Consider the following 71569-nt stretch of genomic DNA (forward strand, 5'->3'; position numbering starts at 1 on the left):
GGAGATTGAGCTGGCAATAAAAAGTCTTAAGAACGGCAAGAGTCCAGGCTTGGATGGGCTCACAGCGGAGTTTTATACGTGTTTCACTGAGCTGCTCTCTCCGATCCTGAGACAGGTCTTTCAGGACATGACCGGGAAGGATGCGGTGTCCGAGCACTTTTCGGAGGGAGTGATTACCCTGATTTTTAAGAAAGGAGAGAAGGAGGACTTAGGCAACTACAGGCCCATCAGCCTGCTTAATGTAGACTACAAAGTCCTCGCCAAAATACTGGCAGGCAGACTGAAGGGGGTGATTGAGGCAATAGTGTCCAAAACGCAAGCCTATAGCATACCAGGCAGAGACATAAGCGATAATATAATAGCTGTAAAAAGCTTGGTAGACAAAATGAGTAAAGAGGGTGGGATCTTGTTGGGGATTGATTTGGAAAAGGCGTTTGACCGGGTGGAGCATAGGTTTTTGTGGGAGGTATTACGTAGATATGGGTTTGGGGTAAATTACATAAACTGGATTAGATTAATATATAAGAAAGCAAAGAGTAAAATTAAAATTAACGGGTTTTTAACTGAACAGGTGTGCTTGGAGCGATCCATCAGACAAGGGTGTCCTCTGTCGGCAATGCTCTACAGCTTGGTGGCAGAGCCGTTAGCGCTCAGTATAGAAAATGACGCTGAGATAGAGGGGATTAAAACTGTGGGTGGGAAAGAAGTGAAAATAATGCAATACGCAGATGACATAAACGTGTTTTTGAAAAACAGTTCGCACCTGGAGAAAACAATGGAAAATATAAGAAAGTACGAGTGTGCGTCGGGGGCAAAAGTAAACATGTCGAAGTCGGAAATAATGGTGTTCATGGAAAATTATATCGACACAGGGAAATGGGGTTTTAACGAAATAACTGAAGAACGTAAAATACTGGGTGTTTGGATAGGGAAAGATAGAGTAAAAGCGCGGGACAGAAATTGGTCGGGTGTAATAAAAAAAGTAAGGTACATATGTAACTTATGGCAAGGTAATTGTATCAAATGCTCTGGTTCTGTCCAAAATTAATCACATTTTGGGGTCCTGCGAGCTGCCGGATTGGGCTTTGAATGCTTTAAATAGCATCATATCCCAGTTTTTGTGGAAAGGGAAGGGTAATATGATCGCTCGTAGGACATTAACCGCTAAGAAGTGGGAGGGGGGTTTAGATCTGATTGACATCGGTGCCAAAAGGGACGCACTTAGGGTAAAACTCATAGGGCGTTTTTTGGATGAGAAGAGGCAGCACCCGTGGAAGGATGCCTTGACCGGACTCCTGGCAGACTACGGTGAGAGAGGGCTTTACAATTTGTACGCCCTCTCTCCCAGAAATGTTTCAGGAGACTGGCCCGGGCTCTTTCGCGAGGCGCTGGAGGCTTGGGACAAGTTTCTGCCCCACCTCAGACCTGACGTGCAGCATGAAGGACATTTGATGCGGTTACCTTTTCTAAACTCACCCTTCTTCCTTCACAACGGCAGGCCCATGGTGTCTAAGGCCCTCCGCGAGGCAGGCCTGACAACACTTGGGGATGTCTGTGGAGGAGGGGGGAGTGGGGGGGGTTGCATTGTATTTGAAAGAATAAAAACTGTAATGGGACTGAGGAGGGCGGGGGGACCGTTCCAGGTCCGTGTAATAGGGGGGCTGGGGTGCAGCCTGTCAGAGTGCATCCGCAGGGACTGGAGCGCACTCAAAACCGGGAGGAATGTGAGGCAGGGCGATGCTGTAAGCTTCCTCCTGTGCCTAGGGGATAAAACAACAAATCTGGTCAGCATAAAAACAAAAACAATATACGATATTCTGTTGGGGATGCTCAAAAAAAAACCCGTGGCAGAAACGAGGTGGTCGGCTGTGTTCCCAAACAATGATGTAAGCACAATCTGGGGGAACCTTAGTATTCCCGCCATCCCTCATTCTGTCTTCAATAACGACTTTAAGTTAAGGCACAGGAGGATGTATACTAGCATCGTCCTACATCAGATTCACAAGCTCCTGTTCGTGCGGACCTGCGCAGTCTGTGGCCTGGCCGACGAGGATTTTCAGCATCTGGTCCTCCTTTGTCCGGCCCTGACGAAACTGAAAATTCTGGTTTTAAACTTGCTGTCTGCTCTGTGTCTCATAGAGAAGGAAAAGCTGAAGGACTGGAAGTGGGTATGGCTTTTCGGCCTGCCCAAGAAGGACGGGGGAGGAAGGGCGGTGCAGGCGAACACACTCCTCGCTTTTGCCAGGCATGCAGTAGTCTTAAGGCGCAACTTCGCCCTCTTCGAGGGCAAAGAGGTAAACATAGAAGAATTATTTAAAAACACTCTGAAGGCACATTTGAGGCTACTGCATGCCTGCAGAGAGGAGTGGTGTGAGCTTTTATTTGTAAATAAAACAAAACTGTGTAAATATGGAGAGGGAGGGGGGTTGGAGTTTAATTTTTGAGGGTGTACTATAGCTGGGGTTGAGTTAGAGTTGCTTTATTTTTTTTGGAGGGAGGGTAAGTAGGGGGAGTAAATGAACATGGATTATGAGGGTGATTATGTACTGCTGGGAGTCTATTTTGATTTTGTTTTGTCCGTTTTATCAGTAGTTGTAGTGTATGTTACTTTGGTTTATGGGGAGGATTAAGTTCGTTGATTTGTTTTGTGGGTTGGGTAAATGTTGAGTGTATCTTTTAAGTTGTGTGTGTTGAGGGGTTATCTTATTTTCTGTTGTCAGTTCATGAACTTTTTGAAAAAAACAAAAAAAAAAGAAAAAAAAAAAAAGGGATTAAATAAGTGATCAAAGGTAATGATGTGAAATCAATTATGGGTTCAAGTCCCATCTTGGGTGATAAAAAGAGATTGGCACAGCTGATGGGTAAATATAACATTGGTGCTTCCATATCTTCAATGCTTTGCTTTTACGTGTTTGCTCAATGCTGTTTGTTGCCCTCTGTGGATTGTCTTTGTTGTCGGGCCTTGAAAGCCAGGCATCGTGGGTTCGAGTTCCACATTGGCTAATATACAGCAGAGTGGCGCAGCGGAAGCGTGCTGGGCCCATAACCCAGAGGTCGATGGATCGAAACCATCCTCTGCTAACTGTGTTTTAACTTCTCTTCTCTTCCACTGCATTCAAAAGGACAAAGTTTTCGATTCAAGCAGAACTCTAGACACTCTGAAGGGATTAAAGAAGTGATCAAAGGTAATGATGTGAAATCAATTATGGGTTCAAGTCCCATCTTGGGTGATAAAAAGAGATTGGCACAGCTGATGGGTAAATATAACATTGGTGCTTCCATATCTTCAATGCTTTGCGTGTTTGCTCAATGCTGTTTATTGCCCTCTGTGGATTGTCTTTGTTGTCTGGCCTTGAAAGGCAGGCATCGTGGGTTCGAGTCCCACATTGGCTAATAGACAGCAGAGTGGCGCAGCGGAAGCGTGCTGGGCCCATAACCCAGAGGTCGATCGATCGAAACCATCCTCTGCTAACTGTGTTTTAACTTCTCTTCCACTGCATTCAAACGGACAAAGTGTTCGATTCAAGCAGAACTCTAGACACTCTGAAGGGATTAAATAAGTGATCAAAGGTAATGATGTGAAATCAATTATGGGTTCAAGTCCCATCTTGGGTGATAAAAAGAGATTGGCACAGCTGAAAAGCAGAGTAGCGGAGCGGAATATCATTCATTGTATGTCAATCCACATGTTGGGAACAACAGTCCGTGATGCAAACAGGGACTCTCTGACGCCACAACCAGAGCCCCAGTGGCCTAATGGATGAGCCAGGGATTGTGGGTTCAAGTCCCATCTGGGGTGGTTTAAAGCCGAGTGGCGCAGCGGAAGCGTGCTGGGCCCATAACCCAGAGGTCGATGGATCGAAACCATCCTCTGCTAACTGTGTTTTAACTTCTCTTCAACTGCATTCAAACGGACAAAGTGTTCGATTCAAGCAGAACTCTAGACACTCTGAAGGGATTAAAGAAGTGATCAAAGGTAATGATGTGAAATCAATTATGGGTTCAAGTCCCATCTTGGGTGATAAAAAGAGATTGGCACAGCTGATGGGTAAATATAACATTGGTGCTTCCATATCTTCAATGCTTTGCTTTTACGTGTTTGCTCAATGCTGTTTGTTGCCCTCTGTGGATTGTCTTTGTTGTCGGGCCTTGAAAGCCAGGCATCGTGGGTTCGAGTCCCACATTGGCTAATATACAGCAGAGTGGCGCAGCGGAAGCGTGCTGGGCCCATAACCCAGAGGTCGATGGATCGAAACCATCCTCTGCTAACTGTTTTTTAACTTCTCTTCTCTTCCACTGCATTCAAACGGACAAAGTGTTCGATTCAAGCAGAACTCTAGACACTCTGAAGGGATTAAAGAAGTGATCAAAGGTAATGATGTGAAATCAATTATGGGTTCAAGTCCCATCTTGGGTGATAAAAAGAGATTGGCACAGCTGATGGGTAAATATAACATTGGTGCTTCCATATCTTCAATGCTTTGCGTGTTTGCTCAATGCTGTTTATTGCCCTCTGTGGATTGTCTTTGTTGTCTGGCCTTGAAAGGCAGGCATCGTGGGTTCGAGTCCCACATTGGCTAATAGACAGCAGAGTGGCGCAGCGGAAGCGTGCTGGGCCCATAACCCAGAGGTCGATCGATCGAAACCATCCTCTGCTAACTGTGTTTTAACTTCTCTTCCACTGCATTCAAACGGACAAAGTGTTCGATTCAAGCAGAACTCTAGACACTCTGAAGGGATTAAATAAGTGATCAAAGGTAATGATGTGAAATCAATTATGGGTTCAAGTCCCATCTTGGGTGATAAAAAGAGATTGGCACAGCTGAAAAGCAGAGTAGCGGAGCGGAATATCATTCATTGTATGTCAATCCACATGTTGGGAACAACAGTCCGTGATGCAAACAGGGACTCTCTGACGCCACAACCAGAGCCCCAGTGGCCTAATGGATGAGCCAGGGATTGTGGGTTCAAGTCCCATCTGGGGTGGTTTAAAGCCGAGTGGCGCAGCGGAAGCGTGCTGGGCCCATAACCCAGAGGTCGATGGATCGAAACCATCCTCTGCTAACTGTGTTTTAACTTCTCTTCAACTGCATTCAAACGGACAAAGTGTTCGATTCAAGCAGAACTCTAGACACTCTGAAGGGATTAAAGAAGTGATCAAAGGTAATGATGTGAAATCAATTATGGGTTCAAGTCCCATCTTGGGTGATAAAAAGAGATTGGCACAGCTGATGGGTAAATATAACATTGGTGCTTCCATATCTTCAATGCTTTGCTTTTACGTGTTTGCTCAATGCTGTTTGTTGCCCTCTGTGGATTGTCTTTGTTGTCGGGCCTTGAAAGCCAGGCATCGTGGGTTCGAGTCCCACATTGGCTAATATACAGCAGAGTGGCGCAGCGGAAGCGTGCTGGGCCCATAACCCAGAGGTCGATGGATCGAAACCATCCTCTGCTAACTGTGTTATAACTTCTCTTCTCTTCCACTGCATTCAAACGGACAAAGTGTTCGATTCAAGCAGAACTCTAGACACTCTGAAGGGATTAAAGAAGTGATCAAAGGTAATGATGTGAAATAAATTATGGGTTCAAGTCCCATCTTGGGTGATAAAAAGAGATTGGCACAGCTGAAAAGCAGAGTAGCGGAGCGGAATATCATTCATTGTATGTCAATCCACATGTTGGGAACAACAGTCCGTGATGCAAACAGGGACTCTCTGACGCCACAACCAGAGCCCCAGTGGCCAAATGGATAAGGCACTGGCCTCCTAAGCCAGGTATTGTGGGTTCAAGTCCCATCTGGGGTGGTTTAAAGCAGAGTGGCGCAGCGGTAGCGTGCTGGGCCCATATCCCAGAGGTCGATGGATCGAAACCTTCCTCTGCTAACTGTGTTTTAACTTCTCTTCCACTGCATTCAAACTGACAAAGTGTTCGATTAAAGCAAAACTCTCCTCACTCTGAAGGGATCAAAGAAGTGATGAAAGGTAATGATGTGGATGTGGGTTACGGTTAGGGTTATGATCGAAGGAGGTAGATGGATCGAAACCATCCTCTGCTAACTGTGTTCTAAACGTCTCTTCCACTGCATTCAAACTGACTGGATGAAACCAACAACTGCTCGCTTGACAATAGTTTCAACAAATCATTAATTGTATATCAGCCTACGCTGCAGATGTCGGGAACAACTGTCAGTGCTGCATACAAATACTTCTGAGCTCCATAACAGCAACTTCTGATCACTTTAGCATTGTGCGATACATCAATGCATTTGCTTGTGAGCACGAGAGCATAGTTTTTGCTTTGCGACATCAATGCATTGTTTTCATGTTACCCATACTCTCAGTGCATACAAAGACTTCTGAGTCCCTTATGTGGTGATGAAAAGCAGAGTAGCGGAGCGGAATAACCCAGAGGTCGATGGATCGAAACCATCCTCTGCTAACTGTTTTTTAACATCTCTTTTCTTCCACTGCATTCAAACGGACAAAGTGTTCGATTCAAGCAGAACTCTAGACACTCTGAAGGGATTAAAGAAGTGATCAAAGGTAATGATGTGAAATCAATTATGGGTTCAAGTCCCATCTTGGGTGATAAAAAGAGATTGGCACAGCTGATGGGTAAATATAACATTGGTGCTTCCATATCTTCAATGCTTTGCGTGTTTGCTCAATGCTGTTTATTGCCCTCTGTGGATTGTCTTTGTTGTCTGGCCTTGAAAGGCAGGCATCGTGGGTTCGAGTCCCACATTGGCTAATAGACAGCAGAGTGGCGCAGCGGAAGCGTGCTGGGCCCATAACCCAGAGGTCGATGGATCGAAACCTTCCTCTGCTAACTGTGTTTTAACTTCTCTTCCACTGCATTCAAACTGACAAAGTGTTCGATTAAAGCAAAACTCTCCTCACTCTGAAGGGATCAAAGAAGTGATGAAAGGTAATGATGTGGATGTGGGTTACGGTTAGGGTTATGATCGAAGGAGGTCGATGGATCGAAACCATCCTCTGCTAACTGTGTTCTAAACGTCTCTTCCACTGCATTCAAACTGACTGGATGAAACCAACAACTGCTCGCTTGGCAATAGTTTCAACAAATCATTAATTGTATATCAGCCTATGCTGCAGATGTCGGGAACAACTGTCAGTGCTGCATACAAATACTTCTGAGCTCCATAACAGCAACTTCTGAGCACTTTAGCATTGTGCGATACATCAATGCATTTGCTTGTGAGCACGAGAGCATAGCTTTTGCTTTGCGACATCAATGCATTGTTTTCATGTTACCCATACTCTCAGTGCATACAAAGACTTCTGAGTCCCTTATGTGGTGATGAAAAGCAGAGTAGCGGAGCGGAATATCATTCATTGTATGTCAATCCACATGTTGGGAACAACAGTCCGTGATGCAAACAGGGACTCTCTGACGCCACAACCAGAGACCCAGTGGCCTAATGGATAAGGCACTGGCCTCCAAGCTGTTCACTAGACAGGCACTTTGACCAACTAAGCCACAGCGCCTCTCTTAAGGTCTTTTTAACAAATTTCATTTGGTCGTTAATTTTCTCAAATATGAGCGCAAAAAGTTGAAGTCAAGACCACCCAGGACTACCCACCTCTCTGAAGGTCTTTTTCACAAATTTTAAACGGTCATTCATTTCCTCAAATATGACAGCAAAAAGGTGAAGTCAAGACTATTTAGGAGAGGCGCTGCTGGGATTTGAACCCAGGATCTCCTGTTTACTAGACAGGCACTTTGACCAACTAAGCCACAGCACCTCCGTGAAGGTCTTTTTGAAAAATTCTAAACCATCTTTAATTTTCACAAATATGAAACCAAAAAGTTGAAGTCTACACTGTATTGTAACAGGCAGTGGGTCACCAAAAAGATTCATTCTCAGTTAGTGCTCATATAATTTTTCCCTTTGAGGCACTGCTGGAATTTGAACCCAGGATCTCCTGTTTACGAGACAGGCACTTTAACCAACTAAGCCACAGCACCTCTGTGATTGAGTTTTCCTTAGATTTTGAACTTTCGGTCATATTCACAGATATGAAACAATAAAGATGAAGGTTACATTGCTTTGTCACAGGCACTGCTGGCATTTGAACCCAGGATCTCCTGTTTGCTATGGCCACACCTCGCTGATCAGTGCTGATTGAGGGACACCTGTGTGAGCAGTTGGATTGCTGAGCTCCAGAGCCAGCACGCTTTTTCTTCCTCCTCCTTTTTCTCTCTGCTTTAGTTTTCTTATGCGCTAAGAGATAGCCTTCTTCCTCAGTTTGGGTTCGTGCTTAGTACCCCCGTCAGTGTTACACTGATTGGGGGGAAGTTGTTTTTTTTCTCTCGCTTTTGAGAGCTATCCCCCGTGGTTTTCTACTGAGAGGGGCGCTTTCTTTTTTTTTCCCCAACATGACGGCCTTACAGGTGAACCAGACCCGGACCGAATTAACGACGACGAGCAGGGATAACCCCAACAACCAGGCGGTGGAGGAAAGCAGAGACAGCCCACAAGCTGTCGAGAACAGGCAGGAGCAAGAGTTAAAAAACCTTACTGTGAATGTGGAGATGGAGGGAGGTGTTACGATGAGCACAATGGAGCTTATCAGCCATGTGCAGAGGCTGTGTGGAGCAATCCTCGCATGCCGGGTGATCAATCCAAAGCGATTCGAAATGACTATGAGCCATCCTAAAGGCAAGGACCGCCTGATGGAGGGTTTCAAAGTGGGCGAAACTAGGGTGCATGCGAAGGAGATTGCGAACGATGAGATGGTGGTCTCTTTTCTCAGCCTACCATATTACATCAGGGACCGATGCATCTTGGCAAAGCTGCAAAGCTGGGGAGTCATGGCCGTCTCTCCGGTGAAAAGGAGGATGTGGCCAGGGTCCAAGGTAACAGATGGCACCCGCTTCATGAGGGTGAGATTTAATGATAAAGTCCAGTCCCTCCCGTACTCTACTAAGTTTGCGACGGTGCTGGGCTTTGAGTATTTCCGTGTCATACATGACAAGCAGACAAAAATATGCCGAATCTGCATGCAGCCTGGCCATATCCAACGCGAGTGTCCGCAATTTTCATGCCACACTTGTGGAGTGCAAGGGCACTATGCCCGTGAATGCACAAACAAAGGCAGCAAGAGATGCACGGGATGCAGGCAGGCGCAAGAAAGCTGCGTGTGTCATGGGCTGGTGGAGGTGGTTGGGGAGGAGGAGGTGGTGGAGGAGGTAGTGGAGGAAGAAGAGGAGATGGAGGGGACTGAGGACAGTGTAAACGCCAACGACTCCTCAAGTCTCGAGACCGAGGATGAGGAGGAGATGAGCAGCGAGGAGCAGGAGGAAGAGGGTGAGGCGGTGCCAGGGTCAGCAGCAGCAGCGGTGCCAGCGACAGCAGCAGTGGTGCCAGTGACAACAGCAACAGCAGCAGCGGTGCCAGCGACAGCAGCAGTGGTGCCAGTGACAACAGCAACAGCAGCAGCGGTGTTAGCGACAGCAGCAGTGGTGCCAGTGACAACAGCAACAGTAGCAGTGGTGTTGGCGACAGCAGCAGTGGTGCCAGTGACAACAGCAACAGCAGCAGCGGTGAGGCCAGCGACGACAGCGGCAGCAGCGGCGGCGGGGCCAGAGACGGCAGCGCGAGCGGTGGCGGCGGCAGCGGCAGCAGTAGCGGCAGACCCAGAGGCTTTAGCGGCAGACGTGGAGGGGGTGCCAGTGACTCCACCCATCCAACTTGGCCCAAGTGGGGACGAACTGAGAGGCAACGCGAGGCTGAAAGAACAGGGCCCGGGTAAGCCGGGCAAGGTGCGGGTCTCGAGACTGTCCCTGGGGAAGCAGAAGGATGCGTCGGCGGAGGGCCTGGGTGCAGAGCTGCTGACAGGAGCTGAAGAGCAGATGGCGTTGGGGTCCTCTCTGGAGTGCAGTGGCCTCCTGAGCAGTGGGGTTTGTGGCCCTCCACAGTGGCTGACGGATCCGTCAGACCCTGAAATGGACACCGCAGAAATGCAAATGGGACGAGAGGCTGGAAGGCTGACAAGGGTCGCAGCTGAGGTGGCGATTGGGTCCTCCCAGGACGGCTGCAGCATGATCAGTGGGGGGGGGATTGGCTCCCCCGCGTTGCTGTCGGGTCACCTTCCCGACTCGGACGAGGACCTTAGGTCCATGCAGGAGGGGAGGAAGAGGTCCAGTGGCAACGGAAGAGGATCAGGTAAGAGGTTGAAAGGGCTGAACAAGAAGAGCTGATGAGGGTGCATACGTTGTTTAGACTTACCTTAATAGCGGCTCTCATGGCCCTGGAAAACCTGACTCTGATCTCTTTTAACACGTGTGGCTGCAAAAGCCCTGCAAGAATGCAGGTAATTCTAGAGAAGGTGAAAACGTTCGACATTGTTTGCCTGCAGGAGACTGGGTGGGACATTGCAGCTCTGGCAAGAGTGAAAAAACTGTGGAGAGGGGAGGTCCACTCCCAGGTGGGAGCTGGGAGTGCCCGAGGAGTAGCGGTACTGCTCAGTACAAAACTGAATGGCTTGAATAAATGCATTCTCAATGCGCTGGATGGGAGATGTATGGGGCTTGAAATCCTATACAAGACTGAACTGATCAGGGTGTTTAACATCCACGCGCCAAACGTCGAGGAGGAGAGGAGGGCTTTGTTTAAAAGTCTGACCAAATGGGTGAACAGCAAAACCATATTGCTTGGGGACTTTAATGTCGCTCTCAGTAGCAGCGATAGGTCCCACGGAAAAATCAAGAGTGATACGAGTAGAAACGCTTTAAGAGAACTGATGACGACGAAAAACCTGGTCGATGTTTGGCGCGTTTTTAATCCTGGGGTAAGGGCCTATACACGAAGGCAGGTGGTAATGGGGACATTGAAACAGTCTCGCATTGACCTGGTCCTGGCCGCCTCGGGCTTATATAAAGAAGTGGGAGAGATAAGCCATGCTTTTAGTGCATGGAGTGACCATGCGCTGGTCCGAGTGGAACTAAGTACTGGCAAGGGTAAAAAGGGCAGAGGTACCTGGTGCCTAAATAACGGCCTCCTAGAGGACAAAATATATAGGGAAAAAATGATACAAATCATTAAACAGTGTGGGCAGGATATCCAGGTGGTGGAGGACAAACTGTACTACTGGGAGGTGATAAAAACTAAAATAAAAAAGAATACTATAAGATATAGTAAAGAAAAAAAATGGGAGGAGGTGCGGGAGGAAAACATAATAAATGAGTTACTGAACAAAGAGATTGCAAAAATGGAGAGAAACAAATTTCACAGCAGCGAAAGCTACGAGTTTTACAAAAACAAACTAAACGAGTGTGAGGTAAAACGGTGCAAAGGTGCCGCCATCAGGAGTCGCTCCCAGCAGTTACTGGAAGGTGAGAGGAGTACTGCATTCTTCCTGGGGCTGGAGAGAGTAGCTCAGGAGAAACAATACATCGAACAACTAAAGGGGAAGAATGGAGCGATAGTGAGTGGGAGCAGAGAACTGTTAACCGTGGCACATGACTTCTATAGTGCCTTGTACACAAAGCAAAACCTTAAGGAAGAACAGATAGAAGTCATGGCCAGCCAAATCAAAAAGCAAATTAGCAGTGCGGACAGAGAAATGTGTGAGCGCCCCTTTACTGAGCTGGAGATTGAGCTGGCAATAAAAAGTCTTAAGAACGGCAAGAGTCCAGGCTTGGATGGGCTCACAGCGGAGTTTTATACGTGTTTCACTGAGCTGCTCTCTCCGATCCTGAGACAGGTCTTTCAGGACATGACCGGGAAGGATGCGGTGTCCGAGCACTTTTCGGAGGGAGTGATTACCCTGATTTTTAAGAAAGGAGAGAAGGAGGACTTAGGCAACTACAGGCCCATCAGCCTGCTTAATGTCGACTACAAAGTCCTCGCCAAAATACTGGCAGGCAGACTGAAGGGGGTGATTGAGGCAATAGTGTCCAAAACGCAAGCCTATAGCATACCAGGCAGAGACATAAGCGATAATATAATAGCTGTAAAAAGCTTGGTAGACAAAATGAGTAAAGAGGGTGGGATCTTGTTGGGGATTGATTTGGAAAAGGCGTTTGACCGGGTGGAGCATAGGTTTTTGTGGGAGGTATTACGTAGATATGGGTTTGGGGTAAATTACATAAACTGGATTAGATTAATATATAAGAAAGCAAAGAGTAAAATTAAGATTAACGGGTTTTTAACTGAACAGGTGTGCTTGGAGCGATCCATCAGACAAGGGTGTCCTCTGTCGGCAATGCTCTACAGCTTGGTGGCAGAGCCGTTAGCGCTCAGTATAGAAAATGACGCTGAGATAGAGGGGATTAAAACTGTGGGTGGGAAAGAAGTGAAAATAATGCAATACGCAGATGACATAAACGTGTTTTTGAAAAACAGTTCGCACCTGGAGAAAACAATGGAAAATATAAGAAAGTACGAGTGTGCGTCGGGGGCAAAAGTAAACATGTCGAAGTCGGAAATAATGGTGTTCATGGAAAATTATATCGACACAGGGAAATGGGGTTTTAACGAAATAACTGAAGAACGTAAAATACTGGGTGTTTGGATAGGGAAAGATAGAGTAAAAGCGCGGGACAGAAATTGGTCGGGTGTAATAAAAAAAGTAAGGTACATATGTAACTTATGGCAAGCCCGCGGGCTTACCATAAGAGGAAAGGTAATTGTATCAAATGCTCTGGTTCTGTCCAAAATTAATCACATTTTGGGGTCCTGCGAGCTGCCGGATTGGGCTTTGAATGCTTTAAATAGCATCATATCCCAGTTTTTGTGGAAAGGGAAGGGTAATATGATCGCTCGTAGGACATTAACCGCTAAGAAGTGGGAGGGGGGTTTAGATCTGATTGACATCGGTGCCAAAAGGGACGCACTTAGGGTAAAACTCATAGGGCGTTTTTTGGATGAGAAGAGGCAGCACCCGTGGAAGGAGGCCTTGACCGGACTCCTGGCAGACTACGGTGAGAGAGGGCTTTACAATTTGTACGCCCTCTCTCCCAGAAATGTTTCAGGAGACTGGCCCGGGCTCTTTCGCGAGGCGCTGGAGGCTTGGGACAAGTTTCTGCCCCACCTCAGACCTGACGTGCAGCATGAAGGACATTTGATGCGGTTACCTTTTCTAAACTCACCCTTCTTCCTTCACAACGGCAGGCCCATGGTGTCTAAGGCCCTCCGCGAGGCAGGCCTGACAACACTTGGGGATGTCTGTGGAGGAGGGGGGAGTGGGGGGGGTTGCATTGTATTTGAAAGAATAAAAACTGTAATGGGACTGAGGAGGGCGGGGGGACCGTTCCAGGTCCGTGTAATAGGGGGGCTGGGGTGCAGCCTGTCAGAGTGCATCCGCAGGGACTGGAGCGCACTCAAAACCGGGAGGAATGTGAGGCAGGGCGATGCTGTAAGCTTCCTCCTGTGCCTAGGGGATAAAACAACAAATCTGGTCAGCATAAAAACAAAAACAATATACGATATTCTGTTGGGGATGCTCAAAAAAAAACCCGTGGCAGAAACGAGGTGGTCGGCTGTGTTCCCAAACAATGATGTAAGCACAATCTGGGGGAACCTTAGTATTCCCGCCATCCCTCATTCTGTCTTCAATAACGACTTTAAGTTAAGGCACAGGAGGATGTATACTAGCATCGTCCTACATCAGATTCACAAGCTCCTGTTCGTGCGGACCTGCGCAGTCTGTGGCCTGGCCGACGAGGATTTTCAGCATCTGGTCCTCCTTTGTCCGGCCCTGACGAAACTGAAAATTCTGGTTTTAAACTTGCTGTCTGCTCGGTGTCTCATAGAGAAGGAAAAGCTGAAGGACTGGAAGTGGGTATGGCTTTTCGGCCTGCCCAAGAAGGACGGGGGAGGAAGGGCGGTGCAGGCGAACACACTCCTCTCTTTTGCCAGGCATGCAGTAGTCTTAAGGCGCAACTTCGCCCTCTTCGAGGGCAAAGAGGTAAACATAGAAGAATTATTTAAAAACACTCTGAAGGCACATTTGAGGCTACTGCATGCCTGCAGAGAGGAGTGGTGTGAGCTTTTATTTGTAAATAAAACAAAACTGTGTAAATATGGAGAGGGAGGGGGGTTGGAGTTTAATTTTTGAGGGTGTACTATAGCTGGGGTTTGAGTTAGAGTTGCTTTATTTTTTTGTGGAGGGAGGGTAAGTAGGGGGAGTAAATGAACATGGATTATGAGGGTGATTATGTACTTCTGAGAGTCTATTTTGATTTTGTTTTGTCCGTTTTATCAGTAGTTGTAGTGTATGTTACTTTGGTTTATGGGGAGGATTAAGTTCGTTGATTTGTTTTGTGGGTTGGGTAAATGTTGAGTGTATCTTTTAAGTTGTGTGTGTTGAGGGTTTATCTTATTTTCTGTTGTCAGTTCATGAACTTTTTTTTTCGAAAAGGGGAAAAAGTGTCATTTTGAGTGTTGTAAAAAACGAAATAATGTGTTTTTTTGATAATAAAAAAGAAAAAAAAAAGGGATTAAAGAAGTGATCAAAGGTAATGATGTGAAATCAATTATGGGTTCAAGTCCCATCTTGGGTGATAAAAAGAGATTGGCACAGCTGATGGGTAAATATAACATTGGTGCTTCCATATCTTCAATGCTTTGCGTGTTTGCTCAATGCTGTTTATTGCCCTCTGTGGATTGTCTTTGTTGTCTGGCCTTGAAAGGCAGGCATCGTGGGTTCGAGTCCCACATTGGCTAATAGACAGCAGAGTGGCGCAGCGGAAGCGTGCTGGGCCCATAACCCAGAGGTCGATCGATCGAAACCATCCTCTGCTAACTGTGTTTTAACTTCTCTTCCACTGCATTCAAACGGACAAAGTGTTCGATTCAAGCAGAACTCTAGACACTCTGAAGGGATTAAATAAGTGATCAAAGGTAATGATGTGAAATCAATTATGGGTTCAAGTCCCATCTTGGGTGATAAAAAGAGATTGGCACAGCTGAAAAGCAGAGTAGCGGAGCGGAATATCATTCATTGTATGTCAATCCACATGTTGGGAACAACAGTCCGTGATGCAAACAGGGACTCTCTGACGCCACAACCAGAGCCCCAGTGGCCTAATGGATGAGCCAGGGATTGTGGGTTCAAGTCCCATCTGGGGTGGTTTAAAGCCGAGTGGCGCAGCGGAAGCGTGCTGGGCCCATAACCCAGAGGTCGATGGATCGAAACCATCCTCTGCTAACTGTGTTTTAACTTCTCTTCAACTGCATTCAAACGGACAAAGTGTTCGATTCAAGCAGAACTCTAGACACTCTGAAGGGATTAAAGAAGTGATCAAAGGTAATGATGTGAAATCAATTATGGGTTCAAGTCCCATCTTGGGTGATAAAAAGAGATTGGCACAGCTGATGGGTAAATATAACATTGGTGCTTCCATATCTTCAATGCTTTGCTTTTACGTGTTTGCTCAATGCTGTTTGTTGCCCTCTGTGGATTGTCTTTGTTGTCGGGCCTTGAAAGCCAGGCATCGTGGGTTCGAGTCCCACATTGGCTAATATACAGCAGAGTGGCGCAGCGGAAGCGTGCTGGGCCCATAACCCAGAGGTCGATGGATCGAAACCATCCTCTGCTAACTGTGTTTTAACTTCTCTTCTCTTCCACTGCATTCAAACGGACAAAGTGTTCGATTCAAGCAGAACTCTAGACACTCTGAAGGGATTAAAGAAGTGATCAAAGGTAATGATGTGAAATAAATTATGGGTTCAAGTCCCATCTTGGGTGATAAAAAGAGATTGGCACAGCTGATGGGTAAATATAACATTGGTGCTTCCATATCTTCAATGCTTTGCGTGTTTGCTCAATGCTGTTTATTGCCCTCTGTGGATTGTCTTTGTTGTCTGGCCTTGAAAGGCAGGCATCGTGGGTTCGAGTCCCACATTGGCTAATAGACAGCAGAGTGGCGCAGCGGAAGCGTGCTGGGCCCATAACCCAGAGGTCGATCGATCGAAACCATCCTCTGCTAACTGTGTTTTAACTTCTCTTCCACTGCATTCAAACGGACAAAGTGTTCGATTCAAGCAGAACTCTAGACACTCTGAAGGGATTAAATAAGTGATCAAAGGTAATGATGTGAAATCAATTATGGGTTCAAGTCCCATCTTGGGTGATAAAAAGAGATTGGCACAGCTGAAAAGCAGAGTAGCGGAGCGGAATATCATTCATTGTATGTCAATCCACATGTTGGGAACAACAGTCCGTGATGCAAACAGGGACTCTCTGACGCCACAACCAGAGCCCCAGTGGCCTAATGGATGAGCCAGGGATTGTGGGTTCAAGTCCCATCTGGGGTGGTTTAAAGCCGAGTGGCGCAGCGGAAGCGTGCTGGGCCCATAACCCAGAGGTCGATGGATCGAAACCATCCTCTGCTAACTGTGTTTTAACTTCTCTTCAACTGCATTCAAACGGACAAAGTGTTCGATTCAAGCAGAACTCTAGACACTCTGAAGGGATTAAAGAAGTGATCAAAGGTAATGATGTGAAATCAATTATGGGTTCAAGTCCCATCTTGGGTGATAAAAAGAGATTGGCACAGCTGATGGGTAAATATAACATTGGTGCTTCCATATCTTCAATGCTTTGCTTTTACGTGTTTGCTCAATGCTGTTTGTTGCCCTCTGTGGATTGTCTTTGTTGTCGGGCCTTGAAAGCCAGGCATCGTGGGTTCGAGTCCCACATTGGCTAATATACAGCAGAGTGGCGCAGCGGAAGCGTGCTGGGCCCATAACCCAGAGGTCGATGGATCGAAACCATCCTCTGCTAACTGTGTTATAACTTCTCTTCTCTTCCACTGCATTCAAACGGACAAAGTGTTCGATTCAAGCAGAACTCTAGACACTCTGAAGGGATTAAAGAAGTGATCAAAGGTAATGATGTGAAATAAATTATGGGTTCAAGTCCCATCTTGGGTGATAAAAAGAGATTGGCACAGCTGAAAAGCAGAGTAGCGGAGCGGAATATCATTCATTGTATGTCAATCCACATGTTGGGAACAACAGTCCGTGATGCAAACAGGGACTCTCTGACGCCACAACCAGAGCCCCAGTGGCCAAATGGATAAGGCACTGGCCTCCTAAGCCAGGTATTGTGGGTTCAAGTCCCATCTGGGGTGGTTTAAAGCAGAGTGGCGCAGCGGTAGCGTGCTGGGCCCATATCCCAGAGGTCGATGGATCGAAACCTTCCTCTGCTAACTGTGTTTTAACTTCTCTTCCACTGCATTCAAACTGACAAAGTGTTCGATTAAAGCAAAACTCTCCTCACTCTGAAGGGATCAAAGAAGTGATGAAAGGTAATGATGTGGATGTGGGTTACGGTTAGGGTTATGATCGAAGGAGGTAGATGGATCGAAACCATCCTCTGCTAACTGTGTTCTAAACGTCTCTTCCACTGCATTCAAACTGACTGGATGAAACCAACAACTGCTCGCTTGACAATAGTTTCAACAAATCATTAATTGTATATCAGCCTACGCTGCAGATGTCGGGAACAACTGTCAGTGCTGCATACAAATACTTCTGAGCTCCATAACAGCAACTTCTGATCACTTTAGCATTGTGCGATACATCAATGCATTTGCTTGTGAGCACGAGAGCATAGTTTTTGCTTTGCGACATCAATGCATTGTTTTCATGTTACCCATACTCTCAGTGCATACAAAGACTTCTGAGTCCCTTATGTGGTGATGAAAAGCAGAGTAGCGGAGCGGAATAACCCAGAGGTCGATGGATCGAAACCATCCTCTGCTAACTGTTTTTTAACATCTCTTTTCTTCCACTGCATTCAAACGGACAAAGTGTTCGATTCAAGCAGAACTCTAGACACTCTGAAGGGATTAAAGAAGTGATCAAAGGTAATGATGTGAAATCAATTATGGGTTCAAGTCCCATCTTGGGTGATAAAAAGAGATTGGCACAGCTGATGGGTAAATATAACATTGGTGCTTCCATATCTTCAATGCTTTGCGTGTTTGCTCAATGCTGTTTATTGCCCTCTGTGGATTGTCTTTGTTGTCTGGCCTTGAAAGGCAGGCATCGTGGGTTCGAGTCCCACATTGGCTAATAGACAGCAGAGTGGCGCAGCGGAAGTGTGCTGGGCCCATAACCCAGAGGTCGATGGATCGAAACCTTCCTCTGCTAACTGTGTTTTAACTTCTCTTCCACTGCATTCAAACTGACAAAGTGTTCGATTAAAGCAAAACTCTCCTCACTCTGAAGGGATCAAAGAAGTGATGAAAGGTAATGATGTGGATGTGGGTTACGGTTAGGGTTATGATCGAAGGAGGTCGATGGATCGAAACCATCCTCTGCTAACTGTGTGCTAAACGTCTCTTCCACTGCATTCAAACTGACTGGATGAAACCAACAACTGCTCGCTTGGCAATAGTTTCAACAAATCATTAATTGTATATCAGCCTATGCTGCAGATGTCGGGAACAACTGTCAGTGCTGCATACAAATACTTCTGAGCTCCATAACAGCAACTTCTGAGCACTTTAGCATTGTGCGATACATCAATGCATTTGCTTGTGAGCACGAGAGCATAGCTTTTGCTTTGCGACATCAATGCATTGTTTTCATGTTACCCATACTCTCAGTGCATACAAAGACTTCTGAGTCCCTTATGTGGTGATGAAAAGCAGAGTAGCGGAGCGGAATATCATTCATTGTATGTCAATCCACATGTTGGGAACAACAGTCCGTGATGCAAACAGGGACTCTCTGACGCCACAACCAGAGACCCAGTGGCCTAATGGATAAGGCACTGGCCTCCAAGCTGTTCACTAGACAGGCACTTTGACCAACTAAGCCACAGCGCCTCTCTTAAGGTCTTTTTAACAAATTTCATTTGGTCGTTAATTTTCTCAAATATGAGCGCAAAAAGTTGAAGTCAAGACCACCCAGGACTACCCACCTCTCTGAAGGTCTTTTTCACAAATTTTAAACGGTCATTCATTTCCTCAAATATGACAGCAAAAAGGTGAAGTCAAGACTATTTAGGAGAGGCGCTGCTGGGATTTGAACCCAGGATCTCCTGTTTACTAGACAGGCACTTTGACCAACTAAGCCACAGCACCTCCGTGAAGGTCTTTTTGAAAAATTCTAAACCATCTTTAATTTTCACAAATATGAAACCAAAAAGTTGAAGTCTACACTGTATTGTAACAGGCAGTGGGTCACCAAAAAGATTCATTCTCAGTTAGTGCTCATATAATTTTTCCCTTTGAGGCACTGCTGGAATTTGAACCCAGGATCTCCTGTTTACGAGACAGGCACTTTAACCAACTAAGCCACAGCACCTCTGTGATTGAGTTTTCCTTAGATTTTGAACTTTCGGTCATATTCACAGATATGAAACAATAAAGATGAAGGTTACATTGCTTTGTCACAGGCACTGCTGGCATTTGAACCCAGGATCTCCTGTTTGCTATGGCCACACCTCGCTGATCAGTGCTGATTGAGGGACACCTGTGTGAGCAGTTGGATTGCTGAGCTCCAGAGCCAGCACGCTTTTTCTTCCTCCTCCTTTTTCTCTCTGCTTTAGTTTTCTTATGCGCTAAGAGATAGCCTTCTTCCTCAGTTTGGGTTCGTGCTTAGTACCCCCGTCAGTGTTACACTGATTGGGGGGAAGTTGTTTTTTTTCTCTCGCTTTTGAGAGCTATCCCCCGTGGTTTTCTACTGAGAGGGGCGCTTTCTTTTTTTTTCCCCAACATGACGGCCTTACAGGTGAACCAGACCCGGACCGAATTAACGACGACGAGCAGGGATAACCCCAACAACCAGGCGGTGGAGGAAAGCAGAGACAGCCCACAAGCTGTCGAGAACAGGCAGGAGCAAGAGTTAAAAAACCTTACTGTGAATGTGGAGATGGAGGGAGGTGTTACGATGAGCACAATGGAGCTTATCAGCCATGTGCAGAGGCTGTGTGGAGCAATCCTCGCATGCCGGGTGATCAATCCAAAGCGATTCGAAATGACTATGAGCCATCCTAAAGGCAAGGACCGCCTGATGGAGGGTTTCAAAGTGGGCGAAACTAGGGTGCATGCGAAGGAGATTGCGAACGATGAGATGGTGGTCTCTTTTCTCAGCCTACCATATTACATCAGGGACCGATGCATCTTGGCAAAGCTGCAAAGCTGGGGAGTCATGGCCGTCTCTCCGGTGAAAAGGAGGATGTGGCCAGGGTCCAAGGTAACAGATGGCACCCGCTTCATGAGGGTGAGATTTAATGATAAAGTCCAGTCCCTCCCGTACTCTACTAAGTTTGCGACGGTGCTGGGCTTTGAGTATTTCCGTGTCATACATGACAAGCAGACAAAAATATGCCGAATCTGCATGCAGCCTGGCCATATCCAACGCGAGTGTCCGCAATTTTCATGCCACACTTGTGGAGTGCAAGGGCACTATGCCCGTGAATGCACAAACAAAGGCAGCAAGAGATGCACGGGATGCAGGCAGGCGCAAGAAAGCTGCGTGTGTCATGGGCTGGTGGAGGTGGTTGGGGAGGAGGAGGTGGTGGAGGAGGTAGTGGAGGAAGAAGAGGAGATGGAGGGGACTGAGGACAGTGTAAACGCCAACGACTCCTCAAGTCTCGAGACCGAGGATGAGGAGGAGATGAGCAGCGAGGAGCAGGAGGAAGAGGGTGAGGCGGTGCCAGGGTCAGCAGCAGCAGCGGTGCCAGCGACAGCAGCAGTGGTGCCAGTGACAACAGCAACAGCAGCAGCGGTGCCAGCGACAGCAGCAGTGGTGCCAGTGACAACAGCAACAGCAGCAGCGGTGTTAGCGACAGCAGCAGTGGTGCCAGTGACAACAGCAACAGTAGCAGTGGTGTTGGCGACAGCAGCAGTGGTGCCAGTGACAACAGCAACAGCAGCAGCGGTGAGGCCAGCGACGACAGCGGCAGCAGCGGCGGCGGGGCCAGAGACGGCAGCGCGAGCGGTGGCGGCGGCAGCGGCAGCAGTAGCGGCAGACCCAGAGGCTTTAGCGGCAGACGTGGAGGGGGTGCCAGTGACTCCACCCATCCAACTTGGCCCAAGTGGGGACGAACTGAGAGGCAACGCGAGGCTGAAAGAACAGGGCCCGGGTAAGCCGGGCAAGGTGCGGGTCTCGAGACTGTCCCTGGGGAAGCAGAAGGATGCGTCGGCGGAGGGCCTGGGTGCAGAGCTGCTGACAGGAGCTGAAGAGCAGATGGCGTTGGGGTCCTCTCTGGAGTGCAGTGGCCTCCTGAGCAGTGGGGTTTGTGGCCCTCCACAGTGGCTGACGGATCCGTCAGACCCTGAAATGGACACCGCAGAAATGCAAATGGGACGAGAGGCTGGAAGGCTGACAAGGGTCGCAGCTGAGGTGGCGATTGGGTCCTCCCAGGACGGCTGCAGCATGATCAGTGGGGGGGGGGATTGGCTCCCCCGCGTTGCTGTCGGGTCACCTTCCCGACTCGGACGAGGACCTTAGGTCCATGCAGGAGGGGAGGAAGAGGTCCAGTGGCAACGGAAGAGGATCAGGTAAGAGGTTGAAAGGGCTGAACAAGAAGAGCTGATGAGGGTGCATACGTTGTTTAGACTTACCTTAATAGCGGCTCTCATGGCCCTGGAAAACCTGACTCTGATCTCTTTTAACACGTGTGGCTGCAAAAGCCCTGCAAGAATGCAGGTAATTCTAGAGAAGGTGAAAACGTTCGACATTGTTTGCCTGCAGGAGACTGGGTGGGACATTGCAGCTCTGGCAAGAGTGAAAAAACTGTGGAGAGGGGAGGTCCACTCCCAGGTGGGAGCTGGGAGTGCCCGAGGAGTAGCGGTACTGCTCAGTACAAAACTGAATGGCTTGAATAAATGCATTCTCAATGCGCTGGATGGGAGATGTATGGGGCTTGAAATCCTATACAAGACTGAACTGATCAGGGTGTTTAACATCCACGCGCCAAACGTCGAGGAGGAGAGGAGGGCTTTGTTTAAAAGTCTGACCAAATGGGTGAACAGCAAAACCATATTGCTTGGGGACTTTAATGTCGCTCTCAGTAGCAGCGATAGGTCCCACGGAAAAATCAAGAGTGATACGAGTAGAAACGCTTTAAGAGAACTGATGACGACGAAAAACCTGGTCGATGTTTGGCGCGTTTTTAATCCTGGGGTAAGGGCCTATACACGAAGGCAGGTGGTAATGGGGACATTGAAACAGTCTCGCATTGACCTGGTCCTGGCCGCCTCGGGCTTATATAAAGAAGTGGGAGAGATAAGCCATGCTTTTAGTGCATGGAGTGACCATGCGCTGGTCCGAGTGGAACTAAGTACTGGCAAGGGTAAAAAGGGCAGAGGTACCTGGTGCCTAAATAACGGCCTCCTAGAGGACAAAATATATAGGGAAAAAATGATACAAATCATTAAACAGTGTGGGCAGGATATCCAGGTGGTGGAGGACAAACTGTACTACTGGGAGGTGATAAAAACTAAAATAAAAAAGAATACTATAAGATATAGTAAAGAAAAAAAATGGGAGGAGGTGCGGGAGGAAAACATAATAAATGAGTTACTGAACAAAGAGATTGCAAAAATGGAGAGAAACAAATTTCACAGCAGCGAAAGCTACGAGTTTTACAAAAACAAACTAAACGAGTGTGAGGTAAAACGGTGCAAAGGTGCCGCCATCAGGAGTCGCTCCCAGCAGTTACTGGAAGGTGAGAGGAGTACTGCATTCTTCCTGGGGCTGGAGAGAGTAGCTCAGGAGAAACAATACATCGAACAACTAAAGGGGAAGAATGGAGCGATAGTGAGTGGGAGCAGAGAACTGTTAACCGTGGCACATGACTTCTATAGTGCCTTGTACACAAAGCAAAACCTTAAGGAAGAACAGATAGAAGTCATGGCCAGCCAAATCAAAAAGCAAATTAGCAGTGCGGACAGAGAAATGTGTGAGCGCCCCTTTACTGAGCTGGAGATTGAGCTGGCAATAAAAAGTCTTAAGAACGGCAAGAGTCCAGGCTTGGATGGGCTCACAGCGGAGTTTTATACGTGTTTCACTGAGCTGCTCTCTCCGATCCTGAGACAGGTCTTTCAGGACATGACCGGGAAGGATGCGGTGTCCGAGCACTTTTCGGAGGGAGTGATTACCCTGATTTTTAAGAAAGGAGAGAAGGAGGACTTAGGCAACTACAGGCCCATCAGCCTGCTTAATGTCGACTACAAAGTCCTCGCCAAAATACTGGCAGGCAGACTGAAGGGGGTGATTGAGGCAATAGTGTCCAAAACGCAAGCCTATAGCATACCAGGCAGAGACATAAGCGATAATATAATAGCTGTAAAAAGCTTGGTAGACAAAATGAGTAAAGAGGGTGGGATCTTGTTGGGGATTGATTTGGAAAAGGCGTTTGACCGGGTGGAGCATAGGTTTTTGTGGGAGGTATTACGTAGATATGGGTTTGGGGTAAATTACATAAACTGGATTAGATTAATATATAAGAAAGCAAAGAGTAAAATTAAAGTTAACGGGTTTTTAACTGAACAGGTGTGCTTGGAGCGATCCATCAGACAAGGGTGTCCTCTGTCGGCAATGCTCTACAGCTTGGTGGCAGAGCCGTTAGCGCTCAGTATAGAAAATGACGCTGAGATAGAGGGGATTAAAACTGTGGGTGGGAAAGAAGTGAAAATAATGCAATACGCAGATGACATAAACGTGTTTTTGAAAAACAGTTCGCACCTGGAGAAAACAATGGAAAATATAAGAAAGTACGAGTGTGCGTCGGGGGCAAAAGTAAACATGTCGAAGTCGGAAATAATGGTGTTCATGGAAAATTATATCGACACAGGGAAATGGGGTTTTAACGAAATAACTGAAGAACGTAAAATACTGGGTGTTTGGATAGGGAAAGATAGAGTAAAAGCGCGGGACAGAAATTGGTCGGGTGTAATAAAAAAAGTAAGGTACATATGTAACTTATGGCTTACCAAAAAATTGTATCAAATGCTCTGGTTCTGTCCAAAATTAATCACATTTTGGGGTCCTGCGAGCTGCCGGATTGGGCTTTGAATGCTTTAAATAGCATCATATCCCAGTTTTTGTGGAAAGGGAAGGGTAATATGATCGCTCGTAGGACATTAACCGCTAAGAAGTGGGAGGGGGGTTTAGATCTGATTGACATCGGTGCCAAAAGGGACGCACTTAGGGTAAAACTCATAGGGCGTTTTTTGGATGAGAAGAGGCAGCACCCGTGGAAGGATGCCTTGACCGGACTCCTGGCAGACTACGGTGAGAGAGGGCTTTACAATTTGTACGCCCTCTCTCCCAGAAATGTTTCAGGAGACTGGCCCGGGCTCTTTCGCGAGGCGCTGGAGGCTTGGGACAAGTTTCTGCCCCACCTCAGACCTGACGTGCAGCATGAAGGACATTTGATGCGGTTACCTTTTCTAAACTCACCCTTCTTCCTTCACAACGGCAGGCCCATGGTGTCTAAGGCCCTCCGCGAGGCAGGCCTGACAACACTTGGGGATGTCTGTGGAGGAGGGGGGAGTGGGGGGGGTTGCATTGTATTTGAAAGAATAAAAACTGTAATGGGACTGAGGAGGGCGGGGGGACCGTTCCAGGTCCGTGTAATAGGGGGGCTGGGGTGCAGCCTGTCAGAGTGCATCCGCAGGGACTGGAGCGCACTCAAAACCGGGAGGAATGTGAGGCAGGGCGATGCTGTAAGCTTCCTCCTGTGCCTAGGGGATAAAACAACAAATCTGGTCAGCATAAAAACAAAAACAATATACGATATTCTGTTGGGGATGCTCAAAAAAAAACCCGTGGCAGAAACGAGGTGGTCGGCTGTGTTCCCAAACAATGATGTAAGCACAATCTGGGGGAACCTTAGTATTCCCGCCATCCCTCATTCTGTCTTCAATAACGACTTTAAGTTAAGGCACAGGAGGATGTATACTAGCATCGTCCTACATCAGATTCACAAGCTCCTGTTCGTGCGGACCTGCGCAGTCTGTGGCCTGGCCGACGAGGATTTTGAGCATCTGGTCCTCCTTTGTCCGGCCCTGACGAAACTGAAAATTCTGGTTTTAAACTTGCTGTCTGCTCTGTGTCTCATAGAGAAGGAAAAGCTGAAGGACTGGAAGTGGGTATGGCTTTTCGGCCTGCCCAAGAAGGACGGGGGAGGAAGGGCGGTGCAGGCGAACACACTCCTCTCTTTTGCCAGGCATGCAGTAGTCTTAAGGCGCAACTTTGCCCTCTTCGAGGGCAAAGAGGTAAACATAGAAGAATTATTTAAAAACACTCTGAAGGCACATTTGAGGCTACTGCATGCCTGCAGAGAGGAGTGGTGTGAGCTTTTATTTGTAAATAAAACAAAACTGTGTAAATATGGAGAGGGAGGGGGGTTGGAGTTTAATTTTTGAGGGTGTACTATAGCTGGGGTTTGAGTTAGAGTTGCTTTATTTTTTTGTGGAGGGAGGGTAAGTAGGGGGAGTAAATGAACATGGATTATGAGGGTGATTATGTACTTCTGAGAGTCTATTTTGATTTTGTTTTGTCCGTTTTATCAGTAGTTGTAGTGTATGTTACTTTGGTTTATGGGGAGGATTAAGTTCGTTGATTTGTTTTGTGGGTTGGGTAAATGTTGAGTGTATCTTTTAAGTTGTGTGTGTTGAGGGTTTATCTTATTTTCTGTTGTCAGTTCATGAACCTTTTTTTTCGAAAAGGGGAACAAGTGTCATTTTGAGTGTTGTAAAAAACGAAATAATGTGTTTTTTTGATAATAAAATAAAAATAAAAAAAACCAACTAAGCCACAGCGCCTCGCTCAAGGTCTTTTTAACAAATTTAATTTGGTCGTTAATTTTCTCAAATATGAATGCAAAAAGTTGAAGTCAAGACCACCCAGGAATACCCACCTCTCTGAAGGTCTTTTTCACAAATTTTAAACGTCATTCATTTCCTCAAATATGACAGCAAAAAGGTGAAGTCAAGACTATCTAGGAGAGGCGCTGCTGGGATTTGAACCCAGGATCTCCTGTTTACTAGACAGGCACTTTGACCAACTAAGCCACAGCACCTCCGTGAAGGTCTTTTTGAAAAATTCTAAACCATCTTTAATTTTCACAAATATGAAACCAAAAAGTTGAAGTCTACACTGTATTGTAACAGGCAGTGGGTCACCAAAAAGATTCATTCTCATTTAGTGCTCATATAATTTTTCTCTTTGAGGCACTGCTGGAATTTGAACCCAGGATCTCCTGTTTGCTATGGCCACGCCTCGCTGATCAGTGCTGATTGAGGGACACCTGTGTGAGCAGTTGGATTGCTGAGCTCCAGAGCCAGCACGCTTTTTCTTCCTCCTCCTTTTTCTCTCTGCTTTAGTTTTCTTATGCGCTAAGAGATAGCCTTCTTCCTCAGTTTGGGTTCGTGCTTAGTACCCCCGTCAGTGTTACACTGATTGGGGGGAAGTTGTTTTTTTTCTCTCGCTTTTGAGAGCTATCCCCCGTGGTTTTCTACTGAGAGGGGCGCTTTCTTTTTTTTTCCCAACATGACGGCCTTACAGGTGAACCAGACCCGGACCGAATTAACGACGACGAGCAGGGATAACCCCAACAACCAGGCGGTGGAGGAAAGCAGAGACAGCCCACAAGCTGTCGAGAACAGGCAGGAGCAAGAGTTAAAAAACCTTACTGTGAATGTGGAGATGGAGGGAGGTGTTACGATGAGCACAATGGAGCTTATCAGCCATGTGCAGAGGCTGTGTGGAGCAATCCTCGCATGCCGGGTGATCAATCCAAAGCGATTCGAAATGACTATGAGCCATCCTAAAGGCAAGGACCGCCTGATGGAGGGTTTCAAAGTTGGCGAAACTAGGGTGCATGCGAAGGAGATTGCGAACGATGAGATGGTGGTCTCTTTTCTCAGCCTACCATATTACATCAGGGACCGATGCATCTTGGCAAAGCTGCAAAGCTGGGGAGTCATGGCCGTCTCTCCGGTGAAAAGGAGGATGTGGCCAGGGTCCAAGGTAACAGATGGCACCCGCTTCATGAGGGTGAGATTTAATGACAAAGTCCAGTCCCTCCCGTACTCTACTAAGTTTGCGACGGTGCTGGGCTTCGAGTATTTCCGTGTCATACATGACAAGCAGACAAAAATATGCCGAATCTGCATGCAGCCTGGCCATATCCAACGCGAGTGTCCGCAATTTTCATGCCACACTTGTGGAGTGCAAGGGCACTATGCCCGTGAATGCACAAACAAAGGCAGCAAGAGCTGCACGGGATGCAGGCAGGCGCAAGAAAGCTGCGTGTGTCATGGGCTGGTGGAGGTGGTTGGGGAGGAGGAGGTGGTGGAGGAGGTAGTGGAGGAAGAAGAGGAGATGGAGGGGACTGAGGACAGTGTAAACGCCAACGACTCCTCAAGTCTCGAGACCGAGGATGAGGAGGAGATGAGCAGCGAGGAGCAGGAGGAAGAGGGTGAGGCGGTGCCAGGGTCAGCAGCAGCAGCAGTGCCAGCGACAGCAGCAGTGGTGCCAGTGACAACGGCAACAGCAGCAGCGGTGTTAGCGACAGCAGCAGTGGTGCCAGTGACAACAGCAACAGCAGCAGCGGTGCCAGCGACAGCAGCAGCGGTGCCAGTGACAACAGCAACAGCAGCAGCGGTGTTAGCGACAGCAGCAGTGGTGCCAGTGACAACAGCAACAGTAGCAGTGGTGCTGGCGACAGCAGCAGTGGTGCCAGTGACAACAGCAACAGCAGCAGCGGTGAGGCCAGCGACGACAGCGGCAGCAGCGGCGGCGGCGGGGCCAGAGACGGCAGCGCGAGCGGTGGCGGCGGCAGCGGCAGCAGTAGCGGCAGACCCAGAGGCTTTAGCGGCAGACGTGGAGGGGGTGCCAGTGACTCCACCCATCCAACTTGGCCCAAGTGGGGACGAACTGAGAGTCAACGCGAGGCTGAAAGAACTGGGCCCGGGTAAGCCGGGCAAGGTGCGGGTCTCGAGACTGTCCCTGGGGAAGCAGAAGGATGCGTCGGCGGAGGGCCTGGGTGCAGAGCGGCTGACAGGAGCTGAAGAGCAGACGGCGTTGGGGTCCTCTCTGGAGTGCAGTGGCCTCCGGAGCAGTGGGGTTTGTGGCCCTCCACAGTGGCTGACGGATCCGTCAGACCCTGAAATGGACACCGCAGAAATGCAAATGTCTCGAGAGGCTGGAAGGCTGACAAGGGTCGCAGCTGAGGTGGCGATTGGGTCCTCCCAGGACGGCTGCAGCATGATCAGTGGGGGGGGGATTGGCTCCCCCGCGTTGCTGTCGGGTCACCTTCCCGACTCGGACGAGGACCTTAGGTCCATGCAGGAGGGGAGGAAGAGGTCCAGTGGCAACGGAAGAGGATCAGGTAAGAGGTTGAAAGGGCTGAACAAGAAGAGCTGATGAGGGTGCATACGTTGTTTAGACTTACCTTAATAGCGGCGCTCATGGCCCTGGAAAACCTGACTCTGATCTCTTTTAACACGTGTGGCTGCAAAAGCCCTGCAAGAATGCAGGTAATTCTAGAGAAGGTGAAAACGTTCGACATTGTTTGCCTGCAGGAGACTGGGTGGGACATTGCAGCTCTGGCAAGAGTGAAAAAACTGTGGAGAGGGGAGGTCCACTCCCAGGTGGGAGCTGGGAGTGCCCGAGGAGTAGCGGTACTGCTCAGTACAAAACTGAATGGCTTGAATAAATGCATTCTCAATGCGCTGGATGGGAGATGTATAGGGCTTGAAATCCTATACAAGACTGAACTGATCAGGGTGTTTAACATCCACGCGCCAAACGTTGAGGAGGAGAGGAGGGCTTTGTTTAAAAGTCTGACCAAATGGGTGAACAGCAAAACCATATTGCTTGGGGACTTTAATGTCGCTCTCAGTAGCAGCGATAGGTCCCACGAAAAAATCAAGAGTGATACGAGTAGAAACGCTTTAAGAGAACTGATGACGACGAAAAACCTGGTCGATGTTTGGCGCGTTTTTAATCCTGGGGTAAGGGCCTATACACGAAGGCAGGTGGTAATGGGGACATTGAAACAGTCTCGCATTGACCTGGTCCTGGCCGCCTCGGGCTTATATAAAGAAGTGGGAGAGATAAGCCATGTTTTTAGTGCATGGAGTGACCATGCGCTGGTCCGAGTGGAACTAAGTACTGGCAAGGGTAAAAAGGGCAGAGGTACCTGGTGCCTAAATAACGGCCTCCTAGAGGACAAAATATATAGGGAAAAAATGATACAAATCATTAAACAGTGTGGGCAGGATATCCAGGTGGTGGAGGACAAACTGTACTACTGGGAGGTGATAAAAACTAAAATAAAAAAGAATACTATAAGATATAGTAAAGAAAAAAAAGGGGAGGAGGTGCGGGAGGAAAACATAATGAATGAATTACTGAGCAAAGAGATTGCAAAAATGGAGAGAAACAAATTTTACAGCAGCGAAAGCTACGAGTTTTACAAAAACAAACTAAACGAGTGTGAGGTAAAACGGTGCAAAGGTGCCGCCATCAGGAGTCGCTCCCAGCAGTTACTGGAAGGTGAGAGGAGTACTGCATTCTTCCTGGGGCTGGAGAGAGTAGCTCAGGAGAAACAATACATCGAACAACTAAAGGGGAAGAATGGAGCGATAGTGAGTGGGAGCAGAGAACTGTTAACCGTGGCACATGACTTCTATAGTGCCTTGTACACAAAGCAAAACCTTAAGGAAGAACAGATAGAAGTCATGGCCAGCCAAATCAAAAAGCAAATTAGCAGTGCGGACAGAGAAATGTGTGAGCGCCCCTTTACTGAGCTGGAGATTGAGCTGGCAATAAAAAGTCTTAAGAACGGCAAGAGTCCAGGCTTGGATGGGCTCACAGCGGAGTTTTATACGTGTTTCACTGAGCTGCTCTCTCCGATCCTGAGACAGGTCTTTCAGGACATGACCGGGAAGGATGCGGTGTCCGAGCACTTTTCGGAGGGAGTGATTACCCTGAGTTTTAAGAAAGGAGAGAAGGAGGACTTGGGCAACTACAGGCCCATCAGCCTGCTTAATGTCGACTACAAAGTCCTCGCCAAAATACTGGCAGGCAGACTGAAGGGGGTGATTGAGGCAATAGTGTCCAAAACGCAAGCCTATAGCATACCAGGCAGAGACATAAGCGATAATATAATAGCTGTAAAAAGCTTGGTAGACAAAATGAGTAAAGAGGGTGGGATCTTGTTGGGGATTGATTTGGAAAAGGCGTTTGACCGGGTGGAGCATAGGTTTTTGTGGGAGGTATTACGTAGATATGGGTTTGGGGTAAATTACATAAACTGGATTAGATTAATATATAAGAAAGCAAAGAGTAAAATTAAAATTAACGGGTTTTTAACTGAACAGGTGTGCTTGGAGCGATCCATCAGACAAGGGTGTCCTCTGTCGGCAATGCTCTACAGCTTGGTGGCAGAGCCGTTAGCGCTCAGTATAGAAAATGACGCTGAGATAGAGGGGATTAAAACTGTGGGTGGGAAAGAAGTGAAAATAATGCAATACGCAGATGACATAAACGTGTTTTTGAAAAACAGTTCGCACCTGGAGAAAACAATGGAAAATATAAGAAAGTACGAGTGTGCGTCGGGGGCAAAAGTAAACATGTCGAAGTCGGAAATAATGGTGTTCATGGAAAATTATATCGACACAGGGAAATGGGGTTTTAACGAAATAACTGAAGAACGTAAAATACTGGGTGTTTGGATAGGGAAAGATAGAGTAAAAGCTCGGGACAGAAATTGGTCGGGTGTAATAAAAAAAGTAAGGTACATATGTAACTTATGGCAAGCCCGCGGGCTTACCATAAGAGGAAAGGTAATTGTATCAAATGCTCTGGTTCTGTCCAAAATTAATCACATTTTGGGGTCCTGCGAGCTGCCGGATTGGGCTTTGAATGCTTTAAATAGCATCATATCCCAGTTTTTGTGGAAAGGGAAGGGTAATATGATCGCTCGTAGGACATTAACCGCTAAGAAGTGGGAGGGGGGTTTAGATCTGATTGACATCGGTGCCAAAAGGGACGCACTTAGGGTAAAACTCATAGGGCGTTTTTTGGATGAGAAGAGGCAGCACCCGTGGAAGGATGCCTTGACCGGACTCCTGGCAGACTACGGTGAGAGAGGGCTTTACAATTTGTACGCCCTCTCTCCCAGAAATGTTTCAGGAGACTGGCCCGGGCTCTTTCGCGAGGCGCTGGAGGCTTGGGACAAGTTTCTGCCCCACCTCAGACCTGACGTGCAGCATGAAGGACATTTGATGCGGTTACCTTTTCTAAACTCACCCTTCTTCCTTCACAACGGCAGGCCCATGGTGTCTAAGGCCCTCCGCGAGGCAGGCCTGACAACACTTGGGGATGTCTGTGGAGGAGGGGGGAGTGGGGGGGGTGGTATTGTATTTGAAAGAATAAAAACTGTAATGGGACTGAGGAGGGCGGGGGGACCGTTCCAGGTCCGTGTAATAGGGGGGCTGGGGTGCAGCCTGTCAGATATGGAGCTAAATCCAGGTCAAAAGTTTCGTTCACTTGAAAAAAAAATGTGAACCTGAAAGTCCCAAAATACAGCAATGTATTCAAAATAAAAATAAGCGAATGAAAAGTTTTTTTGGGTTGAATATAATTTTGATTCACTTCTGGAATTTTTTCGAATACATTTTTTTTTTTCAGTTTTCACGTTCATATATATTTTGATATTTGAGTTCTTATATTTTTCAGTTTCAGATTTTATATTTTCAGATTCAAATCTTTTTTTTTTGGGTTTCAAATCTTTTTTTCACGTTCAGGTTTTTTTTTTTCACGTTCAGGTTTTTTTTTTCAGTTCAGGTTTTTTTTTTCAGTTCAGACTTTTGACCCAGATCTAACGTGGGGGGCGTGGTATCAACTGAGAGGGGCGTGTCATCATGAGTGACAGCATAACAACGAGGGCTGAGGAGTTCCTCAACCACGTTGCCTTCAGGTAACGTGGGCACCGCGAGAATTATGATTCAACACTTTCTATTCACCATATTCACGTGATTGAAAGTTTAAAAAATGACGCTAGTGCCAAAATTCTGTTTAGCAAGCTGTTTTAGCCTCTACTTGGGACGAATCACAGTAAAAGAGCAATAAACTATGCCATATTGGGCCGTTCAACTACCACACTTTAATATATGACGTTTCGCACTTCCACACACCACTGTGAACGCAGCGTAGTATCCTTGTGATGGCGTCCGCTCCACCTGGACCGCATGCTGGCGCCAGCGCGCAGGTAAGAAATCGAATACATTTTTTTACAGATACTAGAAATTATCCTAAATATTATAATGATAATTGTAAGATAGCGTCATACATAGAGGGAGAAGATTTATTTAAGTGGGGATTTCGCCAAAGCTAGAAATTAAGCAACTAGCTGAATGCTGTTAGCTTGTGTTTGTGAATTGTTCCCTCCTTACACTGACCAGCTCAAGTCCTTCAATGTGTGTTGTCTTTCGTAACAGAATGTCGACTATAATTCGACAGTGGCTGCAGCTGCACAGAGCCTTATAAATGTGCTCGCACAGAACCTCTCTCAGGGACAGCAAGAGCAAGGTGTTTGGCTTTTCTTCAAGCATGTAGACATCACTTAGTCCCTATGTTATTGTTCTTTTAGTTCTTCAGACTACTACAAGATGAGTATCCTAAGATGCAGGGGCTGACAGGAGGATGGCTACTCTACAAGGCTGCAGGTAGAGAAAACTTGTTATATAAATTCCATTGTAATACATTGCCATTCAAATAAGTAACCCAAACAAACACAACTGATCTAAACAATGTTGCATTTACAGGTGGGCAGGGTAAAAGGAGACTGATAATGATTCCTCCTGATTCTCATGGCTACACTGGGACCCTAATTTGCAGTGTTACAGGGTCAGGGAGAAACACCCTGTTTATTGTGCCTCTGCAACATGAGTTTGATGTAAATCCATTACCATGCCATTGAATTCAAAAGTATGCCAAAAGCACAATGCCAAACGTGCAAAGTGAGTTTCCCTTTGCAGATTTTGGCCCTCCATGTTCAAGAGTTAGTTTAGTTAATTTTAGTAATGTGTATTGATAATCTAAATCTGCAAAGTAACCAGTAACTAAAGCTCTTTTAAAGTACTTTCAAGTACTTTTAAATAGTACTTAAGTGAAGTTAGTAAATTAAATTAGTTACACTCCACAACTGCATAGACATTATACATACAAATGAGAATTGTTTTTCCTAAACCTCTAGTTCTTAATGAGAACTTTTACAAAGGCCAATCTATATCTCCATTCTATGTAAAAAGACTTAATGTTAACACAGAATGCCATTTATAACCATTGTGGTTGGCCGAAACAGTCGAATATCTCCAAACCTCAGGAAATCACACATTTGATTACATTTGTTTTGGATCAGCTGTTCTTCTGTGACCGAGAGTACCTCTGTTTATTTCACTTCTTTAAATCTAAAGACCTGCATTGCAGTAAAAAAGGAAAACTACATTTTAAACTGTCGCATAACTTTATTTTTTTCTTCTCTTTGCTTCATAGCTGAAGATCATGAAGAGGACGAAGACGGCCCACGGTCCATCACACCTGCAAGGTTTCTGCAGTGGATCACGGGCCAAGGTCACATCCCACTTCTCCCATCCGAGAAGAAGGATTTTGCTGTGATGCTCAGATTTAACCACGACTGCAGTGCAGACTTTGGGCATCACAGCATCTGTTACCCTGTCGTCTCAGCATGTACAAAGACAATTCCACTACCCGTACGACATATGAGGTCATATGTCGAATTGAAAAAGGTAATGATGGAGGCTTTTCATCTCGGGCAGGAATTTCACAATGTGTAGACAATTGTCTCTCTCTACCCTCCATTTATTTATTTTTTGCCTCCGTTCATGTTTAGCAAAAACTGCTGTTTTAATACTCTCATGTTCTGAGAAAAGAAAAGTATTTAATTGTAATATTTAAAATACTTGTTTTGAAAAATGAGTTCCATACACACACAAATTGTGTTGACTGTTTATAAAAGAGAACAAAATGTTAAGGTTTGGAATTAAAAAAAGATTTTATACGATTTATTCTTCTTTTTACATGTGGCTTCACTGTTGCCAGTCACAACAAATACAAATTTAAAACACATTCATTGTATACTTGTTGGTGTTAAAGGGGTAAAACCCTTGAAACACAACGTTTGCATTTATGATACATGAGTTAGTACACAGTTCAATACAGCTAAATAAATGTCTCGGCCGTAGGACTCAGATGGTCTAGCAACATCAATAGCGGCCCTAAGGCGTGCCATATCCTCCTCACATAGGGGACATGCAATGGGTGGAAGAATCACTCCAGAACTGGTCGCATTTTGCTCACTGGCACTGTTGAAATCAAGATCTGCATCCTCGATTTCCTTCATCAAGAAAAAAAAGCAGATTTCTTAATTAAACATTTGTCACATAGAAATCAGAGGACATAAAGTAAAACTATAAAGGTAAGCAGATTTTAAATAGATCAACATGTGAACATAACTGATACTATGCTGATGCAAGTATCAACATAGTATCATTTAATTAGTTTTAATGTGAACAAAGAGATACAAGCCCTGATCAGCATTTGAACACATTTTTGTTCTGTTATCTCTCTCATTAATTTGACGTTGGTGATTGAAAAAAACTTTGACACATCTGTTATTAAGCAATATTCAATTTTCTTACCCCAAATTATAATTGGTAGTGTAATCTAAAGTAAACTAAATTCAGTTGTACCAAGATGTTTTTTTCATGGTATAAGTTTTGAGGGCTTCCTTTACAGTGTTGAAAAGCTGTTTTATGCACAATGCTTGTGTCTAAAATAAATTCAAGGAAATGGTGTGAGCTTTGCTATTCTATGAAGTAGAAACACTGGTCAAAACTATCAATGTATAATACTATGTTTGCTTAAAAATAACTTAGATTTGCTACCTCTGCCAGGTCTGGAGCATTAACAGGATTCTGGAGGAGTCCGATTGTCCACAGTTGTTGTGGGGACAGATTTTGCTCTGTCCTTAAAGGATGATTATCCCAACCCATCCTGAAGACATCAAGATCCCTCTGCAGACGTGGAAGAAATACATGCAAACAAACAGCATGCAAGTTATTACTTAAAACGTATGCAAAGTGAGCCAACTTGGAAGGCGTCTATCATAGCCTAAATTACGTATCAGAATACAACAACAAAGAGGACTGCAAAGGTTATGCTGTGTAAACTAACGTTAAAGGTCCGTCCACACCAATAACTATATAACGATAGAGATAACCACAGTGATAACGATGTGAGGAGCCACACTGATGAACGACGAAGTTCTGTAAACAGTGACGCCAAGCAACATTTATAAGGCTCTGTGCAGCTGCAGCCACTGTCGAATTATAGTCGACATTCTGTTACGAAAGACAACACACATTGAAGGACTTGAGCTGGTCAGTGTAAGGAGGGAACAATTCACAAACACAAGCTAACAGCATTCAGCTAGTTGCTTAATTTCTAGCTTTGGCGAAATCCCCACTTAAATAAATCTTCTCCCTCTATGTATGACGCTATCTTACAATTATCATTATAATATTTAGGATAATTTCTAGTATCTGTAAAAAAATGTATTCGATTTCTTACCTGCGCGCTGGCGCCAGCATGCGGTCCAGGTGGAGCGGACGCCATCACAAGGATACTACGCTGCGTTCACAGTGGTGTGTGGAAGTGCGAAACGTCATATATTAAAGTGTGGTAGTTGAACGGCCCAATATGGCATAGTTTATTGCTCTTTTACTGTGATTCGTCCCAAGTAGAGGCTAAAACAGCTTGCTAAACAGAATTTTGGCACTAGCGTCATTTTTTAAACTTTCAATCACGTGAATATGGTGAATAGAAAGTGTTGAATCATAATTCTCGCGGTGCCCACGTTACCTGAAGGCAACGTGGTTGAGGAACTCCTCAGCCCTCGTTGTTATGCTGTCACTCATGATGACACGCCCCTCTCAGTTGATACCACGCCCCCCACGTTAGATCTGGGTCAAAAGTCTGAACTGAAAAAAAAAACCTGAACTGAAAAAAAAAACCTGAACGTGAAAAAAAAAACCTGAACGTGAAAAAAAGATTTGAAACCCAAAAAAAAAAGATTTGAATCTGAAAATATAAAATCTGAAACTGAAAAATATAAGAACTCAAATATCAAAATATATATGAACGTGAAAACTGAAAAAAAAAAATGTATTCGAAAAAATTCCAGAAGTGAATCAAAATTATATTCAACCCAAAAAAACTTTTCATTCACTTATTTTTATTTTGAATACATTGCTGTATTTTGGGACTTTCAGGTTCACATTTTTTTTTCAAGTGAACGAAACTTTTGACCTGGATTTAGCTCCATAGTCAGAGTGCATCCGCAGGGACTGGAGCGCACTCAAAACCGGGAGGAATGTGAGGCAGGGCGATGCTGTAAGCTTCCTCCTGTGCCTAGGGGATAAAACAACAAATCTGGTCAGCATAAAAACAAAAACAATATACGATATTCTGTTGGGGATGCTCAAAAAAAAGCCCGTGGCAGAAACGAGGTGGTCGGCTGTGTTCCCAAACAATGATGTAAGCACAATCTGGGGGAACCTTAGTATTCCCGCCATCCCTCATTCTGTCTTCAATAACGACTTTAAGTTAAGGCACAGGAGGATGTATACTAGCATCGTCCTACATCAGATTCACAAGCTCCTGTTCGTGCGGACCTGCGCAGTCTGTGGGCTGGCCGACGAGGATTTTGAGCATCTGGTCCTCCTTTGTCCGGCCCTGACGAAACTGAAAATTCTGGTTTTAAACTTGCTGTCTGCTCTGTGTCTCATAGAGAAGGAAAAGCTGAAGGACTGGAAGTGGGTATGGCTTTTCGGCCTGCCCAAGAAGGACGGGGGAGGAAGGGCGGTGCAGGCGAACACACTCCTCGCTTTTGCCAGGCATGCAGTAGTCTTAAGGCGCAACTTCGCCCTCTTCGAGGGCAAAGAGGTAAACATAGAAGAATTATTTAAAAACACTCTGAAGGCACATTTGAGGCTACTGCATGCCTGCAGAGAGGAGTGGTGTGAGCTTTTATTTGTAAATAAAACAAAACTGTGTAAATATGGAGAGGGAGGGGGGTTGGAGTTTAATTTTTGAGGGTGTACTATAGCTGGGGTTGAGTTAGAGTTGCTTTATTTTTTTTGGAGGGAGGGTAAGTAGGGGGAGTAAATGAACATGGATTATGAGGGTGATTATGTACTGCTGGGAGTCTATTTTGATTTTGTTTTGTCCGTTTTATCAGTAGTTGTAGTGTATGTTACTTTGGTTTATGGGGAGGATTAAGTTCGTTGATTTGTTTTGTGGGTTGGGTAAATGTTGAGTGTATCTTTTAAGTTGTGTGTGTTGAGGGGTTATCTTATTTTCTGTTGTCAGTTCATGAACTTTTTTTTCGAAAAGGGGGAAAAGTGTCATTTTGAGTGTTGTAAAAAACGAAATAATGTGTTTTTTTGATAATAAAATAAAAAAATAAAAAAATTGAGTTTTCCTTCGATTTTGAACTTTCGGTCATATTCACAGATATGAAACAATAACGATGAAGGTTACACTGCTTTGTCACAGGCACTGCTGGCATTTGAACCCAGGATCTCCTGTTTGCTATGGCCACACCTCGCTGATCAGTGCTGATTGAGGGACACCTGTGTGAGCAGTTGGATTGCTGAGCTCCAGAGCCAGCACGCTTTTTCTTCCTCCTCCTTTTTCTCTCTGCTTTAGTTTTCTTATGCGCTAAGAGATAGCCTTCTTCCTCAGTTTGGGTTCGTGCTTAGTACCCCCGTCAGTGTTACACTGATTGGGGGGAAGTTGTTTTTTTTCTCTCGCTTTTGAGAGCTATCCCCCGTGGTTTTCTACTGAGAGGGGCGCTTTCTTTTTTTTTCCCCAACATGACGGCCTTACAGGTGAACCAGACCCGGACCGAATTAACGACGACGAGCAGGGATAACCCCAACAACCAGGCGGTGGAGGAAAGCAGAGACAGCCCACAAGCTGTCGAGAACAGGCAGGAGCAAGAGTTAAAAAACCTTACTGTGAATGTGGAGATGGAGGGAGGTGTTACGATGAGCACAATGGAGCTTATCAGCCATGTGCAGAGGCTGTGTGGAGCAATCCTCGCATGCCGGGTGATCAATCCAAAGCGATTCGAAATGACTATGAGCCATCCTAAAGGCAAGGACCGCCTGATGGAGGGTTTCAAAGTGGGCGAAACTAGGGTGCATGCGAAGGAGATTGCGAACGATGAGATGGTGGTCTCTTTTCTCAGCCTACCATATTACATCAGGGACCGATGCATCTTGGCAAAGCTGCAAAGCTGGGGAGTCATGGCCGTCTCTCCGGTGAAAAGGAGGATGTGGCCAGGGTCCAAGGTAACAGATGGCACCCGCTTCATGAGGGTGAGATTTAATGATAAAGTCCAGTCCCTCCCGTACTCTACTAAGTTTGCGACGGTGCTGGGCTTTGAGTATTTCCGTGTCATACATGACAAGCAGACAAAAATATGCCGAATCTGCATGCAGCCTGGCCATATCCAACGCGAGTGTCCGCAATTTTCATGCCACACTTGTGGAGTGCAAGGGCACTATGCCCGTGAATGCACAAACAAAGGCAGCAAGAGATGCACGGGATGCAGGCAGGCGCAAGAAAGCTGCGTGTGTCATGGGCTGGTGGAGGTGGTTGGGGAGGAGGAGGTGGTGGAGGAGGTAGTGGAGGAAGAAGAGGAGATGGAGGGGACTGAGGACAGTGTAAACGCCAACGACTCCTCAAGTCTCGAGACCGAGGATGAGGAGGAGATGAGCAGCGAGGAGCAGGAGGAAGAGGGTGAGGCGGTGCCAGGGTCAGCAGCAGCAGCGGTGCCAGCGACAGCAGCAGTGGTGCCAGTGACAACAGCAACAGCAGCAGCGGTGCCAGCGACAGCAGCAGTGGTGCCAGTGACAACAGCAACAGCAGCAGCGGTGTTAGCGACAGCAGCAGTGGTGCCAGTGACAACAGCAACAGTAGCAGTGGTGTTGGCGACAGCAGCAGTGGTGCCAGTGACAACAGCAACAGCAGCAGCGGTGAGGCCAGCGACGACAGCGGCAGCAGCGGCGGCGGGGCCAGAGACGGCAGCGCGAGCGGTGGCGGCGGCAGCGGCAGCAGTAGCGGCAGACCCAGAGGCTTTAGCGGCAGACGTGGAGGGGGTGCCAGTGACTCCACCCATCCAACTTGGCCCAAGTGGGGACGAACTGAGAGGCAACGCGAGGCTGAAAGAACAGGGCCCGGGTAAGCCGGGCAAGGTGCGGGTCTCGAGACTGTCCCTGGGGAAGCAGAAGGATGCGTCGGCGGAGGGCCTGGGTGCAGAGCTGCTGACAGGAGCTGAAGAGCAGATGGCGTTGGGGTCCTCTCTGGAGTGCAGTGGCCTCCTGAGCAGTGGGGTTTGTGGCCCTCCACAGTGGCTGACGGATCCGTCAGACCCTGAAATGGACACCGCAGAAATGCAAATGGGACGAGAGGCTGGAAGGCTGACAAGGGTCGCAGCTGAGGTGGCGATTGGGTCCTCCCAGGACGGCTGCAGCATGATCAGTGGGGGGGGGATTGGCTCCCCCGCGTTGCTGTCGGGTCACCTTCCCGACTCGGACGAGGACCTTAGGTCCATGCAGGAGGGGAGGAAGAGGTCCAGTGGCAACGGAAGAGGATCAGGTAAGAGGTTGAAAGGGCTGAACAAGAAGAGCTGATGAGGGTGCATACGTTGTTTAGACTTACCTTAATAGCGGCTCTCATGGCCCTGGAAAACCTGACTCTGATCTCTTTTAACACGTGTGGCTGCAAAAGCCCTGCAAGAATGCAGGTAATTCTAGAGAAGGTGAAAACGTTCGACATTGTTTGCCTGCAGGAGACTGGGTGGGACATTGCAGCTCTGGCAAGAGTGAAAAAACTGTGGAGAGGGGAGGTCCACTCCCAGGTGGGAGCTGGGAGTGCCCGAGGAGTAGCGGTACTGCTCAGTACAAAACTGAATGGCTTGAATAAATGCATTCTCAATGCGCTGGATGGGAGATGTATGGGGCTTGAAATCCTATACAAGACTGAACTGATCAGGGTGTTTAACATCCACGCGCCAAACGTCGAGGAGGAGAGGAGGGCTTTGTTTAAAAGTCTGACCAAATGGGTGAACAGCAAAACCATATTGCTTGGGGACTTTAATGTCGCTCTCAGTAGCAGCGATAGGTCCCACGGAAAAATCAAGAGTGATACGAGTAGAAACGCTTTAAGAGAACTGATGACGACGAAAAACCTGGTCGATGTTTGGCGCGTTTTTAATCCTGGGGTAAGGGCCTATACACGAAGGCAGGTGGTAATGGGGACATTGAAACAGTCTCGCATTGACCTGGTCCTGGCCGCCTCGGGCTTATATAAAGAAGTGGGAGAGATAAGCCATGCTTTTAGTGCATGGAGTGACCATGCGCTGGTCCGAGTGGAACTAAGTACTGGCAAGGGTAAAAAGGGCAGAGGTACCTGGTGCCTAAATAACGGCCTCCTAGAGGACAAAATATATAGGGAAAAAATGATACAAATCATTAAACAGTGTGGGCAGGATATCCAGGTGGTGGAGGACAAACTGTACTACTGGGAGGTGATAAAAACTAAAATAAAAAAGAATACTATAAGATATAGTAAAGAAAAAAAATGGGAGGAGGTGCGGGAGGAAAACATAATAAATGAGTTACTGAACAAAGAGATTGCAAAAATGGAGAGAAACAAATTTCACAGCAGCGAAAGCTACGAGTTTTACAAAAACAAACTAAACGAGTGTGAGGTAAAACGGTGCAAAGGTGCCGCCATCAGGAGTCGCTCCCAGCAGTTACTGGAAGGTGAGAGGAGTACTGCATTCTTCCTGGGGCTGGAGAGAGTAGCTCAGGAGAAACAATACATCGAACAACTAAAGGGGAAGAATGGAGCGATAGTGAGTGGGAGCAGAGAACTGTTAACCGTGGCACATGACTTCTATAGTGCCTTGTACACAAAGCAAAACCTTAAGGAAGAACAGATAGAAGTCATGGCCAGCCAAATCAAAAAGCAAATTAGCAGTGCGGACAGAGAAATGTGTGAGCGCCCCTTTACTGAGCTGGAGATTGAGCTGGCAATAAAAAGTCTTAAGAACGGCAAGAGTCCAGGCTTGGATGGGCTCACAGCGGAGTTTTATACGTGTTTCACTGAGCTGCTCTCTCCGATCCTGAGACAGGTCTTTCAGGACATGACCGGGAAGGATGCGGTGTCCGAGCACTTTTCGGAGGGAGTGATTACCCTGATTTTTAAGAAAGGAGAGAAGGAGGACTTAGGCAACTACAGGCCCATCAGCCTGCTTAATGTCGACTACAAAGTCCTCGCCAAAATACTGGCAGGCAGACTGAAGGGGGTGATTGAGGCAATAGTGTCCAAAACGCAAGCCTATAGCATACCAGGCAGAGACATAAGCGATAATATAATAGCTGTAAAAAGCTTGGTAGACAAAATGAGTAAAGAGGGTGGGATCTTGTTGGGGATTGATTTGGAAAAGGCGTTTGACCGGGTGGAGCATAGGTTTTTGTGGGAGGTATTACGTAGATATGGGTTTGGGGTAAATTACATAAACTGGATTAGATTAATATATAAGAAAGCAAAGAGTAAAATTAAAGTTAACGGGTTTTTAACTGAACAGGTGTGCTTGGAGCGATCCATCAGACAAGGGTGTCCTCTGTCGGCAATGCTCTACAGCTTGGTGGCAGAGCCGTTAGCGCTCAGTATAGAAAATGACGCTGAGATAGAGGGGATTAAAACTGTGGGTGGGAAAGAAGTGAAAATAATGCAATACGCAGATGACATAAACGTGTTTTTGAAAAACAGTTCGCACCTGGAGAAAACAATGGAAAATATAAGAAAGTACGAGTGTGCGTCGGGGGCAAAAGTAAACATGTCGAAGTCGGAAATAATGGTGTTCATGGAAAATTATATCGACACAGGGAAATGGGGTTTTAACGAAATAACTGAAGAACGTAAAATACTGGGTGTTTGGATAGGGAAAGATAGAGTAAAAGCGCGGGACAGAAATTGGTCGGGTGTAATAAAAAAAGTAAGGTACATATGTAACTTATGGCTTACCAAAAAATTGTATCAAATGCTCTGGTTCTGTCCAAAATTAATCACATTTTGGGGTCCTGCGAGCTGCCGGATTGGGCTTTGAATGCTTTAAATAGCATCATATCCCAGTTTTTGTGGAAAGGGAAGGGTAATATGATCGCTCGTAGGACATTAACCGCTAAGAAGTGGGAGGGGGGTTTAGATCTGATTGACATCGGTGCCAAAAGGGACGCACTTAGGGTAAAACTCATAGGGCGTTTTTTGGATGAGAAGAGGCAGCACCCGTGGAAGGATGCCTTGACCGGACTCCTGGCAGACTACGGTGAGAGAGGGCTTTACAATTTGTACGCCCTCTCTCCCAGAAATGTTTCAGGAGACTGGCCCGGGCTCTTTCGCGAGGCGCTGGAGGCTTGGGACAAGTTTCTGCCCCACCTCAGACCTGACGTGCAGCATGAAGGACATTTGATGCGGTTACCTTTTCTAAACTCACCCTTCTTCCTTCACAACGGCAGGCCCATGGTGTCTAAGGCCCTCCGCGAGGCAGGCCTGACAACACTTGGGGATGTCTGTGGAGGAGGGGGGAGTGGGGGGGGTTGCATTGTATTTGAAAGAATAAAAACTGTAATGGGACTGAGGAGGGCGGGGGGACCGTTCCAGGTCCGTGTAATAGGGGGGCTGGGGTGCAGCCTGTCAGAGTGCATCCGCAGGGACTGGAGCGCACTCAAAACCGGGAGGAATGTGAGGCAGGGCGATGCTGTAAGCTTCCTCCTGTGCCTAGGGGATAAAACAACAAATCTGGTCAGCATAAAAACAAAAACAATATACGATATTCTGTTGGGGATGCTCAAAAAAAAACCCGTGGCAGAAACGAGGTGGTCGGCTGTGTTCCCAAACAATGATGTAAGCACAATCTGGGGGAACCTTAGTATTCCCGCCATCCCTCATTCTGTCTTCAATAACGACTTTAAGTTAAGGCACAGGAGGATGTATACTAGCATCGTCCTACATCAGATTCACAAGCTCCTGTTCGTGCGGACCTGCGCAGTCTGTGGCCTGGCCGACGAGGATTTTGAGCATCTGGTCCTCCTTTGTCCGGCCCTGACGAAACTGAAAATTCTGGTTTTAAACTTGCTGTCTGCTCTGTGTCTCATAGAGAAGGAAAAGCTGAAGGACTGGAAGTGGGTATGGCTTTTCGGCCTGCCCAAGAAGGACGGGGGAGGAAGGGCGGTGCAGGCGAACACACTCCTCTCTTTTGCCAGGCATGCAGTAGTCTTAAGGCGCAACTTTGCCCTCTTCGAGGGCAAAGAGGTAAACATAGAAGAATTATTTAAAAACACTCTGAAGGCACATTTGAGGCTACTGCATGCCTGCAGAGAGGAGTGGTGTGAGCTTTTATTTGTAAATAAAACAAAACTGTGTAAATATGGAGAGGGAGGGGGGTTGGAGTTTAATTTTTGAGGGTGTACTATAGCTGGGGTTTGAGTTAGAGTTGCTTTATTTTTTTGTGGAGGGAGGGTAAGTAGGGGGAGTAAATGAACATGGATTATGAGGGTGATTATGTACTTCTGAGAGTCTATTTTGATTTTGTTTTGTCCGTTTTATCAGTAGTTGTAGTGTATGTTACTTTGGTTTATGGGGAGGATTAAGTTCGTTGATTTGTTTTGTGGGTTGGGTAAATGTTGAGTGTATCTTTTAAGTTGTGTGTGTTGAGGGTTTATCTTATTTTCTGTTGTCAGTTCATGAACCTTTTTTTTCGAAAAGGGGAACAAGTGTCATTTTGAGTGTTGTAAAAAACGAAATAATGTGTTTTTTTGATAATAAAATAAAAATAAAAAAAACCAACTAAGCCACAGCGCCTCGCTCAAGGTCTTTTTAACAAATTTAATTTGGTCGTTAATTTTCTCAAATATGAATGCAAAAAGTTGAAGTCAAGACCACCCAGGAATACCCACCTCTCTGAAGGTCTTTTTCACAAATTTTAAACGTCATTCATTTCCTCAAATATGACAGCAAAAAGGTGAAGTCAAGACTATCTAGGAGAGGCGCTGCTGGGATTTGAACCCAGGATCTCCTGTTTACTAGACAGGCACTTTGACCAACTAAGCCACAGCACCTCCGTGAAGGTCTTTTTGAAAAATTCTAAACCATCTTTAATTTTCACAAATATGAAACCAAAAAGTTGAAGTCTACACTGTATTGTAACAGGCAGTGGGTCACCAAAAAGATTCATTCTCATTTAGTGCTCATATAATTTTTCTCTTTGAGGCACTGCTGGAATTTGAACCCAGGATCTCCTGTTTGCTATGGCCACGCCTCGCTGATCAGTGCTGATTGAGGGACACCTGTGTGAGCAGTTGGATTGCTGAGCTCCAGAGCCAGCACGCTTTTTCTTCCTCCTCCTTTTTCTCTCTGCTTTAGTTTTCTTATGCGCTAAGAGATAGCCTTCTTCCTCAGTTTGGGTTCGTGCTTAGTACCCCCGTCAGTGTTACACTGATTGGGGGGAAGTTGTTTTTTTTCTCTCGCTTTTGAGAGCTATCCCCCGTGGTTTTCTACTGAGAGGGGCGCTTTCTTTTTTTTTCCCAACATGACGGCCTTACAGGTGAACCAGACCCGGACCGAATTAACGACGACGAGCAGGGATAACCCCAACAACCAGGCGGTGGAGGAAAGCAGAGACAGCCCACAAGCTGTCGAGAACAGGCAGGAGCAAGAGTTAAAAAACCTTACTGTGAATGTGGAGATGGAGGGAGGTGTTACGATGAGCACAATGGAGCTTATCAGCCATGTGCAGAGGCTGTGTGGAGCAATCCTCGCATGCCGGGTGATCAATCCAAAGCGATTCGAAATGACTATGAGCCATCCTAAAGGCAAGGACCGCCTGATGGAGGGTTTCAAAGTTGGCGAAACTAGGGTGCATGCGAAGGAGATTGCGAACGATGAGATGGTGGTCTCTTTTCTCAGCCTACCATATTACATCAGGGACCGATGCATCTTGGCAAAGCTGCAAAGCTGGGGAGTCATGGCCGTCTCTCCGGTGAAAAGGAGGATGTGGCCAGGGTCCAAGGTAACAGATGGCACCCGCTTCATGAGGGTGAGATTTAATGACAAAGTCCAGTCCCTCCCGTACTCTACTAAGTTTGCGACGGTGCTGGGCTTCGAGTATTTCCGTGTCATACATGACAAGCAGACAAAAATATGCCGAATCTGCATGCAGCCTGGCCATATCCAACGCGAGTGTCCGCAATTTTCATGCCACACTTGTGGAGTGCAAGGGCACTATGCCCGTGAATGCACAAACAAAGGCAGCAAGAGCTGCACGGGATGCAGGCAGGCGCAAGAAAGCTGCGTGTGTCATGGGCTGGTGGAGGTGGTTGGGGAGGAGGAGGTGGTGGAGGAGGTAGTGGAGGAAGAAGAGGAGATGGAGGGGACTGAGGACAGTGTAAACGCCAACGACTCCTCAAGTCTCGAGACCGAGGATGAGGAGGAGATGAGCAGCGAGGAGCAGGAGGAAGAGGGTGAGGCGGTGCCAGGGTCAGCAGCAGCAGCAGTGCCAGCGACAGCAGCAGTGGTGCCAGTGACAACGGCAACAGCAGCAGCGGTGTTAGCGACAGCAGCAGTGGTGCCAGTGACAACAGCAACAGCAGCAGCGGTGCCAGCGACAGCAGCAGCGGTGCCAGTGACAACAGCAACAGCAGCAGCGGTGTTAGCGACAGCAGCAGTGGTGCCAGTGACAACAGCAACAGTAGCAGTGGTGCTGGCGACAGCAGCAGTGGTGCCAGTGACAACAGCAACAGCAGCAGCGGTGAGGCCAGCGACGACAGCGGCAGCAGCGGCGGCGGCGGGGCCAGAGACGGCAGCGCGAGCGGTGGCGGCGGCAGCGGCAGCAGTAGCGGCAGACCCAGAGGCTTTAGCGGCAGACGTGGAGGGGGTGCCAGTGACTCCACCCATCCAACTTGGCCCAAGTGGGGACGAACTGAGAGTCAACGCGAGGCTGAAAGAACTGGGCCCGGGTAAGCCGGGCAAGGTGCGGGTCTCGAGACTGTCCCTGGGGAAGCAGAAGGATGCGTCGGCGGAGGGCCTGGGTGCAGAGCGGCTGACAGGAGCTGAAGAGCAGACGGCGTTGGGGTCCTCTCTGGAGTGCAGTGGCCTCCGGAGCAGTGGGGTTTGTGGCCCTCCACAGTGGCTGACGGATCCGTCAGACCCTGAAATGGACACCGCAGAAATGCAAATGTCTCGAGAGGCTGGAAGGCTGACAAGGGTCGCAGCTGAGGTGGCGATTGGGTCCTCCCAGGACGGCTGCAGCATGATCAGTGGGGGGGGGATTGGCTCCCCCGCGTTGCTGTCGGGTCACCTTCCCGACTCGGACGAGGACCTTAGGTCCATGCAGGAGGGGAGGAAGAGGTCCAGTGGCAACGGAAGAGGATCAGGTAAGAGGTTGAAAGGGCTGAACAAGAAGAGCTGATGAGGGTGCATACGTTGTTTAGACTTACCTTAATAGCGGCGCTCATGGCCCTGGAAAACCTGACTCTGATCTCTTTTAACACGTGTGGCTGCAAAAGCCCTGCAAGAATGCAGGTAATTCTAGAGAAGGTGAAAACGTTCGACATTGTTTGCCTGCAGGAGACTGGGTGGGACATTGCAGCTCTGGCAAGAGTGAAAAAACTGTGGAGAGGGGAGGTCCACTCCCAGGTGGGAGCTGGGAGTGCCCGAGGAGTAGCGGTACTGCTCAGTACAAAACTGAATGGCTTGAATAAATGCATTCTCAATGCGCTGGATGGGAGATGTATAGGGCTTGAAATCCTATACAAGACTGAACTGATCAGGGTGTTTAACATCCACGCGCCAAACGTTGAGGAGGAGAGGAGGGCTTTGTTTAAAAGTCTGACCAAATGGGTGAACAGCAAAACCATATTGCTTGGGGACTTTAATGTCGCTCTCAGTAGCAGCGATAGGTCCCACGAAAAAATCAAGAGTGATACGAGTAGAAACGCTTTAAGAGAACTGATGACGACGAAAAACCTGGTCGATGTTTGGCGCGTTTTTAATCCTGGGGTAAGGGCCTATACACGAAGGCAGGTGGTAATGGGGACATTGAAACAGTCTCGCATTGACCTGGTCCTGGCCGCCTCGGGCTTATATAAAGAAGTGGGAGAGATAAGCCATGTTTTTAGTGCATGGAGTGACCATGCGCTGGTCCGAGTGGAACTAAGTACTGGCAAGGGTAAAAAGGGCAGAGGTACCTGGTGCCTAAATAACGGCCTCCTAGAGGACAAAATATATAGGGAAAAAATGATACAAATCATTAAACAGTGTGGGCAGGATATCCAGGTGGTGGAGGACAAACTGTACTACTGGGAGGTGATAAAAACTAAAATAAAAAAGAATACTATAAGATATAGTAAAGAAAAAAAAGGGGAGGAGGTGCGGGAGGAAAACATAATGAATGAATTACTGAGCAAAGAGATTGCAAAAATGGAGAGAAACAAATTTTACAGCAGCGAAAGCTACGAGTTTTACAAAAACAAACTAAACGAGTGTGAGGTAAAACGGTGCAAAGGTGCCGCCATCAGGAGTCGCTCCCAGCAGTTACTGGAAGGTGAGAGGAGTACTGCATTCTTCCTGGGGCTGGAGAGAGTAGCTCAGGAGAAACAATACATCGAACAACTAAAGGGGAAGAATGGAGCGATAGTGAGTGGGAGCAGAGAACTGTTAACCGTGGCACATGACTTCTATAGTGCCTTGTACACAAAGCAAAACCTTAAGGAAGAACAGATAGAAGTCATGGCCAGCCAAATCAAAAAGCAAATTAGCAGTGCGGACAGAGAAATGTGTGAGCGCCCCTTTACTGAGCTGGAGATTGAGCTGGCAATAAAAAGTCTTAAGAACGGCAAGAGTCCAGGCTTGGATGGGCTCACAGCGGAGTTTTATACGTGTTTCACTGAGCTGCTCTCTCCGATCCTGAGACAGGTCTTTCAGGACATGACCGGGAAGGATGCGGTGTCCGAGCACTTTTCGGAGGGAGTGATTACCCTGAGTTTTAAGAAAGGAGAGAAGGAGGACTTGGGCAACTACAGGCCCATCAGCCTGCTTAATGTCGACTACAAAGTCCTCGCCAAAATACTGGCAGGCAGACTGAAGGGGGTGATTGAGGCAATAGTGTCCAAAACGCAAGCCTATAGCATACCAGGCAGAGACATAAGCGATAATATAATAGCTGTAAAAAGCTTGGTAGACAAAATGAGTAAAGAGGGTGGGATCTTGTTGGGGATTGATTTGGAAAAGGCGTTTGACCGGGTGGAGCATAGGTTTTTGTGGGAGGTATTACGTAGATATGGGTTTGGGGTAAATTACATAAACTGGATTAGATTAATATATAAGAAAGCAAAGAGTAAAATTAAAATTAACGGGTTTTTAACTGAACAGGTGTGCTTGGAGCGATCCATCAGACAAGGGTGTCCTCTGTCGGCAATGCTCTACAGCTTGGTGGCAGAGCCGTTAGCGCTCAGTATAGAAAATGACGCTGAGATAGAGGGGATTAAAACTGTGGGTGGGAAAGAAGTGAAAATAATGCAATACGCAGATGACATAAACGTGTTTTTGAAAAACAGTTCGCACCTGGAGAAAACAATGGAAAATATAAGAAAGTACGAGTGTGCGTCGGGGGCAAAAGTAAACATGTCTAAGTCGGAAATAATGGTGTTCATGGAAAATGATATCGACACAGGGAAATGGGGTTTTAACGAAATAACTGAAGAACGTAAAATACTGGGTGTTTGGATAGGGAAAGATAGAGTAAAAGCTCGGGACAGAAATTGGTCGGGTGTAATAAAAAAAGTAAGGTACATATGTAACTTATGGCAAGCCCGCGGGCTTACCATAAGAGGAAAGGTAATTGTATCAAATGCTCTGGTTCTGTCCAAAATTAATCACATTTTGGGGTCCTGCGAGCTGCCGGATTGGGCTTTGAATGCTTTAAATAGCATCATATCCCAGTTTTTGTGGAAAGGGAAGGGTAATATGATCGCTCGTAGGACATTAACCGCTAAGAAGTGGGAGGGGGGTTTAGATCTGATTGACATCGGTGCCAAAAGGGACGCACTTAGGGTAAAACTCATAGGGCGTTTTTTGGATGAGAAGAGGCAGCACCCGTGGAAGGATGCCTTGACCGGACTCCTGGCAGACTACGGTGAGAGAGGGCTTTACAATTTGTACGCCCTCTCTCCCAGAAATGTTTCAGGAGACTGGCCCGGGCTCTTTCGCGAGGCGCTGGAGGCTTGGGACAAGTTTCTGCCCCACCTCAGACCTGACGTGCAGCATGAAGGACATTTGATGCGGTTACCTTTTCTAAACTCACCCTTCTTCCTTCACAACGGCAGGCCCATGGTGTCTAAGGCCCTCCGCGAGGCAGGCCTGACAACACTTGGGGATGTCTGTGGAGGAGGGGGGAGTGGGGGGGGTTGCATTGTATTTGAAAGAATAAAAACTGTAATGGGACTGAGGAGGGCGGGGGGACCGTTCCAGGTCCGTGTAATAGGGGGGCTGGGGTGCAGCCTGTCAGAGTGCATCCGCAGGGACTGGAGCGCACTCAAAACCGGGAGGAATGTGAGGCAGGGCGATGCTGTAAGCTTCCTCCTGTGCCTAGGGGATAAAACAACAAATCTGGTCAGCATAAAAACAAAAACAATATACGATATTCTGTTGGGGATGCTCAAAAAAAAACCCCGTGGCAGAAACGAGGTGGTCGGCTGTGTTCCCAAACAATGATGTAAGCACAATCTGGGGGAACCTTAGTATTCCCGCCATCCCTCATTCTGTCTTCAATAACGACTTTAAGTTAAGGCACAGGAGGATGTATACTAGCATCGTCCTACATCAGATTCACAAGCTCCTGTTCGTGCGGACCTGCGCAGTCTGTGGCCTGGCCGACGAGGATTTTGAGCATCTGGTCCTCCTTTGTCCGGCCCTGACGAAACTGAAAATTCTGGTTTTAAACTTGCTGTCTGCTCTGTGTCTCATAGAGAAGGAAAAGCTGAAGGACTGGAAGTGGGTATGGCTTTTCGGCCTGCCCAAGAAGGACGGGGGAGGAAGGGCGGTGCAGGCGAACACACTCCTCTCTTTTGCCAGGCATGCAGTAGTCTTAAGGCGCAACTTCGCCCTCTTCGAGGGCAAAGAGGTAAACATAGAAGAATTATTTAAAAACACTCTGAAGGCACATTTGAGGCTACTGCATGCCTGCAGAGAGGAGTGGTGTGAGCTTTTATTTGTAAATAAAACAAAACTGTGTAAATATGGAGAGGGAGGGGGGTTGGAGTTTAATTTTTGAGGGTGTACTATAGCTGGGGTTGAGTTAGAGTTGCTTTATTTTTTTGTGGAGGGAGGGTAAGTAGGGGGAGTAAATGAACATGGATTATGAGGGTGATTATGTACTTCTGGGAGTCTATTTTGATTTTGTTTTGTCCGTTTTATCAGTAGTTGTAGTGTATGTTACTTTGGTTTATGGGGAGGATTAAGTTCGTTGATTTGTTTTGTGGGTTGGGTAAATGTTGAGTGTATCTTTTAAGTTGTGTGTGTTGAGGGGTTATCTTATTTTCTGTTGTCAGTTCATGAACCTTTTTTTTCGAAAAGGGGAACAAGTGTCATTTTGAGTGTTGTAAAAAACGAAATAATGTGTTTTTTTGATAATAAAAAAAAAAAAAAAAAAAAAAAACCAACTAAGCCACAGCACCTCCGTGAAGGTCTTTTTGAAAAAAATTCTAAACCATCTTTAATTTTCACAAATATGAAACCAAAAAGTTGAAGTCTACACTGTATTGTAACAGGCAGTGGGTCACCAAAAAGATTCATTCTCATTTAGTGCTCATATAATTTTTCTCTTTGAGGCACTGCTGGAATTTGAACCCAGGATCTCCTGTTTACGAGACAGGCACTTTAACCAACTAAGCCACAGCACCTCTGTGATTGAGTTTTCCTTAGATTTTGAACTGTCGGTCATATTCACAGATATGAAACAATAAAGATGAAGGTTACATTGCTTTGTCACAGGCACTGCTGGCATTTGAACCCAGGATCTCCTGTTTGCTATGGCCACGCCTCGCTGATCAGTGCTGATTGAGGGACACCTGTGTGAGCAGTTGGATTGCTGAGCTCCAGAGCCAGCACGCTTTTTCTTCCTCCTCCTTTTTCTCTCTGCTTTAGTTTTCTTATGCGCTAAGAGATAGCCTTCTTCCTCAGTTTGGGTTCGTGCTTAGTACCCCCGTCAGTGTTACACTGATTGGGGGGAAGTTGTTTTTTTTCTCTCGCTTTTGAGAGCTATCCCCCGTGGTTTTCTACTGAGAGGGGCGCTTTCTTTCTTTTTTCCCCAACATGACGGCCTTACAGGTGAACCAGACCCGGACCGAATTAACGACGACGAGCAGGGATAACCCCAACAACCAGGCGGTGGAGGAAAGCAGAGACAGCCCACAAGCTGTCGAGAACAGGCAGGAGCAAGAGTTAAAAAACCTTACTGTGAATGTGGAGCTGGAGGGAGGTGTTACGATGAGCACAATGGAGCTTATCAGCCATGTGCAGAGGCTGTGTGGAGCAATCCTCGCATGCCGGGTGATCAATCCAAAGCGATTCGAAATGACTATGAGCCATCCTAAAGGCAAGGACCGCCTGATGGAGGGTTTCAAAGTGGGCGAAACTAGGGTGCATGCGAAGGAGATTGCGAACGATGAGATGGTGGTCTCTTTTCTCAGCCTACCATATTACATCAGGGACCGATGCATCTTGGCAAAGCTGCAAAGCTGGGGAGTCATGGCCGTCTCTCCGGTGAAAAGGAGGATGTGGCCAGGGTCCAAGGTAACAGATGGCACCCGCTTCATGAGGGTGAGATTTAATGATAAAGTCCAGTCCCTCCCGTACTCTACTAAGTTTGCGACGGTGCTGGGCTTTGAGTATTTCCGTGTCATACATGACAAGCAGACAAAAATATGCAGAATCTGCATGCAGCCTGGCCATATCCAACGCGAGTGTCCGCAATTTTCATGCCACACTTGTGGAGTGCAAGGGCACTATGCCCGTGAATGCACAAACAAAGGCAGCAAGAGATGCACGGGATGCAGGCAGGCGCAAGAAAGCTGCGTGTGTCATGGGCTGGTGAAGGTGGTTGGGGAGGAGGAGGTGGTGGAGGAGGTAGTGGAGGAAGAAGAGGAGATGGAGGGGACTGAGGACAGTGTAAACGCCAACGACTCCTCAAGTCTCGAGACCGAGGATGAGGAGGAGATGAGCAGCGAGGAGCAGGAGGAAGAGGGTGAGGCGGTGCCAGGGTCAGCAGCAGCAGCGGTGCCAGCGACAGCAGCAGTGGTGCCAGTGACAACAGCAACAGCAGCAGCGGGGCCAGCGACAGCAGCAGTGGTGCCAGTGACAACAGCAACAGCAGCAGCGGTGCCAGCGACAGCAGCAGTGGTGCCAGTGACAACAGCAACAGCAGCAGCGGTGTTAGCGACAGCAGCAGTGGTGCCAGTGACAACAGCAACAGTAGCAGTGGTGTTGGCGACAGCAGCAGTGGTGCCAGTGACAACAGCAACAGCAGCAGCGGTGAGGCCAGCGACGACAGCGGCAGCAGCGGCGGCGGGGCCAGAGACGGCAGCGCGAGCGGTGGCGGCGGCAGCGGCAGCAGTAGCGGCAGACCCAGAGGCTTTAGCGGCAGACGTGGCGGGGGTGCCAGTGACTCCACCCATCCAACTTGGCCCAAGTGGGGACGAACTGAGAGGCAACGCGAGGCTGAAAGAACAGGGCCCGGGTAAGCCGGGCAAGGTGCGGGTCTCGAGACTGTCCCTGGGGAAGCAGAAGGATGCGTCGGCGGAGGGCCTGGGTGCAGAGCTGCTGACAGGAGCTGAAGAGCAGACGGCGTTGGGGTCCTCTCTGGAGTGCAGTGGCCTCCTGAGCAGTGGGGTTTGTGGCCCTCCACAGTGGCTGACGGATCCGTCAGACCCTGAAATGGACACCGCAGAAATGCAAATGGGACGAGAGGCTGGAAGGCTGACAAGGGTCGCAGCTGAGGTGGCGATTGGGTCCTCCCAGGACGGCTGCAGCATGATCAGTGGGGGGGGGATTGGCTCCCCCGCGTTGCTGTCGGGTCACCTTCCCGACTCGGACGAGGACCTTAGGTCCATGCAGGAGGGGAGGAAGAGGTCCAGTGGCAACGGAAGAGGATCAGGTAAGAGGTTGAAAGGGCTGAACAAGAAGAGCTGATGAGGGTGCATACGTTGTTTAGACTTACCTTAATAGCGGCTCTCATGGCCCTGGAAAACCTGACTCTGATCTCTTTTAACACGTGTGGCTGCAAAAGCCCTGCAAGAATGCAGGTAATTCTAGAGAAGGTGAAAACGTTCGACATTGTTTGCCTGCAGGAGACTGGGTGGGACATTGCAGCGCTGGCAAGAGTGAAAAAACTGTGGAGAGGGGAGGTCCACTCCCAGGTGGGAGCTGGGAGTGCCCGAGGAGTAGCGGTACTGCTCAGTACAAAACTGAATGGCTTGAATAAATGCATTCTCAATGCGCTGGATGGGAGATGTATGGGGCTTGAAATCCTATACAAGACTGAACTGATCAGGGTGTTTAACATCCACGCGCCAAACATCGAGGAGGAGAGGAGGGCTTTGTTTAAAAGTCTGACCAAATGGGTGAACAGCAAAACCATATTGCTTGGGGACTTTAATGTCGCTCTCAGTAGCAGCGATAGGTCCCACGGAAAAATCAAGAGTGATACGAGTAGAAACGCTTTAAGAGAACTGATGACGACGAAAAACCTGGTCGATGTTTGGCGCGTTTTTAATCCTGGGGTAAGGGCCTATACACGAAGGCAGGTGGTAATGGGGACATTGAAACAGTCTCGCATTGACCTGGTCCTGGCCGCCTCGGGCTTATATAAAGAAGTGGGAGAGATAAGCCATGCTTTTAGTGCATGGAGTGACCATGCGCTGGTCCGAGTGGAACTAAGTACTGGCAAGGGTAAAAAGGGCAGAGGTACCTGGTGCCTAAATAACGGCCTCCTAGAGGACAAAATATATAGGGAAAAAATGATACAAATCATTAAACAGTGTGGGCAGGATATCCAGGTGGTGGAGGACAAACTGTACTACTGGGAGGTGATAAAAACTAAAATAAAAAAGAATACTATAAGATATAGTAAAGAAAAAAAATGGGAGGAGGTGCGGGAGGAAAACATAATAAATGAGTTACTGAACAAAGAGATTGCAAAAATGGAGAGAAACAAATTTCACAGCAGCGAAAGCTACGAGTTTTACAAAAACAAACTAAACGAGTGTGAGGTAAAACGGTGCAAAGGTGCCGCCATCAGGAGTCGCTCCCAGCAGTTACTGGAAGGTGAGAGGAGTACTGCATTCTTCCTGGGGCTGGAGAGAGTAGCTCAGGAGAAACAATACATCGAACAACTAAAGGGGAAGAATGGAGCGATAGTGAGTGGGAGCAGAGAACTGTTAACCGTGGCACATGACTTCTATAGTGCCTTGTACACAAAGCAAAACCTTAAGGAAGAACAGATAGAAGTCATGGCCAGCCAAATCAAAAAGCAAATTAGCAGTGCGGACAGAGAAATGTGTGAGCGCCCCTTTACTGAGCTGGAGATTGAGCTGGCAATAAAAAGTCTTAAGAACGGCAAGAGTCCAGGCTTGGATGGGCTCACAGCGGAGTTTTATACGTGTTTCACTGAGCTGCTCTCTCCGATCCTGAGACAGGTCTTTCAGGACATGACCGGGAAGGATGCAGTGTCCGAGCACTTTTCGGAGGGAGTGATTACCCTGATTTTTAAGAAAGGAGAGAAGGAGGACTTAGGCAACTACAGGCCCATCAGCCTGCTTAATGTCGACTACAAAGTCCTCGCCAAAATACTGGCAGGCAGACTGAAGGGGGTGATTGAGGCAATAGTGTCCAAAACGCAAGCCTATAGCATACCAGGCAGAGACATAAGCGATAATATAATAGCTGTAAAAAGCTTGGTAGACAAAATGAGTAAAGAGGGTGGGATCTTGTTGGGGATTGATTTGGAAAAGGCGTTTGACCGGGTGGAGCATAGGTTTTTGTGGGAGGTATTACGTAGATATGGGTTTGGGGTAAATTACATAAACTGGATTAGATTAATATATAAGAAAGCAAAGAGTAAAATTAAAGTTAACGGGTTTTTAACTGAACAGGTGTGCTTGGAGCGATCCATCAGACAAGGGTGTCCTCTGTCGGCAATGCTCTACAGCTTGGTGGCAGAGCCGTTAGCGCTCAGTATAGAAAATGACGCTGAGATAGAGGGGATTAAAACTGTGGGTGGGAAAGAAGTGAAAATAATGCAATACGCAGATGACATAAACGTGTTTTTGAAAAACAGTTCGCACCTGGAGAAAACAATGGAAAATATAAGAAAGTACGAGTGTGCGTCGGGGGCAAAAGTAAACATGTCGAAGTCGGAAATAATGGTGTTCATGGAAAATTATATCGACACAGGGAAATGGGGTTTTAACGAAATAACTGAAGAACGTAAAATACTGGGTGTTTGGATAGGGAAAGATAGAGTAAAAGCGCGGGACAGAAATTGGTCGGGTGTAATAAAAAAAGTAAGGTACATATGTAACTTATGGCTTACCAAAAAATTGTATCAAATGCTCTGGTTCTGTCCAAAATTAATCACATTTTGGGGTCCTGCGAGCTGCCGGATTGGGCTTTGAATGCTTTAAATAGCATCATATCCCAGTTTTTGTGGAAAGGGAAGGGTAATATGATCGCTCGTAGGACATTAACCGCTAAGAAGTGGGAGGGGGGTTTAGATCTGATTGACATCGGTGCCAAAAGGGACGCACTTAGGGTAAAACTCATAGGGCGTTTTTTGGATGAGAAGAGGCAGCACCCGTGGAAGGATGCCTTGACCGGACTCCTGGCAGACTACGGTGAGAGAGGGCTTTACAATTTGTACGCCCTCTCTCCCAGAAATGTTTCAGGAGACTGGCCCGGGCTCTTTCGCGAGGCGCTGGAGGCTTGGGACAAGTTTCTGCCCCACCTCAGACCTGACGTGCAGCATGAAGGACATTTGATGCGGTTACCTTTTCTAAACTCACCCTTCTTCCTTCACAACGGCAGGCCCATGGTGTCTAAGGCCCTCCGCGAGGCAGGCCTGACAACACTTGGGGATGTCTGTGGAGGAGGGGGGAGTGGGGGGGGTTGCATTGTATTTGAAAGAATAAAAACTGTAATGGGACTGAGGAGGGCGGGGGGACCGTTCCAGGTCCGTGTAATAGGGGGGCTGGGGTGCAGCCTGTCAGAGTGCATCCGCAGGGACTGGAGCGCACTCAAAACCGGGAGGAATGTGAGGCAGGGCGATGCTGTAAGCTTCCTCCTGTGCCTAGGGGATAAAACAACAAATCTGGTCAGCATAAAAACAAAAACAATATACGATATTCTGTTGGGGATGCTCAAAAAAAAACCCGTGGCAGAAACGAGGTGGTCGGCTGTGTTCCCAAACAATGATGTAAGCACAATCTGGGGGAACCTTAGTATTCCCGCCATCCCTCATTCTGTCTTCAATAACGACTTTAAGTTAAGGCACAGGAGGATGTATACTAGCATCGTCCTACATCAGATTCACAAGCTCCTGTTCGTGCGGACCTGCGCAGTCTGTGGCCTGGCCGACGAGGATTTTGAGCATCTGGTCCTCCTTTGTCCGGCCCTGACGAAACTGAAAATTCTGGTTTTAAACTTGCTGTCTGCTCTGTGTCTCATAGAGAAGGAAAAGCTGAAGGACTGGAAGTGGGTATGGCTTTTCGGCCTGCCCAAGAAGGACGGGGGAGGAAGGGCGGTGCAGGCGAACACACTCCTCTCTTTTGCCAGGCATGCAGTAGTCTTAAGGCGCAACTTCGCCCTCTTCGAGGGCAAAGAGGTAAACATAGAAGAATTATTTAAAAACACTCTGAAGGCACATTTGAGGCTACTGCATGCCTGCAGAGAGGAGTGGTGTGAGCTTTTATTTGTAAATAAAACAAAACTGTGTAAATATGGAGAGGGAGGGGGGTTGGAGTTAAATTTTTGAGGGTGTACTATAGCTGGGGTTGAGTTAGAGTTGCTTTATTTTTTTGTGGAGGGAGGGTAAGTAGGGGGAGTAAATGAACATGGATTATGAGGGTGATTATGTACTTCTGGGAGTCTATTTTGATTTTGTTTTGTCCGTTTTATCAATAGTTGTAGTGTATGTTACTTTGGTTTATGGGGAGGATTAAGTTCGTTGATTTGTTTTGTGGGTTGGGTAAATGTTGAGTGTATCTTTTAAGTTGCGTGTGTTGAGGGGTTATCTTATTTTCTGTTGTCAGTTCATGAACCTTTTTTTTCGAAAAGGGGAACAAGTGTCATTTTGAGTGTTGTAAAAAACGAAATAATGTGTTTTTTTTGATAATAAAAAAAAAATAAATAAATAAAAAAACCAACTAAGCCACAGCGCCTCGCTCAAGGTCTTTTTAACAAATTTAATTTGGTCGTTAATTTTCTCAAATATGAGCGCAAAAAGTTGAAGTCAAGACTACCCTGGAGAGGCGCTGCTGGGATTTGAACCCAGGATCTCCTGTTTACGAGACAGGCACTTTAACCAACTAAGCCACAGCACCTCTGTGATTGAGTTTTCCTTAGATTTTGAACTTTCGGTCATATTCACAGATATGAAACAATAAAGATGAAGGTTACATTGCTTTGTCACAGGCACTGCTGGCATTTGAACCCAGGATCTCCTGTTTGCTATGGCCACACCTCGCTGATCAGTGCTGATTGAGGGACACCTGTGTGAGCAGTTGGATTGCTGAGCTCCAGAGCCAGCACGCTTTTTCTTCCTCCTCCTTTTTCTCTCTGCTTTAGTTTTCTTATGCGCTAAGAGATAGCCTTCTTCCTCAGTTTGGGTTCGTGCTTAGTACCCCCGTCAGTGTTACACTGATTGGGGGGAAGTTGTTTTTTTTCTCTCGCTTTTGAGAGCTATCCCCCGTGGTTTTCTACTGAGAGGGGCGCTTTCTTTTTTTTTCCCCAACATGACGGCCTTACAGGTGAACCAGACCCGGACCGAATTAACGACGACGAGCAGGGATAACCCCAACAACCAGGCGGTGGAGGAAAGCAGAGACAGCCCACAAGCTGTCGAGAACAGGCAGGAGCAAGAGTTAAAAAACCTTACTGTGAATGTGGAGATGGAGGGAGGTGTTACGATGAGCACAATGGAGCTTATCAGCCATGTGCAGAGGCTGTGTGGAGCAATCCTCGCATGCCGGGTGATCAATCCAAAGCGATTCGAAATGACTATGAGCCATCCTAAAGGCAAGGACCGCCTGATGGAGGGTTTCAAAGTGGGCGAAACTAGGGTGCATGCGAAGGAGATTGCGAACGATGAGATGGTGGTCTCTTTTCTCAGCCTACCATATTACATCAGGGACCGATGCATCTTGGCAAAGCTGCAAAGCTGGGGAGTCATGGCCGTCTCTCCGGTGAAAAGGAGGATGTGGCCAGGGTCCAAGGTAACAGATGGCACCCGCTTCATGAGGGTGAGATTTAATGATAAAGTCCAGTCCCTCCCGTACTCTACTAAGTTTGCGACGGTGCTGGGCTTTGAGTATTTCCGTGTCATACATGACAAGCAGACAAAAATATGCCGAATCTGCATGCAGCCTGGCCATATCCAACGCGAGTGTCCGCAATTTTCATGCCACACTTGTGGAGTGCAAGGGCACTATGCCCGTGAATGCACAAACAAAGGCAGCAAGAGATGCACGGGATGCAGGCAGGCGCAAGAAAGCTGCGTGTGTCATGGGCTGGTGGAGGTGGTTGGGGAGGAGGAGGTGGTGGAGGAGGTAGTGGAGGAAGAAGAGGAGATGGAGGGGACTGAGGACAGTGTAAACGCCAACGACTCCTCAAGTCTCGAGACCGAGGATGAGGAGGAGATGAGCAGCGAGGAGCAGGAGGAAGAGGGTGAGGCGGTGCCAGGGTCAGCAGCAGCAGCGGTGCCAGCGACAGCAGCAGTGGTGCCAGTGACAACAGCAACAGCAGCAGCGGGGCCAGCGACAGCAGCAGTGGTGCCAGTGACAACAGCAACAGCGGTGCCAGCGACAGCAGCAGTGGTGCCAGTGACAACAGCAACAGCAGCAGCGGTGTTAGCGACAGCAGCAGTGGTGCCAGTGACAACAGCAACAGTAGCAGTGGTGTTGGCGACAGCAGCAGTGGTGCCAGTGACAACAGCAACAGCAGCAGCGGTGAGGCCAGCGACGACAGCGGCAGCAGCGGCGGCGGGGCCAGAGACGGCAGCGCGAGCGGTGGCGGCGGCAGCGGCAGCAGTAGCGGCAGACCCAGAGGCTTTAGCGGCAGACGTGGAGGGGGTGCCAGTGACTCCACCCATCCAACTTGGCCCAAGTGGGGACGAACTGAGAGGCAACGCGAGGCTGAAAGAACAGGGCCCGGGTAAGCCGGGCAAGGTGCGGGTCTCGAGACTGTCCCTGGGGAAGCAGAAGGATGCGTCGGCGGAGGGCCTGGGTGCAGAGCTGCTGACAGGAGCTGAAGAGCAGACGGCGTTGGGGTCCTCTCTGGAGTGCAGTGGCCTCCTGAGCAGTGGGGTTTGTGGCCCTCCACAGTGGCTGACGGATCCGTCAGACCCTGAAATGGACACCGCAGAAATGCAAATGGGACGAGAGGCTGGAAGGCTGACAAGGGTCGCAGCTGAGGTGGCGATTGGGTCCTCCCAGGACGGCTGCAGCATGATCAGTGGGGGGGGGATTGGCTCCCCCGCGTTGCTGTCGGGTCACCTTCCCGACTCGGACGAGGACCTTAGGTCCATGCAGGAGGGGAGGAAGAGGTCCAGTGGCAACGGAAGAGGATCAGGTAAGAGGTTGAAAGGGCTGAACAAGAAGAGCTGATGAGGGTGCATACGTTGTTTAGACTTACCTTAATAGCGGCTCTCATGGCCCTGGAAAACCTGACTCTGATCTCTTTTAACACGTGTGGCTGCAAAAGCCCTGCAAGAATGCAGGTAATTCTAGAGAAGGTGAAAACGTTCGACATTGTTTGCCTGCAGGAGACTGGGTGGGACATTGCAGCTCTGGCAAGAGTGAAAAAACTGTGGAGAGGGGAGGTCCACTCCCAGGTGGGAGCTGGGAGTGCCCGAGGAGTAGCGGTACTGCTCAGTACAAAACTGAATGGCTTGAATAAATGCATTCTCAATGCGCTGGATGGGAGATGTATGGGGCTTGAAATCCTATACAAGACTGAACTGATCAGGGTGTTTAACATCCACGCGCCAAACGTCGAGGAGGAGAGGAGGGCTTTGTTTAAAAGTCTGACCAAATGGGTGAACAGCAAAACCATATTGCTTGGGGACTTTAATGTCGCTCTCAGTAGCAGCGATAGGTCCCACGGAAAAATCAAGAGTGATACGAGTAGAAACGCTTTAAGAGAACTGATGACGACGAAAAACCTGGTCGATGTTTGGCGCGTTTTTAATCCTGGGGTAAGGGCCTATACACGAAGGCAGGTGGTAATGGGGACATTGAAACAGTCTCGCATTGACCTGGTCCTGGCCGCCTCGGGCTTATATAAAGAAGTGGGAGAGATAAGCCATGCTTTTAGTGCATGGAGTGACCATGCGCTGGTCCGAGTGGAACTAAGTACTGGCAAGGGTAAAAAGGGCAGAGGTACCTGGTGCCTAAATAACGGCCTCCTAGAGGACAAAATATATAGGGAAAAAATGATACAAATCATTAAACAGTGTGGGCAGGATATCCAGGTGGTGGAGGACAAACTGTACTACTGGGAGGTGATAAAAACTAAAATAAAAAAGAATACTATAAGATATAGTAAAGAAAAAAAATGGGAGGAGGTGCGGGAGGAAAACATAATAAATGAGTTACTGAACAAAGAGATTGCAAAAATGGAGAGAAACAAATTTCACAGCAGCGAAAGCTACGAGTTTTACAAAAACAAACTAAACGAGTGTGAGGTAAAACGGTGCAAAGGTGCCGCCATCAGGAGTCGCTCCCAGCAGTTACTGGAAGGTGAGAGGAGTACTGCATTCTTCCTGGGGCTGGAGAGAGTAGCTCAGGAGAAACAATACATCGAACAACTAAAGGGGAAGAATGGAGCGATAGTGAGTGGGAGCAGAGAACTGTTAACCGTGGCACATGACTTCTATAGTGCCTTGTACACAAAGCAAAACCTTAAGGAAGAACAGATAGAAGTCATGGCCAGCCAAATCAAAAAGCAAATTAGCAGTGCGGACAGAGAAATGTGTGAGCGCCCCTTTACTGAGCTGGAGATTGAGCTGGCAATAAAAAGTCTTAAGAACGGCAAGAGTCCAGGCTTGGATGGGCTCACAGCGGAGTTTTATACGTGTTTCACTGAGCTGCTCTCTCCGATCCTGAGACAGGTCTTTCAGGACATGACCGGGAAGGATGCGGTGTCCGAGCACTTTTCGGAGGGAGTGATTACCCTGATTTTTAAGAAAGGAGAGAAGGAGGACTTAGGCAACTACAGGCCCATCAGCCTGCTTAATGTAGACTACAAAGTCCTCGCCAAAATACTGGCAGGCAGACTGAAGGGGGTGATTGAGGCAATAGTGTCCAAAACGCAAGCCTATAGCATACCAGGCAGAGACATAAGCGATAATATAATAGCTGTAAAAAGCTTGGTAGACAAAATGAGTAAAGAGGGTGGGATCTTGTTGGGGATTGATTTGGAAAAGGCGTTTGACCGGGTGGAGCATAGGTTTTTGTGGGAGGTATTACGTAGATATGGGTTTGGGGTAAATTACATAAACTGGATTAGATTAATATATAAGAAAGCAAAGAGTAAAATTAAAATTAATGGGTTTTTAACTGAACAGGTGTGCTTGGAGCGATCCATCAGACAAGGGTGTCCTCTGTCGGCAATGCTCTACAGCTTGGTGGCAGAGCCGTTAGCGCTCAGTATAGAAAATGACGCTGAGATAGAGGGGATTAAAACTGTGGGTGGGAAAGAAGTGAAAATAATGCAATACGCAGATGACATAAACGTGTTTTTGAAAAACAGTTCGCACCTGGAGAAAACAATGGAAAATATAAGAAAGTACGAGTGTGCGTCGGGGGCAAAAGTAAACATGTCGAAGTCGGAAATAATGGTGTTCATGGAAAATTATATCGACACAGGGAAATGGGGTTTTAACGAAATAACTGAAGAACGTAAAATACTGGGTGTTTGGATAGGGAAAGATAGAGTAAAAGCGCGGGACAGAAATTGGTCGGGTGTAATAAAAAAAGTAAGGTACATATGTAACTTATGGCAAGCCCGCGGGCTTACCATAAGAGGAAAGGTAATTGTATCAAATGCTCTGGTTCTGTCCAAAATTAATCACATTTTGGGGTCCTGCGAGCTGCCGGATTGGGCTTTGAATGCTTTAAATAGCATCATATCCCAGTTTTTGTGGAAAGGGAAGGGTAATATGATCGCTCGTAGGACATTAACCGCTAAGAAGTGGGAGGGGGGTTTAGATCTGATTGACATCGGTGCCAAAAGGGACGCACTTAGGGTAAAACTCATAGGGCGTTTTTTGGATGAGAAGAGGCAGCACCCGTGGAAGGAGGCCTTGACCGGACTCCTGGCAGACTATGGTGAGAGAGGGCTTTACAATTTGTACGCCCTCTCTCCCAGAAATGTTTCAGGAGACTGGCCCGGGCTCTTTCGCGAGGCGCTGGAGGCTTGGGACAAGTTTCTGCCCCACCTCAGACCTGACGTGCAGCATGAAGGACATTTGATGCGGTTACCTTTTCTAAACTCACCCTTCTTCCTTCACAACGGCAGGCCCATGGTGTCTAAGGCCCTCCGCGAGGCAGGCCTGACAACACTTGGGGATGTCTGTGGGAGTGGGGGGGGGTTGCATTGTATTTGAAAGAATAAAAACTGTAATGGGACTGAGGAGGGCGGGGGGACCGTTCCAGGTCCGTGTAATAGGGGGGCTGGGGTGCAGCCTGTCAGAGTGCATCCGCAGGGACTGGAGCGCACTCAAAACCGGGAGGAATGTGAGGCAGGGCGATGCTGTAAGCTTCCTCCTGTGCCTAGGGGATAAAACAACAAATCTGGTCAGCATAAAAACAAAAACAATATACGATATTCTGTTGGGGATGCTCAAAAAAAAACCCGTGGCAGAAACGAGGTGGTCGGCTGTGTTCCCAAACAATGATGTAAGCACAATCTGGGGGAACCTTAGTATTCCCGCCATCCCTCATTCTGTCTTCAATAACGACTTTAAGTTAAGGCACAGGAGGATGTATACTAGCATCGTCCTACATCAGATTCACAAGCTCCTGTTCGTGCGGACCTGCGCAGTCTGTGGCCTGGCCGACGAGGATTTTGAGCATCTGGTCCTCCTTTGTCCGGCCCTGACGAAACTGAAAATTCTGGTTTTAAACTTGCTGTCTGCTCTGTGTCTCATAGAGAAGGAAAAGCTGAAGGACTGGAAGTGGGTATGGCTTTTCGGCCTGCCCAAGAAGGACGGGGGACGAAGGGCGGTGCAGGCGAACACACTCCTCTCTTTTGCCAGGCATGCAGTAGTCTTAAGGCGCAACTTCGCCCTCTTCGAGGGCAAAGAGGTAAACATAGAAGAATTATTTAAAAACACTCTGAAGGCACATTTGAGGCTACTGCATGCCTGCAGAGAGGAGTGGTGTGAGCTTTTATTTGTAAATAAAACAAAACTGTGTAAATATGGAGAGGGAGGGGGGTTGGAGTTTAATTTTTGAGGGTGTACTATAGCTGGGGTTGAGTTAGAGTTGCTTTATTTTTTTGTGGAGGGAGGGTAAGTAGGGGGAGTAAATGAACATGGATTATGAGGGTGATTATGTACTTCTGGGAGTCTATTTTGATTTTGTTTTGTCCGTTTTATCAGTAGTTGTAGTGTATGTTACTTTGGTTTATGGGGAGGATTAAGTTCGTTGATTTGTTTTGTGGGTTGGGTAAATGTTGAGTGTATCTTTTAAGTTGTGTGTGTTGAGGGGTTATCTTATTTTCTGTTGTCAGTTCATGAACCTTTTTTTTCGAAAAGGGGAACAAGTGTCATTTTGAGTGTTGTAAAAAACGAAATAATGTGTTTTTTTGATAATAAAAAAAAAAAAAAAAAAAAAAAACCAACTAAGCCACAGCACCTCCGTGAAGGTCTTTTTGAAAAAAATTCTAAACCATCTTTAATTTTCACAAATATGAAACCAAAAAGTTGAAGTCTACACTGTATTGTAACAGGCAGTGGGTCACCAAAAAGATTCATTCTCATTTAGTGCTCATATAATTTTTCTCTTTGAGGCACTGCTGGAATTTGAACCCAGGATCTCCTGTTTACGAGACAGGCACTTTAACCAACTAAGCCACAGCACCTCTGTGATTGAGTTTTCCTTAGATTTTGAACTGTCGGTCATATTCACAGATATGAAACAATAAAGATGAAGGTTACATTGCTTTGTCACAGGCACTGCTGGCATTTGAACCCAGGATCTCCTGTTTGCTATGGCCACGCCTCGCTGATCAGTGCTGATTGAGGGACACCTGTGTGAGCAGTTGGATTGCTGAGCTCCAGAGCCAGCACGCTTTTTCTTCCTCCTCCTTTTTCTCTCTGCTTTAGTTTTCTTATGCGCTAAGAGATAGCCTTCTTCCTCAGTTTGGGTTCGTGCTTAGTACCCCCGTCAGTGTTACACTGATTGGGGGGAAGTTGTTTTTTTTCTCTCGCTTTTGAGAGCTATCCCCCGTGGTTTTCTACTGAGAGGGGCGCTTTCTTTCTTTTTTCCCCAACATGACGGCCTTACAGGTGAACCAGACCCGGACCGAATTAACGACGACGAGCAGGGATAACCCCAACAACCAGGCGGTGGAGGAAAGCAGAGACAGCCCACAAGCTGTCGAGAACAGGCAGGAGCAAGAGTTAAAAAACCTTACTGTGAATGTGGAGCTGGAGGGAGGTGTTACGATGAGCACAATGGAGCTTATCAGCCATGTGCAGAGGCTGTGTGGAGCAATCCTCGCATGCCGGGTGATCAATCCAAAGCGATTCGAAATGACTATGAGCCATCCTAAAGGCAAGGACCGCCTGATGGAGGGTTTCAAAGTGGGCGAAACTAGGGTGCATGCGAAGGAGATTGCGAACGATGAGATGGTGGTCTCTTTTCTCAGCCTACCATATTACATCAGGGACCGATGCATCTTGGCAAAGCTGCAAAGCTGGGGAGTCATGGCCGTCTCTCCGGTGAAAAGGAGGATGTGGCCAGGGTCCAAGGTAACAGATGGCACCCGCTTCATGAGGGTGAGATTTAATGATAAAGTCCAGTCCCTCCCGTACTCTACTAAGTTTGCGACGGTGCTGGGCTTTGAGTATTTCCGTGTCATACATGACAAGCAGACAAAAATATGCCGAATCTGCATGCAGCCTGGCCATATCCAACGCGAGTGTCCGCAATTTTCATGCCACACTTGTGGAGTGCAAGGGCACTATGCCCGTGAATGCACAAACAAAGGCAGCAAGAGATGCACGGGATGCAGGCAGGCGCAAGAAAGCTGCGTGTGTCATGGGCTGGTGAAGGTGGTTGGGGAGGAGGAGGTGGTGGAGGAGGTAGTGGAGGAAGAAGAGGAGATGGAGGGGACTGAGGACAGTGTAAACGCCAACGACTCCTCAAGTCTCGAGACCGAGGATGAGGAGGAGATGAGCAGCGAGGAGCAGGAGGAAGAGGGTGAGGCGGTGCCAGGGTCAGCAGCAGCAGCGGTGCCAGCGACAGCAGCAGTGGTGCCAGTGACAACAGCAACAGCAGCAGCGGGGCCAGCGACAGCAGCAGTGGTGCCAGTGACAACAGCAACAGCAGCAGCGGTGCCAGCGACAGCAGCAGTGGTGCCAGTGACAACAGCAACAGCAGCAGCGGTGTTAGCGACAGCAGCAGTGGTGCCAGTGACAACAGCAACAGTAGCAGTGGTGTTGGCGACAGCAGCAGTGGTGCCAGTGACAACAGCAACAGCAGCAGCGGTGAGGCCAGCGACGACAGCGGCAGCAGCGGCGGCGGGGCCAGAGACGGCAGCGCGAGCGGTGGCGGCGGCAGCGGCAGCAGTAGCGGCAGACCCAGAGGCTTTAGCGGCAGACGTGGCGGGGGTGCCAGTGACTCCACCCATCCAACTTGGCCCAAGTGGGGACGAACTGAGAGGCAACGCGAGGCTGAAAGAACAGGGCCCGGGTAAGCCGGGCAAGGTGCGGGTCTCGAGACTGTCCCTGGGGAAGCAGAAGGATGCGTCGGCGGAGGGCCTGGGTGCAGAGCTGCTGACAGGAGCTGAAGAGCAGACGGCGTTGGGGTCCTCTCTGGAGTGCAGTGGCCTCCTGAGCAGTGGGGTTTGTGGCCCTCCACAGTGGCTGACGGATCCGTCAGACCCTGAAATGGACACCGCAGAAATGCAAATGGGACGAGAGGCTGGAAGGCTGACAAGGGTCGCAGCTGAGGTGGCGATTGGGTCCTCCCAGGACGGCTGCAGCATGATCAGTGGGGGGGGGATTGGCTCCCCCGCGTTGCTGTCGGGTCACCTTCCCGACTCGGACGAGGACCTTAGGTCCATGCAGGAGGGGAGGAAGAGGTCCAGTGGCAACGGAAGAGGATCAGGTAAGAGATTGAAAGGGCTGAACAAGAAGAGCTGATGAGGGTGCATACGTTGTTTAGACTTACCTTAATAGCGGCTCTCATGGCCCTGGAAAACCTGACTCTGATCTCTTTTAACACGTGTGGCTGCAAAAGCCCTGCAAGAATGCAGGTAATTCTAGAGAAGGTGAAAACGTTCGACATTGTTTGCCTGCAGGAGACTGGGTGGGACATTGCAGCGCTGGCAAGAGTGAAAAAACTGTGGAGAGGGGAGGTCCACTCCCAGGTGGGAGCTGGGAGTGCCCGAGGAGTAGCGGTACTGCTCAGTACAAAACTGAATGGCTTGAATAAATGCATTCTCAATGCGCTGGATGGGAGATGTATGGGGCTTGAAATCCTATACAAGACTGAACTGATCAGGGTGTTTAACATCCACGCGCCAAACATCGAGGAGGAGAGGAGGGCTTTGTTTAAAAGTCTGACCAAATGGGTGAACAGCAAAACCATATTGCTTGGGGACTTTAATGTCGCTCTCAGTAGCAGCGATAGGTCCCACGGAAAAATCAAGAGTGATACGAGTAGAAACGCTTTAAGAGAACTGATGACGACGAAAAACCTGGTCGATGTTTGGCGCGTTTTTAATCCTGGGGTAAGGGCCTATACACGAAGGCAGGTGGTAATGGGGACATTGAAACAGTCTCACATTGACCTGGTCCTGGCCGCCTCGGGCTTATATAAAGAAGTGGGAGAGATAAGCCATGCTTTTAGTGCATGGAGTGACCATGCGCTGGTCCGAGTGGAACTAAGTACTGGCAAGGGTAAAAAGGGCAGAGGTACCTGGTGCCTAAATAACGGCCTCCTAGAGGACAAAATATATAGGGAAAAAATGATACAAATCATTAAACAGTGTGGGCAGGATATCCAGGTGGTGGAGGACAAACTGTACTACTGGGAGGTGATAAAAACTAAAATAAAAAAGAATACTATAAGATATAGTAAAGAAAAAAAATGGGAGGAGGTGCGGGAGGAAAACATAATAAATGAGTTACTGAACAAAGAGATTGCAAAAATGGAGAGAAACAAATTTCACAGCAGCGAAAGCTACGAGTTTTACAAAAACAAACTAAACGAGTGTGAGGTAAAACGGTGCAAAGGTGCCGCCATCAGGAGTCGCTCCCAGCAGTTACTGGAAGGTGAGAGGAGTACTGCATTCTTCCTGGGGCTGGAGAGAGTAGCTCAGGAGAAACAATACATCGAACAACTAAAGGGGAAGAATGGAGCGATAGTGAGTGGGAGCAGAGAACTGTTAACCGTGGCACATGACTTCTATAGTGCCTTGTACACAAAGCAAAACCTTAAGGAAGAACAGATAGAAGTCATGGCCAGCCAAATCAAAAAGCAAATTAGCAGTGCGGACAGAGAAATGTGTGAGCGCCCCTTTACTGAGCTGGAGATTGAGCTGGCAATAAAAAGTCTTAAGAACGGCAAGAGTCCAGGCTTGGATGGGCTCACAGCGGAGTTTTATACGTGTTTCACTGAGCTGCTCTCTCCGATCCTGAGACAGGTCTTTCAGGACATGACCGGGAAGGATGCGGTGTCCGAGCACTTTTCGGAGGGAGTGATTACCCTGATTTTTAAGAAAGGAGAGAAGGAGGACTTAGGCAACTACAGGCCCATCAGCCTGCTTAATGTCGACTACAAAGTCCTCGCCAAAATACTGGCAGGCAGACTGAAGGGGGTGATTGAGGCAATAGTGTCCAAAACGCAAGCCTATAGCATACCAGGCAGAGACATAAGCGATAATATAATAGCTGTAAAAAGCTTGGTAGACAAAATGAGTAAAGAGGGTGGGATCTTGTTGGGGATTGATTTGGAAAAGGCGTTTGACCGGGTGGAGCATAGGTTTTTGTGGGAGGTATTACGTAGATATGGGTTTGGGGTAAATTACATAAACTGGATTAGATTAATATATAAGAAAGCAAAGAGTAAAATTAAAGTTAACGGGTTTTTAACTGAACAGGTGTGCTTGGAGCGATCCATCAGACAAGGGTGTCCTCTGTCGGCAATGCTCTACAGCTTGGTGGCAGAGCCGTTAGCGCTCAGTATAGAAAATGACGCTGAGATAGAGGGGATTAAAACTGTGGGTGGGAAAGAAGTGAAAATAATGCAATACGCAGATGACATAAACGTGTTTTTGAAAAACAGTTCGCACCTGGAGAAAACAATGGAAAATATAAGAAAGTACGAGTGTGCGTCGGGGGCAAAAGTAAACATGTCGAAGTCGGAAATAATGGTGTTCATGGAAAATTATATCGACACAGGGAAATGGGGTTTTAACGAAATAACTGAAGAACGTAAAATACTGGGTGTTTGGATAGGGAAAGATAGAGTAAAAGCGCGGGACAGAAATTGGTCGGGTGTAATAAAAAAAGTAAGGTACATATGTAACTTATGGCTTACCAAAAAATTGTATCAAATGCTCTGGTTCTGTCCAAAATTAATCACATTTTGGGGTCCTGCGAGCTGCCGGATTGGGCTTTGAATGCTTTAAATAGCATCATATCCCAGTTTTTGTGGAAAGGGAAGGGTAATATGATCGCTCGTAGGACATTAACCGCTAAGAAGTGGGAGGGGGGTTTAGATCTGATTGACATCGGTGCCAAAAGGGACGCACTTAGGGTAAAACTCATAGGGCGTTTTTTGGATGAGAAGAGGCAGCACCCGTGGAAGGATGCCTTGACCGGACTCCTGGCAGACTACGGTGAGAGAGGGCTTTACAATTTGTACGCCCTCTCTCCCAGAAATGTTTCAGGAGACTGGCCCGGGCTCTTTCGCGAGGCGCTGGAGGCTTGGGACAAGTTTCTGCCCCACCTCAGACCTGACGTGCAGCATGAAGGACATTTGATGCGGTTACCTTTTCTAAACTCACCCTTCTTCCTTCACAACGGCAGGCCCATGGTGTCTAAGGCCCTCCGCGAGGCAGGCCTGACAACACTTGGGGATGTCTGTGGAGGAGGGGGGAGTGGGGGGGGGTTGCATTGTATTTGAAAGAATAAAAACTGTAATGGGACTGAGGAGGGCGGGGGGACCGTTCCAGGTCCGTGTAATAGGGGGGCTGGGGTGCAGCCTGTCAGAGTGCATCCGCAGGGACTGGAGCGCACTCAAAACCGGGAGGAATGTGAGGCAGGGCGATGCTGTAAGCTTCCTCCTGTGCCTAGGGGATAAAACAACAAATCTGGTCAGCATAAAAACAAAAACAATATACGATATTCTGTTGGGGATGCTCAAAAAAAAACCCGTGGCAGAAACGAGGTGGTCGGCTGTGTTCCCAAACAATGATGTAAGCACAATCTGGGGGAACCTTAGTATTCCCGCCATCCCTCATTCTGTCTTCAATAACGACTTTAAGTTAAGGCACAGGAGGATGTATACTAGCATCGTCCTACATCAGATTCACAAGCTCCTGTTCGTGCGGACCTGCGCAGTCTGTGGCCGACGAGGATTTTGAGCATCTGGTCCTCCTTTGTCCGGCCCTGACGAAACTGAAAATTCTGGTTTTAAACTTGCTGTCTGCTCTGTGTCTCATAGAGAAGGAAAAGCTGAAGGACTGGAAGTGGGTATGGCTTTTCGGCCTGCCCAAGAAGGACGGGGGAGGAAGGGCGGTGCAGGCGAACACACTCCTCTCTTTTGCCAGGCATGCAGTAGTCTTAAGGCGCAACTTCGCCCTCTTCGAGGGCAAAGAGGTAAACATAGAAGAATTATTTAAAAACACTCTGAAGGCACATTTGAGGCTACTGCATGCCTGCAGAGAGGAGTGGTGTGAGCTTTTATTTGTAAATAAAACAAAACTGTGTAAATATGGAGAGGGAGGGGGGTTGGAGTTTAATTTTTGAGGGTGTACTATAGCTGGGGTTGAGTTAGAGTTGCTTTATTTTTTTGTGGAGGGAGGGTAAGTAGGGGGAGTAAATGAACATGGATTATGAGGGTGATTATGTACTTCTGGGAGTCTATTTTGATTTTGTTTTGTCCGTTTTATCAATAGTTGTAGTGTATGTTACTTTGGTTTATGGGGAGGATTAAGTTCGTTGATTTGTTTTGTGGGTTGGGTAAATGTTGAGTGTATCTTTTAAGTTGCGTGTGTTGAGGGGTTATCTTATTTTCTGTTGTCAGTTCATGAACCTTTTTTTTCGAAAAGGGGAACAAGTGTCATTTTGAGTGTTGTAAAAAACGAAATAATGTGTTTTTTTGATAATAAAAAAAAAAAAAAAAAACTGAGCTATACCCCCAATGCTTTACGAAAAGTTTAGGCTGCGGGCCACTCTGTTGGACTACAGATGGGTGGGTCTGCTGGAGGCAGTCTGCAACTGCGATGGAATGCAATGATGATAGAGTAGACCGTCAATGTAGCCACTTTTGACCTGCAATGCGGTGAAATTTGTTTTGTCCGATATCAAAAAGCTGGAATAATATCTCGGGGGAATAGTGTTTTCCTTTTTGAACATGTTGAAACTGGGAATCAACCACTTCTATGAAGAACATTGCTTCCGAAACTTCGAACATCTGTAGAGGGGGCACCCAGAGTTGAACTGGGGACCTCTTGATCTGCAGTCAAATGCTCTATCACTGAGCTATACCCCCAAATCTTTGTGATACATTCAGTCTGCGGGCCACTCTGTTGGACTACAGACGGGTGGCTCTGCTGGAGGCAGTCTGCAACTGCGATGGAATGCAATGATGATAGAGTAGACCGTCATTGTAGCCACTTTTGACCTGCAATGCGGTAAAAGTTGTTTTTGTCCGATATCAAAAAGCTGGAATAATATCT

At 47.5% G+C, this 71569-nt stretch overlaps 1 protein-coding gene and 1 long non-coding RNA gene across 2 annotated transcripts; one reads left to right on the forward strand and one right to left on the reverse strand.

Annotated features, from left to right (window-relative positions):
* Positions 1–31914: 31914 nt before the first annotated feature.
* LOC306796124 (uncharacterized protein) lies at positions 31915–33807 on the forward strand (the record flags this gene model as incomplete). Its single annotated transcript, XM_079294899.1, has 3 exons — positions 31915–32219; positions 32601–32676; positions 33506–33807. Exons 1-3 carry the CDS (start codon positions 32175–32177, stop codon positions 33805–33807), a joined length of 423 nt encoding a protein of 140 aa, XP_079151025.1. The 5' UTR covers positions 31915–32174.
* Positions 33808–33984: 177 nt separating this feature from the next.
* Positions 33985–35888, reverse strand: LOC306795922. Its single transcript, XR_013773018.1, has 3 exons — positions 35603–35888; positions 34918–35046; positions 33985–34367 (listed from the first exon to the last, which is right to left on the reverse strand). It is a non-coding gene; the product is annotated as an uncharacterized lncRNA (long non-coding RNA).
* Between the last annotated feature and the right edge of the window lie 35681 nt (positions 35889–71569).

This window comes from Melanostigma gelatinosum (assembly GCF_949748355.1).
Source record: "Melanostigma gelatinosum genome assembly, chromosome: 22".
Classification (NCBI taxonomy): domain Eukaryota; kingdom Metazoa; phylum Chordata; class Actinopteri; order Perciformes; family Zoarcidae; genus Melanostigma; species Melanostigma gelatinosum.